The following is a 72,089-nucleotide window of genomic DNA, read 5'->3' on the forward strand; positions in this document are numbered from 1 at the left end:
GAGCTCTTTAAGATATGAAGGAGCCTGACCATGAAGAGCTTTATAGGTGAGGAGGAGGATTTTAAATTCTATTCTACATTTTAAAGGGAGCCAGTGCAGAGAAGCTAGTACAGGAGAGATGTGATCTCTTTTCTAGTTCCTGTCAGTACTGTGCTGCAGCATTCTGAATTAATTGGAGCGTTTTAATGGACTTATTGGGGCAACCTGATAATAAAGAGTTGCAGTAATCCAGCCTTGAAGTAACAAATGCATGGATTAGTTTTTCTGCATCTGTCTGTGATAGTATGTGTCTAATTTTTCTAATATTACGTAAATGAAAGAAGGCAGTCCTAGAGGTCTGCTTTATGTGGGAGTTAAATGACAAATCCTGATCAAAGATAACTCCAAGATTCCTGACAGTGGTGCTAGAGGCCAAGTTAATGCCATCTAGAGTGACTATAACTTTAGACAATGAGTCTCTAAGGTTTTGGGGGCCAAGAACAAGAATTTCGTTTTTCTGAGTTTAACATCAGAGAATTGCAGCTCATCCAGGATTTTATGTCCTTAAGACATGTTTGTAATTTAGATAATTGATTAATTTCATTGGGTTTGATTGATAGATATAACTGCGTATCATCTGCATAACAGTGAAAGTTAATGGAGTGATTCCTAATAATGTTGCCTAAAGGGAGCATATATAAAGTAAATAGTATTGGTCCAAGTACAGAACCTTGTGGAACTCCATGACTAACTGTAGTATTTATTGAAGATTCATCGTTAACATGTACAAACTGCGAACAATCTGATATGACTTAAACCAGCTTAGTGCGGTTCCTTTAATGCCAATTTGATGCTCAAGTCTCTGTAAAAGAATATTATGGTCAATGGTGTCAAATGCAGCTCTAAGATCTAATAATACAAGTACAGAGACAAGTCCATTGTCAGAAGCAGTCAGAAGGTCATTATTAACTTTAACCAGAGCTGTCTCTGTGCTATGATGAACTCTAAATCCTGACTGAAAATCCTCAAATAAACTATTGTTATGTAGAAAGTCACACAACTCTTTGGCGACTACCTTCTCCAGAATCTTAGAGAGGAAGGGGAGGTTAGAAATCGGTCTATAGTTGGCCAAAACCCCTGGGTCAAGAGTGGACTTTTTAAGAAGGGGCTTAATTACAGCTACTTTAAAGGACTGTGGTACATATCCTGATAATAAAGAAAGATTAATCATATCCAGTAAAGAAGTGCCAATTAAGGGAACAACTTCTTTAAGCAGCCTAGTTGGGATCGGGTCTAACAGACAGGTTGATGGCTTCGATGAAGAAATGATTGAAGTTAACTGATGAAGATCGATAGCAGAAAAACAGTCTAAATATATATCTAAGTTTACATTGACAGAAGTCCCTGAACTTGGAGAGCCACTGATAACTGTTGATGGCAGTTGGTGATTAATTTTCTCTCTAATAGTAATAATTTTATTATAGAAGAAGCTCATGAAGTCATTGCTACTTAAGTTTATGGGGATATGTGGCTCAATAGAGCTGTGACTCTCTGTCAGCCTGGCTACAGTGCTGAAGAGGAACCTAGGGTTATTCTTATTTTCTTCTATTAGTGCTGAGTAATAGGCTCCTCTGGCATTACGGAGGGCCTTTCTATAGGTTTTAAGATTATCTTGCCAAATTGAGCGATATTCTGATAATTTGGAAGAGCGCCATTTCCTTTCAGATTTCCTAGCTATTTGCTTTAACTGGCGGGTTTGGTGGTTATACCAAGGTGCTAGTCTCCTATGTTTTAATAATTTCCTTTTTATAGGAGCGATAGAGTCTAATGTTGATCGTAGTGAGCCTGTAGCACTATCCACAAGATTATCAATTTCAGAGGGACTAAAGTCATTATAGGACTCTGTTAAATTCAGACATGGCATTGAATTAAACACTGAAGGAATCTCCTCCTTAAATTTAGCTACAGCACTGTCAGATAGACATCTGCTGTAGGAAGTTTTGCCTAATGGCTTATAATCTAATAGTATGAATTCAAAAGTTACTAAATAATGGTCACATAGGAAAGGATTATGTGGGAAGACTATTAAATGTTCAATATCAATGCCATATGATAGAACAAGGTCAAGAGTGTGATTAAAACAATGAGTTGGTTTATTTACACTCTGACAGAAGCCAATTGAGTCTATTAATGATATAAATGCATTACTAAGGCTGTCATTGTCAACATCCACATGAATATTAAAATCACCTACAATAATTACTTTATCTGATTTAAGGAGTAAACTTGATAAAGACTCTGAGAATTCAGATATAAAATCAGAGTACGGTCCAGGAGCGCGGTACACTATAACAAATAGAACTGGCTGCAGTGTTTTCCAGTTTGGGTGAGAAAGACTAAGAACAAGGCTTTCAAATGAATTATAATTTAGTTTAGGTTTAGGGTCCATTAAAACGCTCGAATCATATATGGCTGCTACTCCACCTCCTCGGCCAGTGCCTCGAGGAATGTGAGTATTAATATGACTGGGGGGTGGATTCATTTAGGCTAACATACTCCTCGTGGGACAACCAGGTCTCAGTAAGACAAAGTAAATCAATATCATAATCTGATATTAATTCATTCACTAGAACAGCTTTAGAGGACAGAGACCTGATATTTAACAGCCCACATTTCATTCTCTTATTTTGTGCTACTGAGGAGTTGGTTTTAATTTTTATTAGATTTTTATGTTGAACTCCTCTTGTTTTTATTTCTTTAAATAGTTTAGGTGGTCGGGGGACAGACACAGTCTCTATGGGGTTTTGGGTGGGTGACTGTTCTAAAGAAAGCGCAGAGGAGTGTGTAAGACAGCAGCTCTGCTTCCTGGTCCTAACTCTGGACTGTCAGGTTTTAGAGATAAACTTCGCCATATTTCTAGATAAGAGAGCCGCTCTATCCAAAGTGGGATGGATGCCGTCTCTCCTAATCAGACCAGGTTTTCCCCAAAAGGCTTCCAGTTATCAATGAAGCCCACATCGTTTTCTGGACACCACCTCGACAGCCAGCGGTGGAATGACGACATGCGGCTATACATGTCATCACTGGTCACATTGGGCAGGGGTCCAGAGAAAACTATGGTGTCCGACATTGTTTTAGCATAATTACACACCGACTCCACATTAATCTTAGTGACCTCCGATTGGCGTAAACGGGTGTCGTTACCGCCGACGTGGATAACAATCTTACTGTATTTACGTTTATCTTTAGCCAGCAGTTTTAAATAGGATTCAATGTCGCCCGCTCTGGCCCCAGGGATACATTTAACTATGGCCGCTGGCTTCGCTAACTTCACGTTTCTGACTATGGAGCTGCCAATAACCAGAGTTGGTTCCTCAGCGGGTGTATCGCTGAGAGGGGAAAATGTATTAGAAACGTGAAGCGGTTGGTGGTGACCTGTGGGCTTCGCCGTTCTAGTCTTCCTTCGCTCAGTCACCCAGCCTCCCTGTCTGCCCGGCTGCTCGGGAACTACCGGGGATCTACAGAGCTAACAGAAGCTACCTTCGGTCGGACCGCACCGGCTACTGGGGGCTGGCTAACTATAGCGGCTAAAGATATCTCAGTGGTGCGGTGCCGTTCCTCTAACTCACTAAGCCTCGCCTCCAGCGCAGTAAATAAACTACATTTAATACAGGTACCATTATCTTTAAAGGAGGCAGAGGAATAACTGAACATCTGACACACTGAGCAGGACAGAGGAAGAGGGAGAGGGAGAAGCCATAGCTAACTGCTAATGCTAATGAAACTAGCGTGTATGAAAAACTTTGAAAGTAGTGAAAAGTCCCTAAAAGAAGGAGTAACTCCGAGTGTTTAAGTAGAACTAGTCTACGTTTAAATGTTAAGCGGGAAAATAACCGCTGTAACGAGTAAAACTAATTTATATTTAGCGTTCACTGACAGAGCTACAGCACCAAACAGTGTACACAGAGCAGGAAGTAAACCGGGAATGAGTCTGTACGCTTACCGTAGCACGTCACGTCTTCTACATAAACACAAAGTCACAGAGAAGGGCTTCCAGTAATTCTAGTTTTATACATATATAGTGTTTATATAGTGTATATTTAGTGTGTATAATATATCTATATATATCTATATATCTATCAGTTCAGTCTGTAGGGACTGACCACAGTATGGAGTGTAGACTGCCAGCTGGAGAGGTGCCAGTTCCATCTCCTGTGCACTATTGAAGTGCGCTTGAGCAAGGCACTGAACCCCTAACTGCTCCCAGTGTGTGTGTGTGTGTGTGTGTGTGAACACTGAGTGATTGACTGAGGTGAGTTATTACAGATAATAAACAAATTCTAACGTTAATATTAAATATCAGATATTAGTGTTAATGAATGAAAAACAAATGTTTCAATATGTCAGATTACATTCATTCATTTTTTCTTTAACAGCTTTTAAAGTGTCGGTTTAACAAGGTATAAGCAATATACAATATATATATAATTATATATAACAATATATAAACAATGACAAAAAATATACATATATCTATATAATATATATCTTAAATCTTAAAATAATATTAATAAATCAAATATAGATTGAAAGAACTGTAATGTTAAGTGTATTTTTATCTCAGTCATAATTTATGTTATATAGTTTATAATATATAACAATAAAACATAATCAATAAACAGACAAACATTCATGTCTCAGTTTATTATTGTTTACATCAGACAGGAAGCCCCGCCCACCTCCAACATCCAGACCTCAGGATTGGACACTGCTGCTCACACACTGACTGACTCAATATCAATTATTCATTTTTTATAATTTGACATTAATATTGTTAATAATAATAATTGTTAATGAACAGCATGCTGAGCTGTGATTGGTTCATCAGGGAAGGGGTGGGGCTTGGTTACAGGCTGTTACAGTGTTTGTCTCTGTTGCCGTGGAGACGCAGGTGTGAGGACAGGAAGTTACTTGAGTGGCGAGAAGGGACACGGGACCATGAGTTTATTCTCCTGAGAGTCCAGATGGACGACGCTGTCTCTGACTGAGAGACAGAGAGACAGAGTTAGTGCTGATTGATTGTTGATTGATTTTATCTGCAGGGAAACAGACTCATTCATAAAGTAATAATCAATATTCATATGATGTCACATTATGTCGTCACATATGTCACATGATTAATGTCTGATGTCACTCAGTGTGTTGTGGGCGGAGTCTCACCTGCAGCGACAACTCTGGCGTCAGTGTGAGCTTTGTGTCGAATTTCAGCTCGCTGGTCGGCGCTCTCGAACCACCAGAGGGCGTGAACTGGCCAAGTGACATCATCATCAACACACACACACACACACACACACACACACACACACACACACACACACAGATTCAGCATAGTTTTACCGTGTAGTTTTACGGTGCTGTGTGCAGTGTAGTTTTACCGTGTAGTTTTACGGTGCTGTGTGCAGTGTAGTTTTACAGTGTAGTTTTACAGTGCTGTGTGCAGTGTAGTTTTACAGTGTAGTTTTACAGTGCTGTGTGCAGTGTAGTTTTACAGTGTAGTTTTACGGTGCTGTGTGCAGTGTAGTTTTACCGTGTAGTTTTACGGTGCTGTGTGCAGTGTAGTTTTACAGTGTAGTTTTACAGTATACCTCTGTTCTGGAGCCCAAACTCGTTGTGGAACGCTCCCACCAGCTTGCCGTACCCTGGTGCATCGTGGGCGCTGATGGCAGCCTGGAAGGCTTTGCCCCACCTTGCTGGACTGCCAGGTTTCATCAGGAAGGAGACGAGCTCGTACACACCTGGAACACATCTGTAGTTATCACAAACACGTGATGTCACTAAGGGCAGATCTTACAGTGTGGGGGGGCGGGGCTTACCACCCTCCTGTGGCGGACTCTGAAGCCGGCTCCACGGAACCACGTAGGTGACCTCGTTGTCCTGAGACGTCAGCATCGGTATCGCCTTCGAGAGGTAATCTGAGATCCAGGACGGGTCCTTAGCCAGGGCTGCCCGGACTGCTGCCCGCTGAGAATAACTGTCTGAGGAGGGGAAGAGGGGGGTGGGGAGGAAGAGGAGGAAGAGGTGGACTTACACTTTTCCAATCTTGTGATGAAGAAGAACGTTTAAAGAGGAGGAAGACTCACCATACTTCCATATATGGAAGACTTTGTTGAGGCCGCCGTACTCGATGCTCCAGTAGCCAATCAGTTCGGAGTGGGCGGTGCGAAGGTGGATCTTCTCATTGGTCAGTTTGAGGAAGGCCGCGTTCTGGTCTGGACGGATGCAGTAAGTGCGGAACTCATAGAAGGTTCTGTGTTCCTGTTGGGGACCAGTGGAGAGATGCACTCGAGGCTGCAGAGAGAACAGAGACCTGGTTTAGAGACTGACTACTGACACTACACCACTGCACTACTGACACTAGACCACTGCAATACTGACACTAGACCACTGCACTACTTACACTGACACTAGACCACTGCATTACTGATACCAGAACACTGCACTACTGACCCTGTACTACTGACACTAGACCACTGCACTACTGTAACTGACACTAGACCGCTGCACTACTGACACTGGACCACTGCACTACTGACACTAGACCACTGCAATACTGACACTAGACCACTGCACTACTTACACTGACACTAGACCACTGCATTACTGATACCAGAACACTGCACTACTGACCCTGTACTACTGACACTAGACCACTGCACTACTGTAACTGACACTAGACCGCTGCACTACTGACACTGGACCACTGCACTACTGACAATAGACCACTGCACTACTGACACTAGACCACTGCACTACTGACACTGACACAAGACCACTGTACTACTGATACTAGACCACTGCACTACTGACCCTGACACTAGACCACTGCACTACTGATACTAGACCACTGCACTACTGACACTGACACTAGACCACTGTACTACTGATACTAGACCACTGCACTACTGATACTAGACCACTGAACTACAGACACTAGACCACTGCACTACTGACACTGACAAGACCACTGCACTACTGACACTGGACCAGTGACTTTGACACTAGACCACTGCAATACTGACACTGCATTACTGACACTAGACCACTGCACTACTGTAACTGACACTAGACCACTGCATTACTGATACCAGAACACTGCACTACTGACCCTGTACTACTGACACTAGACCACTGCACTACTGTAACTGACACTAGACCGCTGCCCTTCTGACACTAGACCACTGCACTACTGACAATAGACCACTGCACTACTGACACTAGACCACTGCACTACTGACAATAGACCACTGCACTACTGACACTAGACCACTGCACTACTGATACTGGACAAGTGACACTGACACTAGACCACTGCACTACTGATACTAGACCACTGAACTACAGACACTAGACCACTGCACTACTGACACTGACAAGACCACTGCACTACTGACAATAGACCACTGCACTACTAAAACTGACACAAGACCACTGCACTACTGACACTAGACCACTGCACTACTGACACTGGATCAGTGACTCTGACACTAGACCACTGCAATACTCACACTGCATTACTGACACTAGACCACTGCACTACTGACATTGACACTAGATCACTGCATTACTGATACTAGACCACTGCACTTCTGACACTGGACCATGGCACAACTGACACTAGACCACTGCACTACTGACCCTGCACTACTGACACTAGAGCACTGCAATACTGTAACTGACACTAGACCGCTGCACTACTGACACTGGACCACTGCACTACTGACACTGACACTGACACTATTCAATTCAATTCAATTCAATTTTATTTGTATAGCGCCAATTCATAACAGAAGTTATCTCAGGACACTTTTCAAATAGAGCAGGTCTAGACCGAACTCTTTAACATTAATTACAGAGACCCAACAGTACCACCATGAGCAAGACCTTGGAGACAAGGGCAAGGAAACACTGCCTGTTAAAAGGCAGAAACCTAGGACAGATCCTCCGGCTCTAGGTGGGTGGTCGTCTGTCTCGACCAGTTGGGGTGAGAGAGAGAGAGAGAGAGAGAGAGAGAGAGAGAGAGAGAGAGAGAGAGAGCGAGAGACAGACACTAGACCACTGCACTACTGTAACTGACACTAGACCACTGCGCTACTGACACTGGCACAGTAATAGCTAGAATATTTGAAAGTTTCCATTTAAAGGACACTACAGTTTTTACAGTTTAATTAGATTCTTATAGTAATCATTTAATTGTGATTTATTTGGTTAAGTTCAATAACTGAATGCTGTGACGCCTCATATTAAATGTTTGGATTTAAAGGAACAGACTCATGCTGCCACCTGCTGGTCACAATAAATCACTACAGGTGGGATACGTGACGGTGGACCATGAACCACTGTGTGTGTGTGTGTGTGTGTGTGTGTGTGTGTGTGTGTGTGTGTGTGTGTGTGTGTGTGTGTGTGTGTGCGTTGCTGTGATTCAGATTGAATGTGCTGTTAATGTAAAGCTGCTGTCAGCCTGTGTGTAACTGAGGTGTAACAGTATTAATGTACAGAGAACAGGAGGTGGTTCTCTCTCTGCAGCTGCTGGTTAATCTAAAACTCTGAGTCCAAAGATCAACAACAGACCCTCAACTTTCACCTCAATTCACTCACTGATGGTCCAACATCTACTGCAACTGGTCCAACTGCAGTGTGTGTGTTACAGTGTGTGTGTGTGTGTGTTACAGTGTGTGTGTGTGTGTGTGTGTGTGTGTGTGTGTGTGTGTGTGTGAGAGACAGTGTGTGTGTGTGTGTGTGTGTGTGTGTGTGTGTGTGTGTGTGTGTGTGTGTGTGTGTGTGTTACAGTGTGTGTGTGTGTGTGTGTGTGTGTGAGAGACAGTGTGTGTGTTACAGTGTGTGTTACAGTGTGTGTGTGTGTGTGTGTGTGTGAGAGAGACAGTGTGTGTGTTACAGTGTGTGTTACAGTGTGTGTGTGTTACAGTGTGTGTGTGTGTGAGAGAGACAGTGTGTGTTACAGTGTGTGTGTGAGAGAGACAGTGTGTGTGTTACAGTGTGTGTTACAGTGTGTGTTACAGTGTGTGTGTTACAGTGTGTGTTAGGGTTGCTGGACTTGAACTCACCTGAGCAGCAGGAGCAGCAGGAGCAGCAGGAGAGAGCAGGCGGACTGCTGATCTCAGTGAGGAGCTTCTGAACTTCAACATGTTGGCCGAGAAGTAACAGAATGAGACGGAGAGAGGAAGTTATCTGCCTGCCGAAGATCCTCTGTCAACAAGAGGTCTAACTCTGTAGAGAAAACAGGCAAACACAAGGAACACAAATGCTGCATACTTATTATTATTATTATTATTATTATTATTATTATTATTTTGTACTATTTATGTTGCTGACTACATACTACTTATTGTAAATGTTTTCTTTATAATATTTTTCATATGTTGTTGTTCATTTTGTTGTTCTATGTTTATTGTTATGCACCAGTATACAGAGAATCCACTGTATGAAAACCTACAATATAATATATAATATGTATTATATATTTATATATATATTATATATTTATATATATTATATATATATAAATATATAATATATATTATATATATATAAATATATATAATATGTATATATATGTGAATATATTTGAAAGAATATAAAGTGAAAAGTAAAATAAATAAATAAATCAAATATGAAGAAGCTTTAATAACTCTATAATAACATACATAAACAAACTTTAAGTCAATAAATATACAGATGTTTATGTTTATTATTTATACATAAAAAACATTTATTTTATTTAGAAGTTGTATTTTAAATGAAACTGTAAGGTACGGAAGCCCTGGATGGATTCATGGATTCATTCATTTAATGCTGTCATCTCAAAGGTAACAGAGCTTGTTTTCTTCCTGTTCATTTATCTCGACATTGACGGTTTAGGGCTTCCGTAGTAAAGTTAGTTGTATGTTTGGTTCCTGAATGCGACACAGAGTGAGACCTCCTGTCTGCTCTCGGACGCCACGGTGTTTAAATGTTTTTATTTCCGCTTATTGATCCTGTATCAGTTTATTATATCGGTCCTGTATCGAGTATTATATCGGTCTTGTATCGATTATTCGAAGATTCGCGAATTAAATATTTGATTTAAAATTATTTCGGTTTTTTAACCGGAACATAAACAACAACGCGTTTTACGTCACATCCGTTTAGGAAGTGGCTGCTGGAGTTGTCTCGTGGGTTCAGGTCTCAGATGGGTCTCAGACCGGTTCGGGTGTAGTCCGACATGTTCCAGGTGATCCAAGTGAGCGTCCGCCGGGCACTGTGCCGGGGGGTTCGGTTTTCTGCCCGCTGCGTCCCCGCGGCGGCCCGGGCGGGGTCAGTGCCTGGCTCAGAGGTCGCTGCGGGTCGGACCCTGACCCTGAGGCTCTGCAGCGGAGACCGGAGGACGGACCGGAGCTCCACCGTGGACCCGGACCTGGAGGAGCAGTTCGTGTTTCTGGAATATACAGGTGAGACCCCGAGACCGGTACCAGTACTGACAGAGTCCTACAGTACTGACAGAGTCCTACAGAGTCTCATAGAGTCCTACAGTACTGACAGAGTCCTACAGAGTCTCATAGAGTCCTACAGTACTGACAGAGTCCTACAGTACGGACAGAGTCCTACAGTACTGACAGAGTCCTACAGAGTCTTACAGAGTCTCATAGAGTCCTACAGTACTGACAGAGTCCTACAGAGTCTCATAGAGTCCTACAGTACTGACAGAGTCCTACAGAGTCTTACAGAGTCCTACAGTACTGACAGAGTCCTACAGAGTCTCATAGAGTCCTACAGTACTGACAGAGTCCTACAGTACGGACAGAGTCCTACAGTACTGACAGAGTCCTACAGAGTCTTACAGAGTCTCATAGAGTCCTACAGTACTGACAGAGTCCTACAGAGTCTCACAGAGTCTCACAGAGTCTTACAGAGTCCTACAGTACTGACAGAGTCCTACAGAGTCTTACAGAGTCCTACAGTACTGACAGAGTCCTACAGAGTCTCATAGAGTCCTACAGTACTGACAGAGTCCTACAGTACGGACAGAGTCCTACAGTACTGACAGAGTCCTACAGAGTCTTACAGAGTCTCATAGAGTCCTACAGTACTGACAGAGTCCTACAGAGTCTCACAGAGTCTCACAGAGTCTTACAGAGTCCTACAGTACTGACAGAGTCCTACAGAGTCCTACAGAGTCTTACAGAGTCCTACAGTACGGACAGAGTCCTACAGTACGGACAGAGTCCTACAGAGTCTTACAGAGTCTCATAGAGTCCTACAGTACTGACAGAGTCCTACAGAGTCTCACAGAGTCTCACAGAGTCTTACAGAGTCCTACAGTACTGACAGAGTCCTACAGAGTCCTACAGAGTCCTACAGAGTCCTACAGAGTCTTACAGAGTCCTACAGTACGGACAGAGTCCTACAGAGTCTCATAGAGTCCTACAGTACTGACAGAGTCCTACAGAGTCTCATAGAGTCCTACAGTACTGACAGAGTCTCACAGAGTCTCACAGAGTCCTACAGAGTCTCATAGAGTCCTACAGTACTGACAGAGTCCTACAGAGTCTCACGGAGTCTCACAGAGTCTTACAGAGTCCTACAGTACTGACAGAGTCCTACAGTACTGACAGAGTCCTACAGTACTGACAGAGTCTTACAGAGTCTTACAGAGTCCTACAGAGTCTTACAGAGTCCTACAGTACTGACAGAGTCCTACAGTACTGACAGAGTCTTACAGAGTCTTACAGAGTCTTACAGAGTCTTACAGAGTCTTACAGAGTCTTACAGAGTCCTACAGTACTGACAGAGTCCTACAGTACTGACAGAGTCTTACAGAGTCCTACAGAGTCTTACAGAGTCCTACAGTACTGACAGAGTCCTACAGTACTGACAGAGTCTTACAGAGTCTTACAGAGTCTTACAGAGTCTTACAGAGTCCTACAGAGTCTTACAGAGTCCTACAGTACTGACAGAGTCCTACAGAGTCTCATAGAGTCCTACAGTACTGACAGAGTCCTACAGAGTCTCATAGAGTCCTACAGTACTGACAGAGTCTTACAGAGTCTTACAGAGTCTTACAGAGTCTTACAGAGTCTTACAGAGTCCTACAGAGTCTTACAGAGTCCTACAGAGTCCTACAGTACTGACAGAGTCCTACAGAGTCCTACAGTACTGACAGAATAGTGACAGAATCCAACAGTGTGTGTCCAGTGTGGATCAATCAGTGACGTTATATATTCAATTCAATTCAATTCAATTTTATTTGTATAGCGCCAATTCATAACAGAAGTTATCTCAGGACACTTTTCAAATAGAGCAGGTCTAGACCGAACTCTTTATAACATTATTTACAGAGACCCAACAGTACCACCATGAGCAAGACCTTGGAGACAAGGGCAAGGAAAAACTGCCTGTTAAAAGGCAGAAACCTAGGACAGATCCTCCGGCTCTAGGTGGGTGGTCGTCTGTCTCGACCAGTTGGGGTGAGAGAGAGAGAGAGAGAGAGAGAGACAGAGAGAGAGAGAGAGACAGACAGACAGACAGACAGACAGGTGCACAGCAACAACAGTATTGGCAATGGCAATCTAGCAGGACCATGGCAGGAGGCTCCACCAGGATCGACAAGAATCTGCAAGACGAGAAAGCTGGTTCCACAAGAGAGGAGCTTGGTAACTGAAGGCTCTGGCTCCTGTTCTACTTTTAGAGACTATAGGAACCACAAGTAGCCCAGCATTCAGAGAACGTAGTGTTCTAGAGGGGTAATAGAGTACTATGAGCTCTTTAAGATATGAAGGGGCCTGACCATGAAGAGCTTTATAGGTGAGGAGGAGGATTTTAAATTCTATTCTACATTTTATAGGGAGCCAATGCAGAGAAGCTAGTACAGGAGAGATGTGATCTCTTTTTCTAGTTCCTGTCAGTACTCGTGCTGCAGCGTTCTGAATTAATTGGAGCGTTTTAATGGACTTATTGGGGCAACCTGATAATAAAGAGTTGCAGTAATCCAGCCTTGAAGTAACAAATGCATGGATTAGTTTTTCTGCATCTGTCTGTGATGTGATAGATATATTACAACTAATGAGTGATAAACTACAGTACAGTCTCTTCCCAGAGTCAGAGTTTGGTATGTCCATTCTGGGCTACTGTAGAAACATGGCGGTTCAACATGGCGGACCCGCTCCCTCTGTAGATAAAAATGTCTCCTTCTATACTTTCAGCTGATTAAACACTGATGAAAACATCCCTATAAAAATGATATTACAATGACACAGTGGAGCTTTAATGCACCACATTGTAACAATAACAACAATAACAACAACGACAATAATGGTAATAATGATAAATAGATAGACTTTATTAATCCCCAGAGGGAAACTGGGTCGTCATAGCAGCCAGGTACATTAAAATACAATAAAATATAACAATAGAATAAAATACTTAGAAAAGATAAAAAAAAGATAAATAAGTAGGTAAGGTGCAAAAAGTTATAGTTACAAGATGGTGGTAATAGTACTGATGACATGATGGTAGTGTTATTGTTAATAACAGTATATAATAATAATATTAAACATATTTATAATAATAATAATAATATGTGTATATATATAATATGATGACTGAACAGATATACATGTATACACATAGATATTATACATTAATATTGATATAATCTAAACATGTGTCATATATTCAGCCTGTGCAAGGTGTGCATACATACATACTGTAATATATAAACACAATATATATATCATATGTACACACATGTGTATATATATATATATATATATATATATATATACAAGATATGATATGATATAAAGCATGCATAATAGATACTAGACTATACAAGAAGATATACATACAATAGATAACATCTTATTGTTATATAATAATAATAATAATAATAATAATAATAATATAATAATAATAATATATTGTATAAATATGATATAACCCTGTTTATAATTAATAATCACAGCAAACAGTTTGTCAACAAACAAATAAAACAGGAAGTAAATGGTGATAAAACTACAAATCCCACAGTGACTCTTTTCTCTCCTGTGGGATCAGATCCAGAGGAGGACCTCTCATCTTCCTCTGCTCCTCCTCCTCCTCCTCCTCCTCCTACTGGCTCTCCGGCGGATTCACGTGTTCCTCCTCAGAGACCGCTGCGAGCTCTGGAGCGCCAGCTGCTGGCTCTGAGGGGCGTGGCCCAGCGGGAGGTGGAGCCAGACTCTCTCATCCAGTTCCACGATGTGGACTTCCCGCTGGATGAGGAGCTAGTGGCGGCAAGGAATAAGAAGAAGAAGAAGAAGAAGGCGGCGGGGCGAGGGGAGCATAAAGTCTTCGGTACCCCAGACGTGGACGAACCGATCAGCGACACCTGCTGTTCGGGCTGTGGCGCCCTCCTGCACTGCGCTGCCACCGACGTCCCCGGGTACCTGCCCAGCGAGAAGTACAAGGCGCTGCTGCAGGAGGAGCGTCTGAGCGGCGCCACCTGCCAGCGCTGCCACCTCCTCACCCACCACCACAAAGCCCTGAACCTGCACATGTCCACGGACCAGTACCGGGATGTGGTCCGGCAGATCCGCCCCCTCAAGGCGCTGGTGCTGCTCATCGTCGACCTGCTGGACGTCCCCGACTCCATCGTCCCCGACCTGCCCGACCTGGTGGGGACAAACAAGCACGTTGTTGTCCTCGGCAACAAGATCGACCTGCTGCCGGGGGACTCGCCCAACTACCTGCAGCGAATCAAACGCCAGCTCGTTCGGTACTGCGAGGACGCCGGGTTTGGCGGACAGGTGACCGACATCCACCTGATCAGCGCCAAGACCGGGTATGGCATCGAGGGTCTGATCTCCAGCCTGCAGCAGTCCTGGAAGTACAAAGGGGACGTGTACCTGGTGGGCAGCGCCAACGCCGGGAAGTCAACGCTTTTCAACACGCTGCTCGAGTCCGACTACTGCAAGTCCAAAGTCCCCGATGCCATCCACAAAGCCACCATATCGCCCTGGCCCGGTGAGCACACCACACTCCATTCACATTTCTGTCCATTGAAGGTTTGTTTGTTTATTGTAACACACAGAGCTCCCACAGCATGATGGGAAATTGTGTTTGAATCTACAGTCGTCACTGAGGACTTTCATTGTTTTGGAATCTGGGAATCATTTTATAGGCAGAATAACTTTAGAAATGTTTGATATATTAAATATTAAACTAGTTCTTTTATGTGTAAATGAGCATTGATGCAAATGAAGTTTGGTAGAATTAAAAGATTAGAAATATAAAGTGAGATTCATCAGCACAATGTAATGAAAAATAATAATCCAATACTGGATCAATAAACTTTGATCAGTATTTGCTGTAGTCCAACTGTTTTATGATTGGTCGTCATGTGACCGTGCTTGTTTTTCCCACTGTGGTGCGTTCAGGGACGACTCTGAACCTGCTGAAGTTTCCCATCATCAACCCGACTCCGTACCGGATGTTCAGACGACAGGAGCGACTGAACGAAGCGTCGAGACAGACGGAGAGTGAGCTGTCGCAGGACGAGGTTAAGAGACTCCAACACTTCAGCCGGCAGGGATACCTCATGGGTAAGACGGGGGAGAGTGGGGGGGAGAGAACACCTGTTCACCTGTCCACCTGATACCTGTCCACCTGTTCACCTGTTTACCTGTTTACCTGTCCACCTGTTTACCTATTTACCTATTTACCTGTTTACCTGTTCACCTGTTCACCTGTTTACCTGTCCACCTGTTTACCTGTTTACCTGTCCACCTGTTTACCTATTTACCTGTCCACCTGTCCACCTGTTTACCTATTCACCTATTCACCTATTCACCTGTCCACATGTTTACCTGTTTACCTGTTTACCTTTCCACCTGTTTACCTGTTCACCTGTTTACCTGTCCACCTGTCCACCTGTTTACCTGTCCACCTGTTTACCTGTTTACCTGTTTACCTGTTCACCTGTTTACCTGTCCACCTGTTCACCTGTCCACCTGTTTACCTGTTTACCTTTCCACCTGTTTACCTGTCCACCTGTTCACCTGTTCACCTGTCCACCTGTCCACCTGTTTACCTATTTACCTGTCCACCTGTCCACCTGTTTACCTATTCACCTGTTCACCTGTTCACCTGTTTACCTGTCCACCTGTCCACCTACCTTTCTAGGTCGTGTTGGCAGGACGTTCCGGTCTGATGTCAGGTCCAGACGGGATGAGATCGAGTTTGATCCCGACAGGTTGGCTTTTGGAGAAAATGAAGAGGGACAGATGACGATAAAAGGTGAGGACAAATCTCATTGGACAAATGATCTCTGATGTCATCAGTTACAGGTGGAAGAGAAGCTACATCGTTAGCAGCTAATAAACTAATAAACAAAGAACTGATTCTTTATGTCGCAATGTGACTGAACACACAGTCACTGCACTCTGACCCCTGTGTGACCTCTGACCCCTGTGTGACCTCTGACCTCCGTGTGACCCCTGTGTGACCTCTGACCTCTGTGTGATCTCTCAGCTCCCAGCAGGTTGGCTGATGAGTTCACGGTGAACGAGCTGAAAGACGCTCACTGGCTGTTCGACACCCCGGGAATCATGAAGGAACACGATGTGAGACACTGTTGCTCGCTATAGTACTGCTAATAATACTATAAGTACTCCTAATAGTACTCCTAATAGTACTGCTAATAATACTGCTAATAATACTGCTAATAATACTGCTAATAATACTATAAGTACTCCTAATAGTACTGCTAATAATACTGCTAATAATACTATAAGTACTCCTAATAGTACTGCTAATAATACTGCTAATACTATAAGTACTCCTAATAGTACTCCTAATAATACTGCTAATAATACTGCTAATAATACTGCTAATAATACTATAAGTACTCCTAATAGTACTGCTAATAATACTGCCAATAATACTATAAGTACTCCTAATAATACTGCTAATAATACTATAGGTACTGCTAATATTACTGCTAATAATACTACTAATAATACTATAAGTACTCCTAATAATACTGCTAATAATACTACTAATAATACTATAGGTACTGCTAATAATACTGCTAATAATACTACTAATAATACTATAAGTACTCCTAATAATACTGCTAATAATACTATAAGTACTCCTAATAATACTGCTAATAATACTATAAGTACTCCTAATAATATTGCTAATAATACTATAAGTACTCCTAATAGTACTGCTAATAATACTGCTAATAATACTATAAGTACTGCTAATAATACTGCTAATAATACTATAAGTACTCCTAATAGTACTGCTAATAATACTGCCAATAATACTATAAGTACTCCTAATAATACTGCTAATAATACTATAGGTACTGCTAATAATACTGCTAATAATACTACTAATAATACTATAAGTACTCCTAATAATACTGCTAATAATACTATAAGTACTCCTTATAATACTGCTAATAATACTGCTAATAATACTATAAGTACTCCTAATAATACTATAAGTACTCCTAATAATACTGCTAATAATACTGCTAATAATACTATAAGTACTCCTAATAGTACTGCTAATAATACTGCTAATAATACTATAAGTACTCCTAATAATACTGCTAATAATACTATAAGTACTGCTAATAATACTGCTAATAATACTAAAGGTACTGCTAATAATACTGCTAATAATACTATTAGTACTGCTAATAATACTGCTAATAATACTAAAGGTACTGCTAATAATACTATTAGTACTGCTAATAATACTGCTAATAATACTATTAGTACTGCTAATAATACTGCTAATAATACTAAAGGTACTGCTAATAATACTGCTAATAATACTATTAGTACTGCTAATAATACTGCTAATAATACTATTAGTACTGCTAATAATACTGCTAATAATACTAAAGGTACTGCTAATAATACTGCTAATAATACTATTAGTACTGCTAATAATACTGCTAATAATACTAAAGGTACTGCTAATAATACTATTAGTACTGCTAATAATACTGCTAATAATACTATTAGTACTGCTAACAATAATAATCATATACAACATGTACAACAACTAATCAGCTCTCATGCTGTCTGTCTGTCTGTCCGTATGTCAGATCCTCAGCCTGTTGACAGAACAGGAAGTGATGTCAGTGGTCCCGTCTCAGGCCGTGGTCCCGAGGACGTTTGTGTTGAAGCCCAGTATGAGTCTGTTTGTGGGAGCGCTGGCCAGGATCGACTTCCTGCAGGTCATCAAACAGCAATCAGTACAGCAATCAGTACAGCAATCAACACAGCAATCAATACAGCAATCAATACAGCAATCAGTATAGCAATCAGTACAGCAATCAATACAGCAATCAATATAGCAATCAGTACAGCAATCAGTACAGCAATCAGTACAGCAATCAGTACAGCAATCAGTATAGCAATCAATACAGCAATCAGTATAGCAATCAGTACAGCAATCAATACAGCAATCAGTACAGCAATCAGTATAGCAGTCAGTATAGCAATCAGTACAGCAATCAACACAGCAACAGCAATCAGTACAGCAATCAACACAGCAATCAGTACAGCAATCAATACAGCAATCAATACAGCAATCAGTATAGCAATCAGTACAGCAATCAATACAGCAATCAATATAGCAATCAGTACAGCAATCAGTACAGCAATCAATACAGCAATCAGTACAGCAATCAGTACAGCAATCAATACAGCAATCAGTATAGCAATCAGTACAGCAATCAATACAGCAATCAATATAGCAATCAGTACAGCAATCAATACAGCAATCAATACAGCAATCAGTATAGCAATCAGTACAGCAATCAATACAGCAATCAATATAGCAATCAGTACAGCAATCAGTACAGCAATCAGTACAGCAATCAGTACAGCCACCAGTATAGCAATCAGTATAGCAATCAATACAGCAATCAGTATAGCAATCAGTGCAGCAATCAACACAGCAACAGCAATCAGTACAGCAATCAACACAGCAATCAGTACAGCAATCAGTACAGCAATCAGTACAGCAATCAGTACAGCAATCAGTACAGAAATCAATACAGCAATCAACACAGCAATCAACATAGCAATCAACACAGCAATCAGTACAGCAATCAGTACAGCAATCAGTACAGAAATCAATACAGCAATCAGTACAGCAATCAATACAGCAATCAGTACAGCAATCAGTACAGCAATCAGTACAGCAATCAATACAGCCATCAGTATAGCAATCAATACAGCAATCAGTACAGCAATCAATACAGCAATCAGTATAGCAATCAGTACAGCAATCAGTATAGCAATCACTATAGCAATCAATACAGCAATCAGTATAGCAATCAGTACAGCAATCAATACAGCAATCAGTACAGCAATCAATACAGCAATCAATATAGCAATCAGTACAGCAATCAGTACAGCAATCAGTACAGCAATCAGTACAGCCACCAGTATAGCAATCAGTATAGCAATCAATACAGCAATCAGTACAGCAATCAGTATAGCAATCAGTATAGCAATCAATACAGCAATCAGTACAGCAATCAGTACAGCAATCAGTATAGCAATCAGTACAGCAATCAACACAGCAACAGCAATCAGTACAGCAATCAACACAGCAATCAGTACAGCAATCAGTACAGCAATCAACACAGCAATCAGTACAGCAATCAGTACAGCAATCAGTACAGCAATCAGTACAGAAATCAACACAGCAATCAACACAGCAATCAACATAGCAATCAACACAGCAATCAACACAGCAATCAGTACAGCAATCAGTACAGCAATCAGTACAGCAATCAGTACAGCCATCAGTATAGCAATCAATACAGCAATCAGTACAGCAATCAATACAGCAATCAGTATAGCAATCAGTACAGCAATCAGTATAGCAATCACTATAGCAATCAATACAGCAATCAGTATAGCAATCAGTACAGCAATCAGTACAGCAATCAGTATAGCAATCAATACAGCCATCAGTATAGCAATCAGTACAGCAATCAACACAGCAATCAGTACAGCAATCAACACAGCAATCAGTATAGCAATCAGTACAGCAATCAATACAGCAATCAGTATAGCAATCAGTACAGCAATCAATACAGCAATCAGTATAGCAATCAGTACAGCAATCAGTATAGCAATTACTATAGCAATCAATACAGCAATCAGTATAGCAATCAATACAGCAATCAACACAGCAACAGCAATCAATACAGCAATCAACACAGCAACAGCAATCAATACAGCAATCAATACAGCAATCAATACAGCAATCAACACAGCAACAGAAATCAATACAGCAATCAACACAGCAATCAACACAGCAATCAACACAGCAATCAATACAGCAATCAATACAGCAATCAGTACAGCAATCAGTACAGCAATCAACACAGCAATCAGTACAGCAATCAATACAGCAATCAACACAGCAACAGCAATCAATACAGCAATCAACACAGCAACAGCAATCAATACAGCAATCAGTACAGCAATCAATACAGCAATCAGTACAGCAATCAATACAGCAATCAGTACAGCAATCAACACAGCAATCAGTACAGCAATCAGTACAGCAATCAGTATAGCAATCACTATAGCAATCAATACAGCAATCAACACAGCAACAGCAATCAGTACAGCAATCAACACAGCAATCAGTATAGCAATCAATACAGCAATCAACACAGCAATCAGTATAGCAATCAGTATAGCAATCAATACAGCAATCAGTACAGCAATCAGTACAGCAATCAATACAGCAATCAGTACAGCAATCAGTACAGCAATCAGTACAGCAATCAGTACAGCAATCAATACAGCAATCAGTACAGCAATCAGTACAGCAATCAACACAGCAATCAGTACAGCAATCAACACAATCAGTACAGCAATCAACACAGCAATCAACACAGCAATCAGTACAGCAATCAACACAGCAATTGATGGGTTTTTAATATTTGAGTTAATCCGTCTTTGTTCTTAGCCAGAAGAGTTACACTTCAATCAGTTCTGTCTGTTTGACTCTGAAATGTCCTTGAAGGGCCACCATACTTACTGCTCATTGAACCTGTGGATGTTCTCACTTTACAGATACAGCCTCAGGGCAGCGCTTGTATTTATCAGTGATCAGCCGTTATTGATCAGCCGTTATTGATCTGGTCTCGTCCACAGGGGGAGACATCCTGCTGGTTTTCGGTCGTGGCCTCCAGTCAGGTCCCAGTTCACATCACCAGTCTGGAGAAGGCCGACAGTGTCTATGAGAAACATGCGGGACACGTCCTGCTGGGGGTGAGACGCACTCACCTGTGGTCACATGATTAGTTTACACCAATGATGTCATACTGATACCTGTGTGGTGCGTTCAGGTTCCTCTGGGAGGGTCGGAGCGGATGAAGGAGTTTCCTGCGTTGATTCCTCAGGTGTTCAGGCTGGAGGGTCGAGGGTTCCTGGAGGCTGCCGCGGACATCAAACTATCGTCTGCAGGTAAACAGCTGAAAGTTCATCAATAATCCGATCATCAATAATGTGTGATTAAATTAAAATTTAAAATTTAATTAAAATTCAATATTAAATTAAAATTCAATATTAAATTAAAATTTAAAAAATTAAATATGTCAATATCTGTGCTGCAGTGTGTCTGTGTGTCAGTGCTGCAATGTGTCTGTGCTGCAGTGTGTCTGTGCTGCAGTGTGTTACTGTCTGTGCTGCAGTGTGTCTGTGCTGCAGTGTGTTACTGTCTGTTCTGCAGTGTGTCTGTGCTGCAGTGTGTTACTGTCTGTTCTGCAGTGTGTCTGTGCTGCAGTGTGTTACTGTCTGTTCTGCAGTGTGTCTGTGCTGCAGTGTGTTACTGTCTGTGCTGCAGTGTGTCTGTGCTGCAGTGTGTTACTGTCTGTTCTGCAGTGTGTCTGTGCTGCAGTGTGTTACTGTCTGTTCTGCAGTGTGTCTGTGCTGCAGTGTGTCTGTGCTGCAATGTGTCAGTGCTGCAATGTGTCTGTGCTGCAGTGTGTCTGTGCTGCAGTGTGTCAGTGTCTGTGCTGCAGTGTGTCTGTGCTGCAGTGTGTCAGTGCTGCAATGTGTCTGTGCTGCAGTGTGTCAGTGTCTGTGCTGCAGTGTGTCAGTGCTGCAGTGTGTCTGTGCTGCAGTGTGTTAGTGTGTCAGTGCTGCAGTGTGTCAGTGCTGCAGTGTGTTAGTGTGTCAGTGCTGCAGTGTGTCAGTGCTGCAGTGTGTCTGTGCTGCAGTGTGTTAGTGTGTCAGTGCTGCAGTGTGTCTGTGCTGCAGTGTGTCAGTGTCTGTGCTGCAGTGTGTCTGTGCTGCAGTGTGTCAGTGCTGCAGTGTGTCAGTGCTGCAGTGTGTTAGTGTGTCAGTGCTGCAGTGTGTCTGTGCTGCAGTGTGTTAGTGTGTCAGTGCTGCAGTGTGTCAGTGCTGCAGTGTGTCAGTGTGTCAGTGCTGCAGTGTGTCAGTGCTGCAGTGTGTTAGTGTGTCAGTGCTGCAGTGTGTCAGTGCTGCAGTGTGTCTGTGCTGCAGTGTGTTAGTGTGTCAGTGCTGCAGTGTGTCAGTGCTGCAGTGTGTCAGTGCTGCAGTGTGTCAGTGTGTCAGTGCTGCAGTGTGTTAGTGTGTCAGTGCTGCAGTGTGTCTGTGCTGCAGTGTGTCAGTGTCTGTGCTGCAGTGTGTCTGTGCTGCAGTGTGTCTGTGCTGCAGTGTGTCAGTGCTGCAATGTGTCTGTGTGTCAGTGCTGCAGTGTGTCAGTGCTGCAGTGTGTCTGTGCTGCAGTGTGTTAGTGTGTCAGTGCTGCAGTGTGTCAGTGCTGCAGTGTGTCTGTGCTGCAGTGTGTTAGTGTGTCAGTGCTGCAGTGTGTCAGTGCTGCAGTGTGTTAGTGTGTCAGTGCTGCAGTGTGTTAGTGTGTCAGTGCTGCAGTGTGTCAGTGCTGCAGTGTGTTAGTGTGTCAGTGCTGCAGTGTGTCTGTGCTGCAGTGTGTTAGTGTGTCAGTGCTGCAGTGTGTTAGTGTGTCAGTGCTGCAGTGTGTCAGTGCTGCAGTGTGTCTGTGCTGCAGTGTGTTAGTGTGTCAGTGCTGCAGTGTGTCAGTGCTGCAGTGTGTCAGTGCTGCAGTGTGTTAGTGTGTCAGTGCTGCAGTGTGTCAGTGCTGCAGTGTGTCAGTGCTGCAGTGTGTTAGTGTGTCAGTGCTGCAGTGTGTCAGTGCTGCAGTGTGTCAGTGTCTGTGCTGCAGTGTGTCAGTGCTGCAGTGTGTCAGTGCTGCAGTGTGTCAGTGCTGCAGTGTGTTAGTGTGTCAGTGCTGCAGTGTGTCAGTGTCTGTGCTGCAGTGTGTCAGTGCTGCAGTGTGTTAGTGTGTTAGCTCTGTCTCTACCTGTCCTCTGTCACACTGGGAGCAGAGTCTCTCCTCTTCTGGTAGCCAGTTCTGTCTGTGGCGACCCGTTTCTATGGCCAGGCTGTGTTCACTCAGTCTGTACATTGTCAACATTTTTCTTAGTTTAGGACATTTTATTGTGATGAGGTAATTTGTCAGCCAGTTTGAATTCTCTTTTTAAGGTCAGATAACATTGTAATTTACTTTGTGTTTTGGTCGTTTCTTTCTTTCTCTGTCTCTCTCTGTCTGTCTCTCTCTCAGGTTGGGTGGCAGTGACAGCAGCAGAAGGTGATGAGGTTCTGTTGAGGGTTCACGGTCCAGAGGCGGTGGCGTTCAGTGTGCGGACGCCACCGCTGCTTCCTCACATTGTCTCTCTGAAAGGAGAACGCATCCAAAAATCTGCCGCCTACAAACCCATGAAACCTCCGGGGCTGCTGGACGGCGGGCTGTCGATCCACGGCGCCGAGAGGCTGCATGTGAAGAAGAAGGTGAAGAAGATGAAGAAGATGAAGAAGTGAGGCCTGCAGATGGGTGGGAGGAGGACGCTTTGATGGAGGACACGGAGCGCCGTGGTCTCAGTGACACTATCACCTGTTTCCATGGATACGTGGTGTTAACTGAACATAAAAAACATTGTGGTTCCTGTAGAGAACCTGATGATGGACGTTAATAAAGAGACAGTTTAATATGTTGGTTCTTTATTGTTCTACACACACATACACACACACACACACACACAGTAACACAGACACACCGTAACACACACACACACAGACACACACACTATATAATGTATATTTTTAGTTAAGATAAAATTTATATTATTTGTTATTAATATATAAATATTATTAGTTGTAATTGATTAATAATATCATCAATAATATACATATCTAATCCATGCATTTGTTACTTCAAGGCTGGATTACTGCAACTCTTTATTATCAGGTTGCCCCAATAAGTCCATTAAAACGCTCCAATTAATTCAGAACGCTGCAGCACGAGTACTGACAGGAACTAGAAAAAGAGATCACATCTCTCCTGTACTAGCTTCTCTGCATTGGCTCCCTGTAAAATGTAGAATAGAATTTAAAATCCTCCTCCTCACCTATAAAGCTCTTCATGGTCAGGCCCCTTCATATCTTAAAGAGCTCATAGTACCCTATTACCCCTCTAGAACACTACGTTCTCTGAATGCTGGGCTACTTGTGGTTCCTATAGTCTCTAAAAGTAGAACAGGAGCCAGAGCCTTCAGTTACCAAGCTCCTCTCCTGTGGAACCAGCTTCCAGTTGTGGTTCGGGAGGCAGACACCCTCACCACATTCAAGAGTAGGCTTAAGACATTCCTCTTTGATAAAGCTTATAGTTAGGGCTGGATCAGGTGAGTCCTGAACCATCCCTTAGTTATGCTGCTATAGGCCTAGACTATCGGGGGATTTCCCATGGTGCACTGAGCTCCTCTCTTCCTCTCTCTTTCTGCACTCATTCATGTCCCATTAATGCATGTTACTAACTCCACTTCTTCCCCGGAGTTCTTGTGCTTTCTCGTCTCGCAGGTTCTCATGGATCCTGGTGGAGCCTCCTGCCATGGTCCTGCTTGAGTGCCATTGCTAATATTACTGATATTATTAATATTAATATTACTACAGTTACTATTATTACTATTGTCACTGCTCATTGTCCCCATCGTTGCTGTTGTCATCATCTTCTTCATGTTCATCATCATCAGTCACAACTATTAGTGTAGTTGTTGCTACTGTTGTTGCTGTGCACCTTTGTCTCTCTCTCTCTCTTTTCTGCCTTTTAACAGGCAGTTTTTCCTTGCCCTTGTCTCCAAGGTCTTGCTCATGGTGGTACTGTTGGGTCTCTGTAAATAATGTTATAAAGAGTTCGGTCTAGACCTGCTCTATTTGAAAAGTGTCCTGAGATAACTTCTGTTATGAATTGGTGCTATACAAATAAAATTGGATTGAATTAGTGTCGGTGAGTGAGGAGAACCCGTCCGTGCAGTTCAGTATTTGGACCTCGCTGTAACTTGATATCTGTCGGTCCAACGTCAGAGTAACAATCCCACAATGCACCACAGCATCTGTCCACTTTATGAGGAACGGAGTCGCACAAACAAACATTGATTGTGACAACCTTTATTTAAAAAAGAGCAGAAGACAGAATGATACCGACTGTTAGTTAATGACAAACACTTATATTTCTGTTTCATTAATAACAGCAAACAGAATAATAACTCTCCTTTAAAGGGTGAAGACGGCGTTATTGATCCTTATTGACATCACACTGCTGTTTAATATTCAGACATATCTGTGAAATATAAATTCATTGTTTTCTTTGGACCATAATGATTCATTAATGAATCAGTGAACACAGGAAGTTGTGATGGAAATAAAAAGATAAAACTAGATTTATCCTTTAATGTATGAGAGCAGAGTAATTACAGATACACACAGTAATAGATTACACTGCTGGGAGGAGTTACTGCTGTTAAAGATCCTCTAACGATAATTCATCTAAAGTCTGACGATGTCTCATAAACTGAAAATGTTCTTTACACACAAACAACAACAGTTCACTTTGGCTTCTCAACTAAAGGAATATTGCACACAATTATTTACAGAATTCCCCTCGGGCCTCGCCGTTAACCAATCAGAGCTCAGCGTTCACACCGACTCCCTCGTCTCCAACGTCAACCTAAAACCTAACAAAGTGTTTCTGTACAGACTGATTGTCAAAGGCACTGAAGGATTTTACAATATTGTTTGTGTGAGTTTCTGTTCATTATCCAAACACAGACAGGAAGCGTTAACATGATAACGTGATAATGAACATCCACCTACGAGCGTCCACTCCCAACACACAGACATCAGGGTTCTAACGCTCAAGTCAGCGTCGGACAGGAAGACGCTCAGAGGACGCTCCGAGGATGCTGTACTTCTGAAACGCTCTCGATTTAGAAGACGTGGATCACAGAGCCGAACTTTGAGGGTACGACAGGTCTCCTCCACCAGCAGGGAACGTTCTCAGTTCCAGTTCAAGCACCAAGTGTTCAGAACCTGTGAAGTTGGTTCCCAGCTGGAACCAAAGTGGGTGTGTCTTATTCTGCAGGTCGCTGTGCAGCGCCCTCTGCTGGTGAAACATCTGATTACAGTGGTTCCACTGAACTGGTAGAAACTCGGGCTGGTTCATCAGAACCAAGGTTGAGAGCATATAGAGAGGAACCAGTTCAAGAACCAGAGCTGATTTGGGGGTAAAGGTCTACAGTGAACCAGAATCTGGGGTCCAAGAACCCAACACAACCCCAAACCAGAGTCTGTTCTCTGGAGGGACACTAGGTGGCAGCACGAGACCACAGAAAGCAAAGTTTTAGTTTTTAAATGAAAAAACAGTTTAAGTCTGCCTACCAGCAGGACAACGTGTTACAGCGCCACCTACAGCTGGATCTGCACACACGGAAATATGTCCGTAGTGTCGGTTTCTGAAGAACACTCTTAATTCTGCCAAACTTTAATCCTTATTATCATTTAAAGGGGTAAGTTGTACAGCTGTAGAGAGACCAAAATGCTGGTTTCTAACAAATAGGTTCCAGAGACTATTTAGACCCCAGTTTGGTCTCTGACCCGACACAACAGAGACCAATTGTTAAAACTGGGTTTGGGAACGATGCTGGTGCTTGGACCCTTTTAATGAGGCCTACAGTGAGTTTATAGAACCGTGTTTTAAACAGACAGACACCAAGAACGGAAAGCTAACTGGGACAAACTGATATTTTGACAACAAACTGTCCATGCAGAATGCGTTGCCATGGTTACTGACCCTCAGTTCTGTCCTTTGGCGGTTTCCATGTAGTAGACGTTGACGAGATGGCGGTTAAGGTGGCGGCGGTACTCTACTTCCAGAGGGAACGTACGGTCGCAGAAGATGCACATGTGACTCTTGAGCTCCGTTGGGGTCGGGATCTCGTCGGTTGGTGTTTCGGGGTCATTGGCCATCTTGCCCGACCTGGCGCCGTTGCCGTTGAGGCCGGAGTCGTCACTGCCCTCTGAGGCGCTGTCGCTGATGTCGCTGCCCCCTTCGTGGCTGCTGTGGATGCCCTCGTCGTCCTCTGGATCAGCGGGTTTGCTCCGCTGGCCCGGAAGCACCAGAGACGGTGGTGATGTGGGTTTAAGGAAGGTGGGAGCGGGGCGGTTCTCAGCTGGAGAAGGTGTGTCCTCACCTGAACTGCAGGTGGGTGCAACCTCCATCTTCTCTGGGGGTTTGTTTGATATTGTTGAAGCTGTTTCACCTGTGGAGGCGTTCTTCTGTGCAGGACTGTTGTATGTGGTTTGTGTTGGGTTGTCCGGCTGAGCAGAAGCTTCAGGAGCCTCTGTGGATGGACTGTTTGTCTCATCTTTACGTGGATCCACAGTTTGTTGGAGGACTGGGGATTTCTTGCTGGTGTTCCTGGACTTCTTCTGCTTCACAGGAGTCTTCTGCATTGCAGGAGGGGCATCATTTATCTTCTTCGCATCTTCTGGAACCGGTTTCTCTGCTGCTTTCAGCCGTCTGGACTTGGCTGGAGTCTCAGACGAGGACTTTTTGGAAAGATCGAGAGCCTCCACTGCCTTCCTCTTTGCAGCCTTCTCCTTCACTGCCTTCTCCTTTTGACTGTCTGGTTTCTGCTGATCTTCTTCTGGGATTTTTTCTGACTTCTTTGATCCAGACTTCCTTGGCTTGTGCAGGCTTTTGTTCTCTTTTGCACCGCTGTCATTCTTCTGACGATCTTTCTCCTTGTTGGGCCTCACTACCTCCTCCAATATCTGCTGGTCAGGTTTCTGTGTTTGGTCTTTTTCTGATGCTGTTTCTTCGGCTGGATTGTGGACAGTCGCTTTCTCTGTCTGCAGCTTCTTGACTCGTCTCTTTGTCTTGTTGTCTGTATTTCCAGCAGCTGTTGTTGTGACCATCTGGGTTTCTTTAACAGATTTGTCCTCCAGAAGAGCCTTGTTGACCCTGTCGATCTTCTTCTGTCTGGTTGTGACCATTTTCTCCGGTTCCACCTTGTCCTTCGCTTTTTGGAGTTTCTCAGAAGTGACGTTGGATTTCTTCTTGTCCGGTGCGTCACTCTGCACCAGTTGCCCGATGCCGGGTCGGCTGCTCTTTCTGATTGACAGATTGATCGGGCTCGACTCCACACTCCCGTCCTCGTCCCCGTCATCCTCGTCCATGTCGAAGTCCTCCTCAACGCTGGATGAATTGTCAAACTTGTTTGCTCTGGAGGTCTCCTCGGCACCGGGTTTTTTAACGCGCAGTTTGACCTTGGAGATGTCCACGGCGACGTTGCAGCCGGAGTGCCTGGACTTGATATGGTACTGCAGGTTGCACTTCTTGGAGGCTGCATACTTGCAAAGAGGGCAGAGGAACTGGCGAGGGTTAAGGTGGAGCTCCACGTGCTTCTTGAAGTTGCTGCGGTCAGCGGTCTTGTACTCGCAGTAGGGGCAGGAGAGAGGTTTGGGGCCGTTGTGGACCTGCCGGGCGTGGCGTGTCACCTCGTGCTGGTTGGCTGCCAGGTAGTTACAGCTCTCGCACTTGAACGGACGCTCACCTGCACACAAGAAGGTAAGCAAATGTCACAGTGCTGCAGAGGATGCTGTACAGGTAAGACAGCAAAGGGTTGCATGCAGCAGGACAGACGATCAATGATCAATGAGTTGCTGCGATTTTAGATTACATCAAAGGATGAACTCTTTTTCAATATTTCCAACATCTAATTTCACTGTTGAATTCACATTTAATCCATTTTATTTTGTTTGCATTTAATTATCATTGAGTGTTTTTTACCTTTACTGTGCAGCTGTACAATAACCTGCCTCATAAAGTATTACTCGTATATAGATTACTCTGAATGTTTCTACTTCTGAAGGACTGAGCGCGCTCAGTCTGTCTAACGGCGACTTTTCAGAATAACCAGATTATTCTGTGATTGAAGCAACCAACTTTTTAAATGCTTGTTTCCTGAATGGAGTTTGGTTGAACGCTGCTATGCTAACCCGTCCAATCGGCACAAAGTGCTTTTACACATTTTCTGGATTCTCTGCTTGACTCTCGGGGAGCTACAGAGTTCACTGATGGACATTAGCTTGTAGATATTAGCTAACCGCTAACTGCTGCTAACGGACTGGGAGCTCCTGAACACTGCCAACTGAGTTAGCTGCACCGCTAACCAGCTAACAGCAGAAGCTAGTCAGCAGCTACAGCAGCTAATTGCTAACAACAGCTAGCTACGGCTATAGTTCCATCAGTAAACTGTAAATCACCGACAGTTCGGTTTATACTGTATGTAAAGTCAATGTGTCACTGACAGTCTGTCCCTCCTGAAACAAAACTGTTCATGCAGGAAGTTCCACGTCCACACAGAACAGATCAACCTGAGTTTGAAACCACGTCTGTAGAAACCTCTGCTGGTTCCTACAGACGTGGTTTCAGAAACCTCTGCTGGTTCCTGCAGACGTGGTTTCAGAAACCTCTGCTGGTTCCTGCAGACGTGGTTTCAGAAACCTCTGCTGGTTCCGGCAGACGTGGTTTCAGAAACCTCTGCTGGTTCCTGCAGACGTGGTTTCAGAAACCTCTGCTGGTTCCGGCAGACGTGGTTTCAGAAACCTCTGCTGGTTCCTACAGACGTGGTTTCAGAAACCTCTGCTGGTCCGCAGACGTGGTTTCAGAAACCCTGCTGGTTCCTGCAGACGTGGTTTCAGAAACCTCTGCTGGTTCCTGCAGACGGGTTTCAGAAACCTCTGCTGGTTCCGACAGACGTGGTTTCAGAAACCTCTGCGGTTCCTACAGACGTGGTTTCAGAAACCTCGCTGGTTCCTACAGACGTGGTTTCAGAAACCTCTGCTGGTTCCTACAGACGTGGTTTCAGAAACCTCTGCTGGTTCCGACAGACGTGGTTTCAGAAACCTCTGCTGGTTCCTACAGACGTGGTTTCAGAAACCTCTGCTGGTTCCTACAGACGTGGTTTCAGAAACCTCTGCTGGTTCCTACAGACGTGGTTTCAGAAACCTCTGCTGGTTCCTACAGACGTGGTTTCAGACTGATCTGCTTCAGGACCACAACACAGGAAGTCACAGCACGTAGCTCAAAGCTAATCACATTACCATATTGATCCAACATCAGCGACAGCTTCAGTGAGAGTAACACAAACAGTCAGTGACAGGAAGAATTCAATCATTAATCACACACTGCTGCTAATACTGATAGCAATGCTAATGCTACTGCAACTACAACTAATGCTATTAGTGCTACTGCTAATGGTGCTACTGCTAATGCTACACTGCTACTACTACTACTACTAATGCTATTAGTGCTACTGCTACTGCTAATGGTGCTACTGCTAATGCTACACTGCTACTACAACTACTAGCTACTGCTAATGGTGCTACTGCTAATGGTGCTACTGCTAATGCTACACTGCTACTACTACTACAACTAATGCTATTAGTGCTAAAGATGCTACCACTGTGCTATCGTTTACAGCCTTTACTCCGAGGTTGCTGACAGTCTCCAGTCCTGTGACTCGAGACCAGTAAACATGTATTTGACTCGGTTTGGACCAGCTCGGCAGGGATTTACTTCTCCATGACAACAGGCCTAACCTGCTGGAAGGGGTGTCAGGAAGAGACAGCTCAACACTATTCTGTGCAACCATTGATCGATTATTGGTTGGTTATCAACTGTTAAATGAACTTTAATGGACCAAACAACTAATCGATTAATGGAGATTAATCCATAATGAAAATAATCTTTAGTCCTCTGTGCCACCATCCAACAGAGTAAATATTACAATTATTATTAATATAGGTCACAATCACTGATCAGTAAGTTATTGATCACTGTAACAGACACTGGACGACTGACCAGAGTGAGTCCTCATGTGTCGGGTCAGGTGGGTCTTCTGAGAGCTGGAGTAGTCGCAGTACGGACACTGGAACGGACGAACACCTGAGCACAGAAACATAATCAGGATTCTCCAGAAACCACATCACAACCAGGACCCTGTAGTCCATCTGCACACAGTCACACAGAGCAACAACCTCTGACCCCTGCAGAGGGGGTGTCCTACCTGTGTGCGTCCTGATGTGTTGGATGTAGTTGCTCTTGCGGTCAGAGAAGTAGGAACACTGGCTGCAGGTGTGCAGTTTGCTGGGGAAGTGATTCCTCAGGTGTTTCCTCCAGTGGTACTGACTGACTGTAGTGTACGGACACAGAGTGCACTTAAACACCCTGCACACACACACACACACACACACACACACACACACACACACACACAATATAATAAAGCCTAATAAAGCCGTAGTTATTACACATAAATGTAATAACTACGTGGACTCTACGTGCGGACTCTACGTGGACTGTGTGGTCCGTGTACCTGTGGTCCTCGCCCTCCTTGCTGTGGTGCTTCAGGTGAGCGATGTAATGGTCGTATCTGTTGGTGTTGTAGCCGCAACGTTCACATCTAATCAGCCCTTTGATGTCACCTGCCGCCGCCTCACCACCGCTCTCCGTCTCCCCTCCCAGCGGCACCTGAGCCTCAGCCGTCTCCGCCTCCTTGGACCTGGTCTTGCTCCTGCCCTCCACGCGGTTCACCACCATCATCTTGCTGATGCCGTGAGTGCCAAGGTGCTCCACGAACTCCTGCTCGTTCTGAGCCTGGAAGTGACACGGCTTACAGTGGAACGGCTTCTTCTTCTTGTTTATCTCAGCGGGAGCGGGGGCAGTTGCGGGGGCGGGGGCGGGGGCGTCCTTACGTTTGGCGCCCTGCTCCGGTGTTTTGGTGCTGACGGAGGGGCGGGGCTCAGTACGCCGGGACAGGTCTTCAGCTTTGACCCCGTCCTCCTCCCCGTTGTTTCCCACGACCACGGCGACGATGCTCGGACCCGGGGACTCTGGGTACTCAATGATACAGACCTCTCTGTGGTTCTGGTTGTCGTAGCTGTACCTGTCAGACACACAGGTGAGTTCACACACAGGTGAGTTCACACACAGGTGAGTTCACACACAGGTAACATTATGATGACTCAGCCGGCGCTCACAGACCTGATGATGTTCTCGTCCTCGCTGTCCGAGTAGCTGCATCCAACTGTCTTCAGTTCCATCATCTCCTTCTCGTCCGCTGCACTGCCATCGGCGCCGGCGCCCTCCGCTGCCGTCACCGCCGCCACGTTGGCCAGCATCACCAGCTGAGGGGCGGGCAGCGTGTTCCTGGGCATATCGCTGAGACTCTGACCGTCCTCCATCATCGACACGCCGACAGGAAACATCTCCACCGAGAACATCGTCTGAGCCGCCATGTTGATTCAGCTCTTCACTGCGGGACGCTGTCGACTACATGAAGGATAATTATTAAAATAAGCTTGTTAATAATTAATTAGAAATTACATCGACAATAAACAGTCACATCTTTGATAAAGAAGATCAGTTATTATCTTAAAACTTGGATTAGACTGTTCCTGTCTGTAGTCTAAAGCTGAGGACGCCTGCACACGTCCAGCTGGACCTGCACCGAGGCTAGCTGGTTAGCACGCTAACCTCAGTGGATATCTCTTCAACACCACACACAGTACGTCAATATGTCCTTTCTTCACCTTTAACACCACTCACCCTTTTAAAGTCATTCACAGAGCACAAAGTGAACATTCAGCAGAAGACTTCAGACATTAAATGTGTTTGTTCATAATGAGAGTGAAAACAACCCACAGCACATCTATCCATCTATCTCTCTATCCATCTCTCTATCTCTCTATCCATCTCTCTATCTCTCATCCATCTATCTCTCTATCCATCTCTCTATCTCTCTATCATCTATCTCTCTATCCATCTCTCTATCTCTCTATCTATCCATCTATCTCTCTATCTATCCATCTATCTCTCATCTATCTCTATCCATCTCTCTATCTCTCTATCTATCCATCTATCTCTCTCTCTTTTATCCATCTCTCTATCTATCTATCTCTCTCTCTATCCATCTCTCTATCTATCTCTCTATCCATCTATCTCTCTATCCATCTATCTCTCTATTTATCTATCTCTCTATCCATCTATCTCTCTCTATCTCTCTATCCATCTCTCTATCTATCCATCTATCTCTCTATCCATCTCTCTATCTATCTATCTCTCTATCCATCTCTCTATCTATCTCTTTATCCATCTATCTCTCCATTTATCTCTCTATCCATCTATCTCTCTATCTATCTCTATCCATTTATCTCTCATCCATCCATCTCTCTCTATCCATCTATCTCTCTATCTATCCATTTATCTCTCTATCTATCTATCTCTCTATCTATCTATCTCTCTATCCATCTATCTCTCTATCTATCTATCTCTCTATCCATCTATCTCTCTCTCTATCTCTCTATCCATCTCTCTATCTATCCATCTATCTCTCATCCATCTCTCATCTATCTATCTCTCATCCATCTCTATCTATCTCTCTATCCATCTATCTCTCCATTTATCTCTCTATCCATCTATCTCTCTATCTATCTCTCTATCCATCCATCTCTCTCTCTATCCATCTATCTCTCTATCTATCCATTTATCTCTCTATCTATCTATCTCTCTATCTATCTATCTCTCTATCCATCTATCTCTCTATCTATCTATCTCTCTATTTATCTATCTCTCTATCTATCTATCTCTCTATCCATCTATCTATCTCTCATCTATCCATCTATCTCTCTATCTCTCATCCATCTCTCATCTCTCTATCTATCCATCTATCTCTCATCTATATCTCTCTATCCATCTCTCTATCTATCCATCTCTCTCTCTATCCATCTCTCTCTCTATCCATCTCTCTATCTATCTCTCTATCTCTATCCATCTATCTATTTATCTCTCTATCTATCATCTCTCTCTCTCTCTCTCTCTCTCTCTCTCATATATATATATATATATATATATATATTTATATATATATATAGATATATATCTATATATATATATATCTATATATATATATCTATATATATATCTGGACCCAGAGTCTGGAAGTGCTCAGTTTAAATCAACAGTTTGATTTAGACTCTTGTGAAAGAGTGAAATATGCTGCAGTGAACTCACTGAAACAACTCATTAATTATATATTCATTATATATAGTTATGTGACATCACACACTGCTGCTGCACTCAAAGTCTGTCGGCCATTTTGAAACAGCACCACAGCTCAGTCGACAGCGCCATAAGGACAGAGAGAAAACACATTCAGAACTCCCTCTGGAAAACACCAACTTTAACTTCTTCCACTGAGAATGAATCCCTGCTCGCTTTACAGTGAGAAACAACACATCTGACAATAGTTTGATCACCACAACCTACAAGATACAAACTGAGTTTTTACTGAGAACATAAAGTGACAAATACACTCAGATCAGCCTGATCCAACCGCCTGTCGACGGTTTCCGATCAAACCTTAAACACGGTGAAACTTAATAGCAGTTTGGTGAGAGGACGCGAAAAGTAAAAGGTGCTTTACGGGGAGCTAACAGTTAACAGTAAAGTTGTTTCTGAGCTAAAACTTGGTGATTATTTAAATCCAAAGTGAGTTAAAGATTAAAAAGTTAAAGTTTGATCATTTCTGAGCATTAAAACATCAACTTTTTTCTACTTAACTGTGATTTAAAAGTGTGATGGTGCTTTCTAATGAAATGCGTTTAAATTGAATCGACACACTATGAGTTTGTGTTTATAGGTTCAATAAAGTAATAAATAAAGTAATAAACGTCAGTATTTGTTCTATAAAGCGCTGGATGAGATTTCTGGGGGTGTTACACAAAAGTTGGTTTGCGGAAGCGCAGAAATCAAACAGCGACATTTTGACTGAGAAGTGTGGACTTAATATAAAGTATTAAAAGAGGTCTTTCTGAAGCTGTTTCGGGGTGAAGTTAAAGTTTAAGGCCGGACGGAGGTGTAGAGGGTCGGTTGGCTGTGTGGGAGTGTTAGCCATGGTCCTGATCAGCCCCGGACAGCGCCTTCTTCTTCACCAACTCACCGCCTCCATTTTCCTCCAAACTGCCACAACTTTCCAGCTGCAGCTGCGACCGACAACCGGCCGCCATTTTACACTCAAACCCCGCCGAACTCACCGACTCTTCGGGTCCAAACTTCGCTCCACTTTCTGTCACTTTTTTCCTCCGTTGGGACTTTTTCTTCGACGAACAGCGCATAAAGAAAAGTCCACAAGTTTCCGCACATTCCTCCACAGCCACTGACGCACGGCCGCTGACGTCAGCACGTCGCTCCGGCAGCCTGCCTCAGGAGGAAGTCAATAAAACTATTAAATTAAATTAAATAAAAACTGTTACTGAGATGTGACAACTAATAATAACTTTCATGTAATTATTAAAACTTTTTTACTTTTTACCTCATAATTAAAACGTTTTATTTCTATTTATTAAATTTTATTTTTACTGGCAGAAATGTGAAACCCGTAAATGATGAGTTATTCCTACACTGTCACTGGTTCCCAACTGTTTACTGTATGATTCATATTGATCAGTATCAATAACCGCAGAGAACAGCTGATAAACTGATCAATTACCCAAAACAGTGAACTCAATAACTGCATGAAGTTGGATTATTTCCTGTCAATATTGATCACATCAATCAATAAAAGTGATTCTGGCACTCAGAATATGTTTATAGTTTGCTGTACCTGCACCTGTAAAAAACATAAACAACCATAAACAACCACAAACAATCATAAACAATCATAAACAACCACAAACAATCATAAACAACCACAAACAACTACAAACAATTGTAAACAACCGTAAACAACCATAAACAACCATAAACAATCATAAACAATCATAAACAACCACAAACAATCGTAAACAACCGTAAACAATCATAAACAACCGTAAACAATCATAAACAACCACAAACAATCATAAGAAATCATAAACAACCACAATCATAAACAATCATAGACAACCACAAACAATAATAAACAACCACAATCATAAACAACCACAAACAATCATAAACAATCATAGACAACCACAAATAATCATAAACAACCATAAACAACCACAAACAATCGTAAACAATCATGAACAACCACAAACAACCACAAACAATCATAAACAACCATAAACAACCACAAACAATCGTAAACAATCATAAACAACCACAAACAACCACAAACAATCATAAACAATCATAAACAACCATAAACAATCATAAACAACCATAAACAAACAATCATAAACAACCACAAACAATCGTAAACAACCATAAACAATCATAAACAATCATAAACAACCACAAACAATCGTAAACAACCACAAACAATCGTAAACAACGTAAACAATCATAAACTACCACAAACAATCATAAACAACCACAAACAATCATAAACAAACATAGACAACCACAAACAATCATAAACAATCATGAACAACCACAAACAATTGTAAACAACCATAAACAATCATAGACAACCACAAACAATCATAAACAACCACAAACAATCGTAAACAATCATAGACAACGACAAACAATCATAACCAATCATAAACAACCACAAACAATCGTAAACAATCATAGACAACCACATCAATCATAAAAAATTATAAACAACCACAAACAATCGTAAACAATCATAAACAACCACAAGCAACCGTAAACAACCATAAACAACCATAAACAATCATAGACAACCTCAAACAATCATAAACAATCATAGACAACCACAAACAATCATAAACAACCATAAACAACCACAAACAATCATAAACAACCATAAACAACCACAAACAACCATAAACAACCACAAAAAATCATAAACAATCATAACAAAAAACAATCATAAACAATAAAACAATCATAAAAAAAACAAACAACAAAACAACCACAAACAATCTAAACCACAAACAATCATAAACAACCATAAACAACCACAAACAATCATAAACAACCATAAACAACCACAAACAACCATAAACAACCACAAAAAATCATAAACAATCATAGACAACCACAAACAATCATAAACAATCATAAACAATCATAAACAATCATAGACAACCACAAACAACCACAAACAATCATAAACAACCACAAACAATCGCAAACAACCATAAACAACCACAAACAACCATAAACAACCACAAAAAATCATAAACAATCATAGACAACCACAAACAATCATAAACAATTATAAACAATCATAGACAACCACAAACAATCATAAACAACCATAAACAACCACAAACAATCATAAACAACTACAATCATGAACAATCATAAACAACCATAAACAATCTTAAACAACCATAAACAACCACAAACAATCGTAAACAACCGTAAACAACCATAAACAACCATAAACAACCACAAACAATCGTAAACAACCATAAACAACCACAAACAATCATAAACAATCATAGACAAGCACAAACAATCATAAACAACCACAAACAACCATAAACAACCACAAACAATCATAAACAATCATAGACAAGCACAAACAATCATAAACAACCACAAACAATCATAAACAATCATAGACAAGCACAAACAATCATAAACAACCAAAAACAATCGTAAACAATCATAGACAAGCACAAACAATCATAAACAACCACAAACAATCGTAAACAACCATAAACAACCACAAACAACCATAAACAACCACAAAAAATCATAAACAATCATAGACAACCACAAACAATCATAAACAATCATAAACAATCATAAACAATCATAAACAACCAATTCAATTCAATTCAATTCAATTCAATTTTATTTGTATAGCACCAATTCATAACAGAAGTTATCTCAGGACACTTTTCAAATAGAGCAGGTCTAGACCGAACTCTTTAAAACATTAATTACAGAGACCCAACAGTACCACCATGAGCAAGCACTTGGCGACAAGGGCAAGGAAAAACTGCCTGTTAAAAGGCAGAAACCTAGGACAGATCCTCCGGCTCTAGGTGGGTGGTCGTCTGTCTCGACCAGTTGGGGTGAGAGAGAGAGAGAGAGAGAGAGAGAGAGAGAGAGAGAGAGAGAGAGAGGGAGAGAGAGAGAGACAGACAGAGAGAGACAGGTGCACAGCAACAACAGTATTGGCAACGGCAATCTAGCAGGACCATGGCAGGAGGCTCCACCAGGATCATGAGAACCTGCGAGACGAGAAAGCACAAGAACTCCGGGGAAGAAGTGAAGTTAGTAACATGCATTAATGGAACATGAATGAGTGCAGAAAGAGAGAGGAAGAGAGGAGCTCAGTGCACCATGGGAAATCCCCCGATAGTCTAGGCCTATAGCAGCATAACTAAGGGATGGTTCAGGACTCACCTGATCCAGCCCTAACTATAAGCTTTATCAAAGAGGAATGTCTTAAGCCTACTCTTGAATGTGGTGAGGGTGTCTGCCTCCCGAACCACAACTGGAAGCTGGTTCCACAGGAGAGGAGCTTGGTAACTGAAGGCTCTGGCTCCTGTTCTACTTTTAGAGACTATAGGAACCACAAGTAGCCCAGCATTCAGAGAACGTAGTGTTCTAGAGGGGTAATAGGGTACTATGAGCTCTTTAAGATATGAAGGGGCCTGACCATGAAGAGCTTTATAGGTGAGGAGGAGGATTTTAAATTCTATTCTACATTTTATAGGGAGCCAATGCAGAGAAGCTAGTACAGGAGAGATGTGATCTCTTGTTCTAGTTCCTGTCAGTACTCGTGCTGCAGCGTTCTGAATTAATTGGAGCGTTTTAATGGACTTATTGGGGCAATCTGATAATAAAGAGTTGCAGTAATCCAGCCTTGAAGTAACAAATGCATGGATTAGTTTTTCTGCATCTGTCTGTGATAGGATGTGTCTAATTTTTCTAATATTACGTAAATGAAAGAAGGCAGTCCTAGAGGTCTGCTTTATGTGGGAGTTAAATGATAAATCCTGATCAAAGATAACTCCAAGATTCCACCACAATCATGAACAATCATAAACAACCATAAACAATCTTAAACAATCATAAACAACCACAGACAATCACAAACAATCATAAACAATCATAAACAACAATAAACAATCATTAAACATGTTCATGTCACAGACCCACTATAGATTATTTGAAGATCATAAAGTCTTCATAGTTTTAGTTCTTCACATTTTACTGATCTTAAGTTGAACTTCCTAAAAGTATCAATGAATGTGATTAGCATATATAGATTAGTACAGCTATTGCACATCATATAAAAAGGTTATAAATTATAATTATGATTCATCGTTAAACAACAAGAACGTCTGTAGTTCCTTTATTCCACCCAATCAATCAATCAATCAATCAATCAATCAATATATTCAGTTATTTATATACAGGCACAGACACACAGGAAATCAATACAATTCAAATCAATACATATACTTTTATGATCAATTATTCATTATCAGTTGAATTAATTTTAATTAATCAATGAGTCCATTGAGATAAGATAAGAGGTTTTATTTGTCACATGCACAGTCATACATAATACATTGCACAGTGAAATGCATTCTTTGTACTTGCAGCCAGTAGTAAAAAAAAAAAAATACTACTACAATAAAACAGTAGTGATTGCACATAACACACAAGGTAAACAATATAAGTGTAAATATAAAACTAAGAAAAAATCAAATTAAATATAGACTGTAATATAACATATAAAATAGAGACTGTAGACTCCTGTTCTGATGGTCCCCTCTGCAGTTAGTAGCTGTAATTAAGCCCCTTCTTAAAAAGTCCACTCTTGACCCAGGGGTTTTAGCCAACTATAGACCGATTTCTAACCTCCCCTTCCTCTCTAAGATTCTGGAGAAAGTAGTCGCCAAAGAGTTGTGTGACTTTCTACATAACAATAGTTTATTTGAGGATTTTCAGTCAGGATTTAGAGTTCATCATAGCACAGAGACAGCTCTGGTTAAAGTTAATAATGACCTTCTGACTGCTTCTGACAATGGACTTGTCTCTGTACTTGTATTATTAGATCTTAGTGCTGCATTTGACACCATTGACCATGATATTCTTTTACAGAGACTTGAGCATCAAATTGGCATTAAAGGAACCGCACTAAGCTGGTTTAAGTCATACTTATCAGATCGTTCTCAGTTTGTACATGTTAACGATGAATCCTCCATAAATACTAAAGTTAGTCATGGAGTTCCACAAGGTTCTGTACTTGGACCAATACTATTTACTTTATATATGCTCCCTTTAGGCAACATTATTAGGAATCACTCCATTAACTTTCACTGTTATGCAGATGATACGCAGTTATATCTATCAATCAAGCCCGATGAAATTAATCAATTATCTAAATTACAAGCATGTCTTAATGACATAAAATCCTGGATGAGCTGCAATTTTCTGATGTTAAACTCAGCAAAAAATGAAATTCTCGTACTTGGCCCCAAAAACCTTAGAGACTCATTGTCTAAAGATATAGTCACTCTAGATGGCATTACCTTGGCCTCTAGCACCACTGTCAGGAATCTTGGAGTTATCTTTGATCAGGATTTGTCATTTAACTCCCACATAAAGCAGACCTCTAGGACTGCCTTCTTTCATTTACGTAATATTACAAAAATTAGACACATCCTATCACAGACAGATGCAGAAAAACTAATCCATGCATTTGTTACTTCAAGGCTGGATTACTGCAACTCTTTATTATCAGGTTGCCCCAATAAGTCCATTAAAACGCTCCAATTAATTCAGAACGCTGCAGCACGAGTACTGACAGGAACTAGAAAAAGAGATCACATCTCTCCTGTACTAGCTTCTCTGCATTGGCTCCCTATAAAATGTAGAATAGAATTTAAAATCCTCCTCCTCACCTATAAAGCTCTTCATGGTCAGATCATCATCATCATCAGTCACTAATATTAGTGTAGTTGTGGCTGTTTGTGTCCTTCCTTCTCTCTTTACCCCTGTAATAAATATAAATAATAAATATAAATAATAATAATAGATTTAATTAAACTGTAAAAACTTAACTCCAGTTTGGTCTCTTTTATTTATGACAACACAAAGGGCAACAGTGATCAGTATTGATCAATATTCAGTGCTGATCAATATTCAGTTTATTGTTAGATGTGATCAAGTTTATGTTTTATAATAAGACTGTTTATCATTTATTGATTGATTGTGTGTAAATTAACTCAATAATTGATTATCATCAGTCCAGTAATAAAGTTTGCATTTACATCTTTTGACCACACGGGGGCGTTTGTGCTTCACTTCCACACCAATCAATATATTTATTAATGGATTACACAGAGACTGATGATGGTGACAGGTTGTTCAGAGGGTTGGTAATCAATCAGTCTGATCGATCAGATGAACTGAAATCAGTGTTTGAACTCTGAGCACTGACTCAATCATGGCTGATCAAACACTGTGCGTGTGTGTGTGTGTGTGTGTGGGCGGTCACCCCGGAAGTGAGGCGTCTGCCTTCAAAATAAAAGCTCAATACGTGGTGGTGCGGCTGAGATAAGTAACGAGTTAAATATGAAGTTAATTATGTTTTATGTTCATGTTTTTATCCACTCCAATCAATCAATACATACAGTTATTGATATGCATACATATACACACACAGGAAATAAAATAATATCAATGAAAATATTTTTGTGATCAAAATACAATCATTCATTCATCGATACTAACATAATTGATGAATGAGTGCACAGACAGAATAATTAATCTAAAGCTAGAAAAGGACACACGTGCATGACTGAACCCAAGTTATAAAATAATGATTATAAAAAATACAGCCTAAATAAACAAAAAAGTTAACAAGGACAACAACTTACAATGGTAAGTCAAAAAAAATTATCCGTTTTCATGACCTTTTTTTTATAATAATAATAATAATAATAATAATAATAATAATACATGTAAAATTGTTTTTAATAAGTTCTAATTAAACTTCCTCGTCCGGTTAATTCAACTTCACATTAAAGGTTTTATTTTGAAATGAAACGGAAATGCAACGGATCTGTTCGTCAGCTTGTCATTTGGTGCCCTCTGGAGCAGCGGGGAAACTTTGTCGAGTTTCTCCGTCACTTTTATATCGTTTGAGGTCGGAAACAGTAAATTTAATGAACATTTATTGAACCTGAATTCTTTCATATTTTATAAAGTATATTTCTGAGCTGCGGGGCGACTTTCCATCTTTAAACCAGACGTTTTTGTAAAGGACCACAGTTCCTGCGCTGCTAACAGTTAGCGGTAACTGTAACTGTAACGTCACTTTTAACGTGAACGGACGGAAAGCTAATGTAGCTAACTGCTAACCGACTGGGACAGAGCGGAAACTTTTCCCCGGACTCTGAGCTCTGATTCGGCCCTTTTCTGTCAGCTTTCAGGGTGATTCTGAGTCCAGAAGTTGTAACGTTTGAAGAGAAGTTTACGGAACATGGAGCCCGACAGCAGCAGCAGCTAACTGGGAGCAGTCATACTTCCGCTCTCCGGTAGTGCCCTCCGGTAGTGCTCTCCGGTAGTGCTCTCCGGTAGTGCCCTCCGGTAGTGCTCTCCAGCGGCTGTCTCACTCACATTGCTGGAGGATGGCGGCAGACTCCACCGTTAACTTCAACCTCCTCCACCGGACCTGTAAGCTGGTGGTGCTGCTCTGCTTCCTGCACATCTCCGTCACCGTCGTCTTCTACGTCCGCTCCCTGGACATCCGGTTCGCCTTCGTCCAGAACCAGCAGTCCCACAGCAATGTGACCCAGCCGAACCAGGTCCGACAGTTCTCCTCCTCAACCGGAGCCAAGGAGGTCCAGCGGGAGGAGCAGAGAGATGAGCAGAAGCCTCCGGAGGAGAGGAGGGTCGAAGAGCCGCAGAAGAAGCTGCAGAAATGTCCTGAAACATCTCCTCTGCTGGGTAGGACCTGATTTCAGCTGTCTGCACATCTGTATACACAGTACAACAGCCAGCTGTCAGTAATTATATATCTATAGTCAATTAATACATCAATATCTGATCTATAATCAATTAATGCATCAATATCTGATCTACAGTCAAGTAATGCATCAATATCTGATCTATAATCAATTAATACATCAATATCTGATCTGAAGATATTAATTGTTGCATGTAGCAGTGTTTTCTGTTTAAATGCACTTAATCAGTTATGTTCTGTAATCAGTTGGTTTATTCTTTCTGTCTCTCCTGTCAGTATTACTCTATTAATCATAATGAACAACGATAATGAACACAGATAATGAACACAGATAATGAACATGATAATGAACGATAATGAACACAGATAATGAACATGATAATGAACGATTATGAACACAGATAATGAACGATAATGAACACAGATAATGAACATGATAATGAACGATTATGAACGATAATGAACACAGATAATGAACATGATAATGAACGATTATGAACGATAATGAACACAGATAATGAACGATAATGAACACAGATAATGAACATGATAATGAACGATTATGAACGATAATGAACACAGATAATGAACACAGATAATGAACGATAATGAACACGATAATGAACACAGATAATGAACGATATGTACGATAATGAACAATAATGAACACAGATAATGAACATGATAATGAACGATAATGAACATGATACTAAACGATAATGAACACAGATAATGAACACAGATAATGAACACAGATAATGAACATGACAATGAACGATAATGAACACAGATAATGAACAATAATGAACATGACAATGAACGATAATGAACACAGATAATGAACAAAGATAATGAACAATAATGAACATGATAATGAATGATAATGAACACAGATAATGAACATGATAATGAACGATAATGAACACAGATAATGAACATGATAATGAACACAGATAATGAACGATAATGAACACAGATAATGAACACAGATAATGAACGATAATGAACACAGATAATGAACACAGATAATGAACGATAATGAACACAGATAATGAACAATAATGAACGATAATGAACACAGATAATGAACATAATGAACGATAATGAACACAGATAATGAACGATATGTACGATAATGAACAATAATGAACACAGATAATGAACATGAAAATGAACGATAATGAACATGATACTAAACGATAATGAACACAGATAATGAACATGATAATGAACATGATAATGAACGATAATAAACACAGATAATGAACAACGATAATGAACAATAATGAACATGATAATGAACAATAATGAACGATAATGAACACAGATAATGAACATGATAATGAACACAGATAATGAACATGATAATGAACACAGATAATGAACATGATAATGAACACAGATAACGAACGATAATGAACACAGATAATGAACACAGATAATGAACGATAATGAACACAGATAATGAACAACGATAATGAATGATAATGAACACAGATAATGAACATGATAATGAACATGATAATGAACGATAATGAACACAGATAATGAACAACAATAATGAACAATGATAATGAACACAGATAATGAACGATAATGAACAATGATAATGAACAATAATGAACAATGATAATGAACACAGATAATGAACGATAATGAACAATGATAATGAACAATAATGAACAATGATAATGAACACAGATAATGAACGATAATGAACAATGATAATGAACAATAATGAACAATGATAATGAACACAGATAATGAACGATAATGAACAATGATAATGAAGGATAAAGAGCAACGATAATGAACAACGATAATGAACACAGATAATGAACAACGATAATGAACGATAATGTACAATTATAATGAACACAGATAATAACAATAATGAACGATAATGAACACAGATAATAACAACAATAATGAACAATGATAATGAACACAGATAACATCAATAATGAACAATGATAATGAACACAGATAATAACAACAATAATGAACAATGATAATGAACACAGATAATGAACGATAATGAACAAAGATAATGAACAACAATAATGAATAAAGATAATGAACAACAATAATGAACAAAGATAATGAACACAGATAATGAACGATAAGGAACAACGATAATGAACAAAAATGAACGTGATAATGAACACAGATAATTAACGCTAATGAACAACAATAATGAGGAATAATGAACATGATAATGAATGTTAATGAACACAGATAATGAACAACGATAATGAACACAGATAATGAACAACGGTAATGAACACAGATAATGAACAACGATAATGAACACAGATAATGAACGATAATGAACAACAATAATGAACATGATAATGAATGATAATGTACACAGATAATGAACAATGATAATGAGCAATAATGAACAACGATAATGAACACAGATAATGAACAACAATAATGAACAACGATAATGAACAATAAGCAGGAAATGTTCAGTTTCCATTGGCAGTAACTTACTGACACAGAGACCAAAGATCTGGACTCAGACACCAGAGGTCTGGACTCAGACACCAGAGGTCTGGACTCTAAGAACAGACCTGGACTCATGATGTGGTTTGTGGAGTTCAGTGAGCTGAGCTGACCTGTGAGGAGGAGGATGAGGATGAAGATGTGTGTAACTTTGATGATCACAGATGTTTGTTTTTGGGTGTAATGGAGTCCATGTTTCCTCAGCTGTGACCCCCCGAACCCTCCAGCTCAGTCTGGTCTCAGAACCACATCAGGTCTGGCTCTCATTGACAGTTTGATCCAGACAGATTGTATTGGATCTCTGATCCACAGCACTCTTGTATCAGACTGTAAGTAGCTCTCTAGCAGCTCTACATTGTTTGTATTTAAGAGTCTGTGTCTGTAGAGGACAAAGGAAGATAAAGAGCCTCAATAAACCACCGACAGATACCTCAGGAGGAGAGTCAGTCATGTTCCACACAATATGCAGTTTATTGATAAGGTATCAGCTTCCTAATGAAGAGGTGTAGCTCTGAAGAGGTGACCTTTACTGATCATTCAAACACTGATTGTGAATCACAATATCCGTTAAAATAGTCCCAATATGATGTCTGTACTGTTTCATATAGTTTCTACAGGTAAATATGTTTAAATCTTTATGAAACATTCTAATTAAATGAATTATTTTTATGTGTGTAGTACGATCCCTTATACACTGGGATACACAATATGGATTTTATTTCAGCCAATACAATAACTGATAATTACCTGCTCTAATGGCCCCGATAATATAACCGATAATTACCTGCTCTAACGGCCCATATCGATAATATAACTGATAATTTCACATTTTTGTGTTTCAGAAAGTTTAAACCTGTAGTTTTTACACACCAGAGGGTATGGAAGTCTATCAAAGATGGCTGATTTTAATATTCAATAACTCTGATCCAAACAAATCACAGTGACAGCACTATTGTAAACAACAATAACAACAACAACAACAACAACAGTTCTAACTCTTCAGATGTTTGTCCATTGTTTCTAGTAAAGTTAAAGTCTATCAATCGTTGAGCATAAGAATTCAAAATAAATGATTATTAATATCAACCGATGATTGATCTGTCCTGATAATTATTTTGGATCTCTACTTATACAACCTTATATAATGATAAATATATTCCCAGACAAATGAACTTATTATCGACATGAATAGGCAAAGGTGGCAAAGTCCACCTTTATTGGTCACATACCTCAGTGTAATACCTTAATAGTAAACCAATAAATCCTGCCAGAACTCCTCACTGTTTGTTTTTTTACATTTGTGTCTGGAGGTGTAAAAAGAATGAAATAATGAATAAACGGCTGTAGATCCTCCGTCTGTCTCACTGACAAACTGACACGTCATCAGACTGAAGTCCAGTGGACTTTAGAGTGGACCCTGAATGCACCACACGTGCTCAGAGGATGGTCACAGGACTGGATGCGTTGTGGTTTTCAGTGCAGCTGTAGTTGAGGTTCCTTTCGGTGTGAGCAGACGTGTTGTTGTGGATGTGGACAGTTTGTCCCAGCCTCTGTAAACTCTGGAGCGTCTGTGTGTTAATGAGCTGCCTCTCTCTGAACCAACATATTTGTCTGATTACACAGTGCTGACGTTTGGGAAAAAGTTTCCTCAATCCTCTTCCTGCAATAGAAAACTCTTTAGAGCGGGAAACTGAATACAAGTAATATCTTTTGGTGTATCTGAGCCTGCACTTATCGATCGCTATCAGGAGACTGATCGGTTGTTTACTGTGCAGATTGATCTTCCTCAGGCTGTAATTCAGCCCCTGTTAGGACTGTGGGGGGGGGATTTGTACTTTTACTGGATGGATCTGAATACTTCCTCCACAGCCTCACTGCGTCCTTCCCCTTTAAGACAGGTAGAGTGGGTACTGTTAGCTAGTTAGCTGCTAGCAGTTTGACCTGCAGCTTCCAGCTCTGAAACGTATCTGTGAGACCTCCACTTTTATTAGAATTTATTTGAACACAGGACAGATTGACTGTGGGCGGTTCATGTTAGAGGAAGAGTTATGACACATCTAATTTGAGCTGATTTTGTCCTTTCTGTCTGCAGTTATAATCAGTGTATAGATACAGTGTATAGTGTATAGATACAGTGTATAGATACCATGTATAGATACAGTGTATAGTGTATAGATACAGTGTACAGATAAAGTGTATAGATACAGTGTATAGTGTATAGATACAGTGTATAGATACCATGTATAGATACAGTGTATAGTGTATAGATACAGTGTACAGATAAAGTGTATAGATACAGTGTACAGTGTATAGATAGTGTATAGATACAGTGTATAGTGTATAAATATAGTGTATAGATACAGTGTACAGTCTATAGATACATTGTACAGATACAGTGTACAGTGTATAGATACAGTGTTTATACTCTACAGTTATAAACATTGTATGTGTCTACTGTATCCTCAGTGGGTCCTCTGCGAGTGGAGTTTAACACTCCGGTGAGTCTGGAGCAGATCAAGAAGGACAACCCAAACCTGCAGTCGGGTGGACGCTACAGACCAAAAGACTGCGAGGCGCTGCAGAAGGTCGCCATCATTATCCCCTTCCGCAACCGGGACGAACACCTCAAGTACTGGCTGTACTACCTGCACCCCATCCTGCAGAGGCAGCAGCTGGACTACGGAGTCTATGTCATCAACCAGGTACGCTGTGAGCTCATCAGACTGCAGCTGTCTGAGGGAAGTACAAGATTTTAAATTGTGTCTCTTTAAATTAGACCTACAATGTGTGAACGTATAACCAGTTTTAGCATTCGTGCTAACAGTTGAAGCGTTGGTGTCAACATCCAACGTGTAAAACGTATAAAACTACACAAACATGGATGCCTCAGGTACCTGTGTAACCACGCACCTGTGGCGGTCACACCTGACGCAGGTTCTTTAGGAAGTGACAGAAGATTATGAGGGGTGTGTCATTGAAAAGGTCCTGGAAAGACTTGGAAAGTCCTGGAACATCCTTTGTTGGAGTGAAATACTAAATCTCTTCAAACACTCTCAGAGAGTGAGTGTTTACTGAGAGTGTGTGACGTCCACGTCTTATCAAAACCACTGCTGCAGTTGGTTTGTTTGCTCAGTGTGTCACTCGCATTCTTGAGTTTCATCATTGTGGGATCCTGGTGGACAGGAACAGCCTATTACTCAATACTGACAGTACAGACAGGAGAGTACAGACAGTACTACAGGAGAGTACAGACAGTACTGAGTACAGACAGACAGTACTACAAGAGAGTACAGACAGTACTGAGTACAGACAGACAGTACTGCAGGAGAGTACAGACAGTACTACAGTGAAAGCTGCTATAAATAAGTCTAAGCTGAAAAAAGCAGTAGGTGTGGAAGATATCCCAAATGAAGTGTTAACGTCACCTCCTCTTTAAACATGCTTTTCTGTTTGTTTAGGTTTTGTTTTAAACACGGTATTGTTCCTTCCGTGTGGTATGTCTATTATCAAACCTATCCCAAAGTCATCTATGAATGACCCTAGGATACCACTCAATCACAGGGGAATCAGCCTTCTTAGCACAGTGTATAAATTGTATAGTAGTATTTTGAATGCTAGGCTGATCGAGTATCTGGAAACAGAGGAATATTTAGTTGATGAACAGAATGGGTTCAGAAGGAGTCGAGCCTGCATTGATCATATTCATACAATTTCAACAATTGTCAGGACAAGAATTGCAGAAAATAAATCTACTCTTGTATGTTTTGTGGATTTCCAAAAGGCTTTTGATTGGGTAAATAGAGATCTGCTTGCCTTAAAACTTTTAAAAGGAGGTGTGGATGGTAAATTCTATCAAGCTCTAAAGTCACTGTATAGTTCCTCAGTTGCATGTTTTCAGGTAAATGATCTTCAAACTGACTGGTTTAAAACCCCCTTTGGTGTTAAACAGGGTGATGTCCTGTCCCCTAGTTTGTTTTCTCTTTATATAAATGACCTGGCTTTTGAAATCAAGAATGCTAATTTAGGTATACATTTGAATGATTTAACTGTGGGTATTTTGTTGTACGCGGATGATATTGTTCTACTGGCTGAATCGGAGGATGATTTACAGAATATGTTAAACTTAGTACAGACCTGGTGTTGCAGATGGAGGCTGTCCATAAATCAGAGTTAAACACAGATAATTCATTTTAGAAAAAAAGGTGTCCCAAGAAGTGAGAAAATCTTTACTTTTTCTGATATGCCAATAAAATACATCTGTTTATAAATATTTAGGATTTCCACTTGATGAATTTATGAATTTTGAAAATGGAATTAAACTCCTGGCTGATTCAGCTGGCAGAGCTTTGGGTTCCGTTGTTAACAAGTTAAAAATATGTAAAGACCTTGGTTATTCTACTTACTCTCAATTGTATGATGCATGTGTTTCTCCCATTGTGAATTATGCTGCTGGGGTATGGGGATTTAAAGAAAGAAGGATTTCAGATGCTGTACAAAACAGAGCTATACGTTGTTTTCTGGGTATTTATAAATATGTTCCCTCTTTGGCTGCTCAGGGTGACATGGGCTGGATTCCTGGTACAATACGGAGAAAGTGTGATATGATAAGACTGTTGAATTGTTTTATTAATATGTCAGATGACAGAATCAATAAGAAAGTTTTCCTTTGGAGTAAAGTCCAGAACTCTCCATGGGCCGCAGAGATTCATGCTGTCTTTGAAGAAGCCGATTGTCAGTATATCTATAAAAATAATTTATCATGCAGCATAAACAAAATTAGAAAAAAGTGACTTGTCGGGTTCAATGAAAAATGGTTAAATGATATAATGTTAAAACCGAAATTACGGACATATGTCCAAATCAAGCATAATTATGAAACAGAATTATATGTTAAAACAAATTTACCAAGAAATCAGAGATCCTTGATTGCCCAATTAAGAATGGGAATCCTTCCCCTGGCACTTGAGGTCGGCAGATTTAAAAATATCCCAGAGGAACAGAGACTTTGTGAACTTTGTGAGAATGAATCTCATTTTCTTTTATACTGTCCCTTCTATGATGAACTAGACTTTACTGTTGTAAATGAACTGTTTGCTCAAAACCCTGAAATATTTTGGAGTAATGATGATGTCAGGATGGAATGTTAGTTTACCTTTAATGTTTATAAGTTAGCCTCTTTTGTTACTAAAGCCTGGATTAAACTTCAGAATGGTTTATATCGTTAATGTTATATTATTATTATTATATATTATTTATTATATTATTAGTATTGTTTAGCATCTACTTTTGGGTTTTGGTCTGTCTATATTTTATAATGGTGTCTTGTAAGCCCTTGTGGGCTGGGCATGCTAATGCATGACACAATAATAATAAAAAAATTCTAAATTCATTCACAACAGGAGAGTACAGACAGTACTACAGGAGAGTACAGACAGTACTGAGTACAGACAGACAGAGTACTTCAGGAGAGTACAGACAGACAGTACTGCAGGAGAGTACAGACAGTACTACAGGAGAGTACAGACAGACAGTACTACAGGAGAGTACAGAGAGTACAGACAGTGCTACAGGAGAGTACAGTACTCTAGCAGTGAGTCATATTGTCTAACTCCTTTCTTCTCTTTGGAGGTGTCAGCTGTCTCCATCTTTGTTGTGCTGTCACCATGGTTAGTAGGGTTGTAAAGATTTACTGACATGAGTCAGAAGTCAGTTTTGACGTTATAGATGCGACTACATCGGTTACAGGCTGTTTACTTGTTGACACGGAGTCTGTGTGAGGGAGGAGAATCCATTCAGAGTTTGTCCATCCACAGGAACAGCTGTTAATGAGGAACAGTTGTTAATGAGGAACAGCTGTTAATGAGGAACAGCTGTTAATGAGGAACAGTTGTGAATGAGGAACAGCTGTGAATGAGGAACAGCTGTTAATGAGGAACATCTGTTAATGAGGAACAGCTGTTAATGAGGAACATCTGTTAATGAGGAACAGTTGTTAATGATCTCTCCGGGAACCATCACCTTATCACGGTGGAGAGGTTTGGGTGCTTCTATGAACCTGAGAGCTGTGTTGTCGGGAGCAACATGCTCCTGGTAGGGTCTCCCAAGGCAAAGTGGTCTCAGGTGAGGGGCCAGACTAAGAATGGTTCACAGACCACTATGGAAAAGCATGGAAGATGTAAAGAGACCCGGCCCGGAGGAAGCCCGGGGCCCCCATCTGGAGCCAGGCCTACGTTTGAGTTCACCCCGGTGGACGAGAGGGTCGCCTCCCTACGCCTATGATTTGTGGGGGGTGGAACTATGACTGTTGTTTGTGCTTATGCACCAAACAGCAGTGCAGAATATTTGGCCTTCTTGGGGACCCTGAATGAAGTCCTGTATAGGGCTCCAGTAGGGGACTCCATCATTCTCCTGGGAGACTTTAACGCACATGTGGGCAATGATGGAGATACTTGGAGGGGCGTGATTGGGAGGAACGGCCTCCCCGATTTGAACCAGAGTGGTGTTTTGTTGCTGGACTTCTGTGCTAGTCATGGGTTGTCCATAACGAACACCATGTTCAGACATAGGGATGCTCATAAGTGTACGTGGTACCAGAGCACCCTAGGCCAAAGGTCTATGATCGATTTTGTGATCGTATCATCAGACCTGAGGCCGCATGTATTGGACACTCGGGTAAAGAGAGGGGCGGAGCTGTCAACTGATCACCATCTGGTGGTGAGTTGGGTTAGGTGGCGGGGGAAGCCACTGGACAGACCTGGTAAACCCAAACATGTAGTATGGGTGAACTGGGAACATCTGGAGAAGGCCCCTGTCCGAGAGACCTTCAACTCCCACCTCCGGCAGAGCTTCTCTTACATTCCTGTGGAGGCGGGGGACATTGAACCGGAGTGGTTGATGTTCAAAGCTTCTATTGCTGAAGCTGCGGCTGTGAGATGTGGTCTTAAGGTCTTGGGTGCCTCAAGGGGCGGTAACCCTCAAACACGGTGGTGGACACTGGTGGTCAGGGAAGCCGTCCAACTGAAGAAGGAGGCCTTCCGGGATATGTTATCCCGGGGGACTCCTGAGGCAGTTGCAGGGTACCGGCAGGCCCGAAGGACTGCAGCCGCAGCTGTCAGGGAAGTAAAACAGTGGGTGTGGGAGGAGTTCGGAGAAGTCATGGAGAAGGACTTTCAGACGGCACCCAGGCGCTTCTGGAAAACCGTCCGACACCTCAGGAGGGGAAAGCGGGGAAACATTCAAGCTGTGTACAGTGGGGATGGGACACTGCTGACCTCAACTGAGGAGGTAATTGGGCAGTGGAAGGAACACTTTGGGGAACTCCTGAACCCGACTAGACCAACAAACCCACCCTCTGTGATAGAGGCAGGGCTGGAGTGTGATGGGGGATCTACATCAATTTCCCTGCAGGAAGTCACTGAGGTAATCAAACAACTCCACAGTGGCAAAGCCCCGGGGATTGATGAGATTCATCCATCAATGCTGAAGGCTCTGGGTGTTGAGGGGCTGTCTTGGCTGACACACCTTTTCAACATTGCGTGGAAGTCAGGGACAGCGCTGAAGGAGTGGCGGACTGGGGTGGTGGTTCCCCTATTTAAAAAGGGGGACCCGAGGGTGTTCAAATTACAGAGGTATCACACTACTCAGCCTCCCTGGGAAAGTTTACTCTAAGGTGCTGGGAAGGAGGGTCCGGACGATTGTCGAACCTCTGATTGAAGAAGAACAGTGCAGGTTTCGTCCTGGTTGTGGAACAACAGACCAACTCTTTACTCTCTCAGGTGTCCTGGAAGGGGCCTGGGAGTATGCCCATCCAGTCTACATGTGCTTTGTGGATTTGGAGAAGGCATATGACCGGGTTCCCCAGGATATCCTGTGGGAAGTGCTGCGGGAGTATGGGGTGAGGGGGCCACTTCTCAGGACCATCCAAGCCCTGTATTTCCAAAGTGAGAGTTGTGTCCGGATTCTTGGTCGTAAGTCGGACTTGTTTCCAGTGGGTGTTGGCCTCCGCCAGGGCTGCGCTTTGTCACCAATCCTGTTTGTGACTTTCATGGACAGAATATCGAGGCATAGTTGTGGGGGGTAGGGGTTGCAGTTTGGTGGGCTGAGGATTGTGTCGTTGCTTTTTGCGGATGATGTGGTCCTGATGGCATCATCGGCCTGTGACCTTCAGCACTCACTGGATCGGTTCGCGGGTCGTGACCGAAAGAACGAGATCCCGGGTACAAGCGGCCGAAATGGGTTTCCTCAGGAGGGTGGCCGGCGTCTCCCTTAGGGATTGGGTGAGAAGCTCGGACATCCGCAAGGGACTCGGGCATCTGATGAGGATGCCTCCAAGGCGCCTCCCGAGGGAGGTGTTCCTGGCACGTCAAGGTGGGAGCAGGCCACGGGGCAGACCGAGGACCAAGTGGAGAGATTATATCTCAACACTGGCCTGGGAACGCCCCGGGATCCCCCAGTCAGAGTTGGCCAATGTGGCCAGGGAAAGGGAAGTTTGGGGTCCTCTGCTGAACTTGCTACCCCCTCGACCCGACCCCTGATAAGCGGATGAAGATGAATGATGAATGAATCTGTTAATGAGGAACATCTGTTAATGAGGAACAGTTATTAATGAGGAACAGCTGTTAATGAGGAACATCTGTTAATGAGGAACAGTTATTAATGAGGAACAGTTATTAATGAGGAACATCTGTTAATGAGGAACATCTGTTAATGAGGAACAGCTGTTAATGAGGAACAGCTGTTAATGAGGAACATCTGTTAATGAGGAACAGCTGTTAATGAGGAACAGCTGTTAATGAGGAACATCTGTTAATGAGGAACAGCTGTTAATGAGGAACAGTTATTAATGAGGAACAGTTATTAATGAGGAACAGTTATTAATGAGCAACAGCTGTTAATGAGGAACATCTGTTCATGAGGAACAGCTGTTAATGAGGAACAGCTGTTAATGAGGAACATCTGTTAATGAGGAACATCTGTTAATGAGGAACAGCTATTAATGAGGAACAGTTGTTAATGAGGAACAGTTGTTAATGAGGAACATCTGTTAATGAGGAACATCTGTTAATGAGGAACAGTTGTTAATGAGGAACATCTGTTAATGAGGAACAGTTATTAATGAGGAACATCTGTTAATGAGGAACAGTTATTAATGAGGAACAGCTGTTAAAGAGGAACATCTGGCAGTAGCTTCACAGTGACTGAAAATGTGCTGAATGATTGTATGCAAATAGTTATGTTTCTAAAGCCTCACTGTCAAACTTGTTAGCTCTCAGTGTCGTAGCGTAACGTTAGATCTCAGCGTCGTAGCGTAACGTTAGCTCTCAGCTTCGTAGCGTAGCGTAGCGTTAGCTCTCAGTGTCGTAGCGTAACGTTAGCTCTCAGCGTCGTAGCGTAACGTTAGCTCTCAGCTTCGTAGCGTAACGTAACGTTAGCTCTCAGCGTCGTAGCGTAACGTTAGCTCTCAGTGTCGTAGCGTAACGTTAGCTCTCAGTGTCGTAGCGTAACGTTAGCTCTCAGCGTCGTAGCGTAACGTTAGCTCTCAGTGTCGTAGGACATAAGACAGAAGCTCAGCATTTAAACTGGTTGTTCGCTCGTCCAGTAACACCAGTGAGTCTTTAGTGAAGGTTGCAATGTGTTCACACTGTTTACTGTTTGTTGACAGATTGTTTGTTTACTGTTTGCTGACAGAGTGTTTGTTTACTGTTTGTTGACAGAATGTTTGTTTACTGTTTGCTGACAGATTGTTTGTTTACTGTTTGCTGACAGAGTGTTTGTTTACTGTTTGTTGACAGAGTGTTTGTTTACTGTTTGTTGACAGAGTGTTTGTTTACTGTTTGTTGACAGAGTGTTTGTTTACTGTTTGCTGACAGATTGTTTGTTTACTGTTTGTTGACAGAGTGTTTGTTTACTGTTTGCTGACAGAGTGTTTGTTTACTGTTTGCTGACAGAGTGTTTGTTTACTGTTTGCTGACAGAGTGTTTGTTTACTGTTTGTTGACAGATTGACGGTCTGTGATTTCTAACAATGTGTTCACTCTGACTCTAACATCAGGTCTTCTGTTTGTGACTCACAGTTGTTCTTTTCTCTCTTGTCTGTGTCCTTCCTCTTCCTCTTCCTCCTCCTCCTCTTTCTCTTCCTCCTCCTCCTCCTCGTCTTTTTCCTCCTCCTCCTCTTCCTCCTCCTCCTTCATTGTTTTCTCCTCACCTGCCTCCCTCGCTCACACCGCCTCCCCTTTCCTCCGCCCTCCCTCTGCATGTCAGGCATTTCTGACCAATGGCTGCGGTTGCTGGAGACGTTGAGCCCCGCCCCCTGCTGGGTCTCGGCCAATAGCAGCTCAGAGGGGGCTTCACTGGTAATACAGGCTACTTCCTTCTTTTCTGTCTGTTTCTACTTTTGTGTCTTTGTACCAAACTGAACTTCATGTCTTTACTAACCTTTTATTTCCTGTCTGAATACTGTTCTTATCTTTTTATCTTTAATATTCAAACTCAACCAAATGTTCTTCTTATTCTTCTTCCTCTAAACATGGGCGTGGCACATGGCTCAACAGCGCCCCCTAACTGGTTTCACTGACAGGCGTCAAAATCCGTCCAGATGCACAAAAAGGCTGCGTTTCATTAGTCGTTCACTTGCCCTCGTTCACTTTCCCTCTGTGCAACGTATGCTGTTACGTCATACCAAGGGCTGAGGGTAAGTGAACGAGGGAAAGTGAACGAGGGGAAGTGAACGAGAGTAAGTGAACGAGAGTAAGAGAACGAGGGGAAGTGAACGAGAGTAAGTGAACGAGGGGAAGTGAACGAGAGTAAGTGAACGAGAGTAAGTGAACGAGGGGAAGTGAACGAGAGTAAGTGAACGAGGGGAAGTGAACGAGAGCAAGTGAACGAGAGCAAGTGAACGAGAGCAAGTGAACGAGGGGAAGTGAACGAGAGCAAGTGAACGAGGGGAAGTGAACGAGAGCAAGTGAACGAGAGTAAGTGAACGAGAGCAAGTGAACGAGGGGAAGTGAACGAGAGTAAGTGAACGAGGGGAAGTGAACGAGAGTAAGTGAACGAGGGGAAGTGAACGAGAGTAAGTGAACGAGAGTAAGTGAACGAGGGGAAGTGAACGAGAGTAAGTGAACGAGGGGAAGTGAACGAGAGTAAGTGAACGAGGGGAAGTGGACGAGAGTAAGTGGACGAGGGGAAGTGGACGAGGGGAAGTGAACGAGAGTAAGTGAACGAGGGGAAGTGAACGAGGGGAAGTGAACGAGGGGAAGTGAACGAGAGTAAGTGAACGAGAGTAAGTGAACGAGGGGAAGTGAACGAGGGGAAGTGAACGAGGGGAAGTGAACGAGGGGAAGTGAACGAGAGTAAGTGAACGAGGGGAAGTGAACGAGAGTAAGTGGACGAGGGGAAGTGGACGAGGGGAAGTGAACGAGGGGAAGTGAACGAGAGGAAGTGAACGAGGGGAAGTGAACGAGAGGAAGTGAACGAGAGGAAGTGAACGAGAGTAATTGAACGAGAGTAAGTGAACGAGAGTAAGTGAACGAGAGTAAGTGAACGAGGGGAAGTGAGCGAGTAGTGAAGTAAGTGAACGAGGGGAAGTGAACGAGAGTAAGTGAACGAGGGGAAGTGAACGAGGGAAGTGAACGAGAGTAAGTGAACGAGAAGGAACGAGGGAAGTGAACGAGAGGAAGTGGACGAGAGGAAGTGGACGAGGGGAAGTGAACGAGGGGAAGTGAACGAGAGTAAGTGAACGAGGGGAAGTGAACGAGGGGAAGTGGAACTACTAATGAAACGCAGCCACAGTCTCTTGGAGCAACAGGAAGTCGGCCATTTTGAATCTAGTTGTCGTTTGTGGTGAATTGCGCATGTTGTATTTGAACTCCTCCTCCTAGAGAACGGATCGCTGCTTACAGCTTTAATTAGACCCCGGTCCAGACCCCCCGGTCCAGACCCCGGTCCAGACCCCCCGGTCCAGACCCCGGTCCAGACTCCGGTCCAGTCCCCGGTCCAGACTCTGGTCCAGACTCAACCACATGATGATTACCAGCTGTGAAATGGCGTCAGTATGAAGGCTCTGTGTTGAGCTGTGTGTTAAACGTGTCGAGGCAGCCGCTGTGTCAGCCCTACAGGTAGTAAACAACCCTTCACACCTGAGAGCTCAATACAGGTTGGTTGCCTAGCAACCTGATTATCTGCGCCAAATGCCAGTGACACACCTGAGGAGGAATCCTCACCAGCCAGTCTCACCTTCCAACAGAAAACATCCTTTTATCACTGACACCTGATCACCTGTGTGTGTGACAGGAGACACTCAAACAATCCTCTGAGCAGTGAGACCTTCAGGGACCCTTTACCTCGACACAGAAACAGTTTTGTCAGACAGACATATTTTATTATCTGTGGAAACGAGCTGCTAGCTGCTAGCTGTTAGCTGACTGTGAGCAGCTCAGTGACTTCCTGCCCGCATTAGTTCCACGCACTGATTTTAAGATGTCTAACGAGGGCGTGTTTAACGGTTCCTCAGGACGGGGAAGAGATCTTCAACCGAGCCAAGCTGCTGAACGTGGGCTACACCGAGGCCCTGAAGGAGTACGACTACGAGTGCTTTGTCTTCAGCGACGTGGACCTGATCCCCATGGACGACCGCAACACCTACAGGTGCTTCAGTCAGCCCCGACACCTGTCCGTGTCCATGGACAAGTTCGGCTTCAGGTGAGACAGCACAGTCCAGTTCTACCGGTTATCAATCAGTGAGGTATCAGACATCATCAGACTGTTGTTATGTTATTGTAAATGAGGATTTACAGTTTAAATAAAGGTTTATATAAATGTGAAAACACCAACAAGGTAGCTCTGGTACGATTATTTAGAGTAAATTAAAAAGTAAGGTAATAAAATAAGGTAAATAATTCCAGGCTGAAGAGGCTTTCCTGTGTAACTTTTAAAATGTTTGTTTTCTGAATGGAGTTTGGTTGATCAGGGCTATGCTAAGTTAGCTCATTGTAAAGTAAAACTGACAGAATCACAGCAAACAGCGAGTAGAGCTGAGCTTTGAGTCATTGTGTCGTATGTCAGAGCTGCTGCTATAAACACTGTTTATTCCTGAAACTGTTTTATCTTCACTTTCCCCCCCACCCAGAGAAAAGGAAGACAGGAAGTTAGCATAACCCTGATCAACCAAACTCCATTCAGAAAACAAACATTTTAAAAGTAGTTTGCTCGTCGTCTCACAGACACAGCGACACTGAGTGTGTGAGATTAAACTGCTCTCCAGCTGCTGTACACAGTGGTGACCATGATGATGGTGGTGGTGGCTTCAGGTTCACTTCCTGCCATGAGAACATGTGTCTTATCAGACTGCTGACAGTGACACCACAGAGGAAGAGAAACACTGCCATCTGCTCGGCTCCTCACTTCCTGTTTCCTGTGTACACACACACACACACACACACACACACACTCACTATAATAGTTTGTCACTTCCTGTTGTTTGAAAGAGCCAGCAGTTAGCTTAGCATAAAGACTGAAAATGGGGAAACAGCTAGCGTGGTTGTGCCAGCATCTTTAGAGAATATACAGTAATTACAGAGTGAATGCAGATAAAGTACACATACTGTTAGTTAGACAGAAGAACACACAACTTTATCTGAATTTAAACTGCCACAGATATTCTATATATTATACTCAGGTTTCTATCAGCAGTGACTTCCTGTACAAACATCCAGTATCAACCAGAGTGTGAAGCAGCTGTTTGTCTTCTTCAGGGAACTGTTACACAGTCAGCCTTCATACACAACTCATATCCTCTTATCTCCTGTCTGTCTACATCTGTCTGTCTGCATCTGTCTGTTTGCAGGTTACCTTACAATCAGTACTTTGGGGGCGTGTCCTCGATGAGTAAAGAACAGTACCTGAAGATCAACGGCTTCCCCAACAACTACTGGGGCTGGGGGGGGGAGGACGACGACATCTACAACAGGTACTGACCATCAGCAATATACATAATAATACACTGTGTATACTATATATAGTGAATTACACTATAATATATATACTGTAATATACATAATAATACACTGTGTATACTATATATAGTGAATTACACTATAATATATATACTGTAATATACATAATAATACACTGTGTATACTATATATAGTGAATTATACTATAATATATATAATATATATACTATATAGAATATACTGTAATATACATAATAATACACTGTATATACTATATATAGTGTATTATACTATAATATATATAATATATATACTATATAGAAAATACTGTAATATACATAATAATACACTGTATATACTATATATACTATAATATATATAATATATATACTATATAGAAAATACTGTAATATACATAATAATACACTGTATATACTATATATACTATATAGAATATACTGTAATATACATAATAATACACTGTATATACTATATATAGTGTATTATACTATAATATATATATTATATATACTATATAGAAAATACTGTAATATACATAATAATACACTGTATATACTATATATACTATAATATATATACTATATAGAATATACTGTAATATACATAATAATACACTGTGTATACTATATATAGTGAATTATACTATAATATATATACTATATAGAATATACTGTAATATACATAATACACTGTATATACTATATATTCTATATATACTATATAGAAAATACTGTAATATACATAATAATACACTGTATATACTATATATAGTCTATATATACTATATAGAATATACTAATATACATAATATATAGACTATATATACTATATATAGTGTATTATACTATAATATATATAATATATATACTATATAGAATATACTGTAATATACATAATAATACACTGTATATACTATATATAGTGTATTATACTATAATATATATACTATATATACTATATAGAAAATACTGTAATATACATAATACACTGTGTATACTATATATTCTATATATACTATATATTCTATATACAGTATAATATATACTGTTCTCTCTATAATGGACCTCTGACCTCTGACCTTCCTCACAGGAACACAGTTCACTCCTCTTCCTCTGGTTCTGACTCCTCTTCCTCTACTTCCTCTGGTTCTGACTCCAATAGATCAATATTGTTTGTGATTGACTGATTGATAGATGTTATTTCATATTAACCCAGAATCCCTCAGCTCTGACCTTTGACCTGCTATTATTTTCAGGCTGGCGTCTAAAGGAATGTCGATCTCCAGACCGAGTGGAGAGACGGGAAAATGTCGAATGATCCGACACGACAGAGACAAAAAGAACGATCCCAACCCTCAGAGGTAAACACACGTTATTATTATTAGCATTGTTAATATTATTAATATTGATAATATTATTATTAATATTATTCATAGTATTATTATTCATATGATTATTATTATCACTAATATTATTATAACTAGTATTATTGTTAATATTATTATTAATATTATTAATACCGTTTTTATTCATATTATTATCATTAATAAAGATTAACATTATATTATCACTAATATTATTATTATTAATATCATTATTATTCATATTATTAGTATCATTAATATTATTATGATTAATACCAGTTTATTCATATTGTTATTAATATCATTATTAATATTAATACAATTAACATTGTTATTATTTATATTATTCATGTTATTATTACTATTATCATGATTACTATTATATCATTATCATTAATATCAATATTAGTCATATTAATACAATTATCATTATTAGTAATATTAATGAAATTATTATTATTATTAATAATACCCTGTCCCTGTGTTGCGTTCAGGTTTGATCGGATCGCTCACACGAGGGAAACGATGTACAAAGACGGGATCAACTCTCTGTCCTACCGCGTGGTCCGAGTGGACAAGTTGGACCTGTTCACGAAGATCACGGTGGACGTTGGGAAACCGTGAGGACGGGATCCGGATTGTACAAACCAAATGTGCCTTTGACACTTGAATCATTAAGTTCTGGTGCAGGTGGACCAGGTCCAAGTGGACCAGAACATGCTGGACTCAGACGGCTCTTCCTGCTGTTTCTTTGATTCTTCTCGTTTTTGCACAAACGGACGGCCGCCTCCGTCTGTCGGACCCCGCCGCTGCTGCACAATATTAATCAGAGACAATCTGCTGGGCCTCGTGGTCCGGGTTTTACTGGTGGGGGATTATGGGTAAAAAAAAATACAGGGTGGGTTTAGATCTGCTCTGATCTTGATCCTGGTTCTGTGCACTGATCTGGTTCTAAAAAGTCCAACATCAGAACAAGCTAAGAAGAAAAACTAAATTCAAACAACAAAACCAATTGGGATCAACTTCCTGTGACTTTTCACAATAAAAGCCTCCTGCTGGTTGTTTATGTCAGCAGAAAGAATTAAACTTTATTTTTATTCTTTAAAACTAATTTATTTATATGAGACTCTAGAGCAGCTGCAGCGGTCTGATGATCATCATAAAGTTTAATTTATTCATCTTTCATTCGTATATTCAGAATGAAAACATAAGATTCATTCAAACTAATCAAACTGTTTAATTACATCAGATAATCAATAAGATGTAATATGTCTCAGGAGGAAAGTAAAGACTGATCATTTCCACAATAATCGCCAATCATATTGCAGTAACATTATGTCTTAATTGTTTCCTGTGGCCCGAAACACAAAGCCCGTCACGGTGCCAGTTTCACTTCAGAACCAGATCTAAACACCAACCTCTGTGTGTGTGTGTGTGTGTGTGTGTGTGTGTGCGTGCGTGTGTGTTAATCCAATCAGCTGATCCCGATTGATCCTGATCAGCCTCGAACCAAAACCCCTCCATTGATTGTGTCTCCAGGCTCTCATCAGAGCTGCTGGTACCAAAGAGTTAATTTAATTATTGATCACCAATATCATTTATTATCAATTAGTGTGTGATGTTTTCTATCTTTATTAGTTGACAGGTTTGTTTGTTTCTCTGCAGACCAAAAATATTCTTTATTGTTGATGAACAAATCACCGTCAATGTGCCTTATAATGGGTGAACTGGTGTGAGAGAGGGTGAACCAGTGTAAGGGTGAACTGGTGGAGGGAACCAGACTGTAAATGAAAATATAAGAGCTGATCTGAAGTCTGTGTTTGTTGTTTGTTAGTTCACCAACGAGCTGCCGTCATTGTTTGAGATTATGCACGAGGGCTGTGATTGGCTAGGAATACCGGGGTGGGCCAATCGGAGGCTCAGGGGGGCAGGCCAGTTTCTTCCAGCTGCAGATCAGAGGTCAGATTGATCTAAACAGAACTCATCCAGAGGTTCAAACTTTATTTAAAAACATTTAGAATTTTTATACAAATTATTACTTAATTTTACAAAATGTAAAAACATCAAGTTGCAATAAATTAAACAACAGGGAGACAAATAATGTAAATACCTAAAAACTGGGTTTCTACTAATCAGCAGCTGGCAGTTCCACTAGAGGCAGTGGGTCAGCCTCCATAAGGGCCCATATTAAACATGTTTACAGCCTATTGGTCAGATGACAACTGTACCACCTTTAAATGATATTAAGGATTATAGTTCCCGCTCTTTAACAAAACATTTTCCAGGAGTTCACTCACAAAGAGCACTGAGGCTTTATGTAGGCCACCGGGGACAACATAAAACATTTCCAACATGGCGACCGACAGGAACCTGTGGGGGACGTCACTGAGACCGTTTATTACAGCTGGACGTTGGTCTGAGAACCAACCGTCTGCTGGTTCAGGCCCGCTTGTGGTCCAATGTGGTCTACAGCGCCCCCTGTGCCACCCTCCTGAACAGCTGCTGTCTCTGCTGGGCCGTCATGGTGTCGCAGCTCTGCAGCAGGTTGGCGATGACGAGCGTCTGCTGGATGCTGGAGGACCGGACCCACAGACGGCCGTTCATCCCCAAAACCAGCTCACAGGGGAACAGCTGCTGCAGGTCTGCCAGCACCTCACTGTGGGGGGCCAGCAGTCTGTGGGGGGGTGGGGGGGCCACAGGCATCAATAACATCATCAATAACATCATCAATAACATGGTTTCTGTAGTGGAGACTAAACGTTAACAATGATCCATATTAGCAATAACAATTCCTAACGTGTTCGTAACAACACGTAACTCTAGAAACACGAGCTAAAGGCCGTCATATGTCCACAGTCTGACTGTCAATACAGGATCAATATCATCTATAAAGATACAGTGTATACTGATCAATATCATCCATACAGATACAGTGTATACTGACAATATCATCCATAAAGATACAGTGTATACTGATCAATATCATCCATAAGATACAGTATACTAAATAAGTGTATACTGATCAATAATCAATAAAGATACAGTGTATACTGATCAATATCATCCATACAATAAGATACAGTGTACACTGATCAATATCATCCATAAAGATACAGTGTATACTGATCAATAATCAATAACGATACAGTGTATACTGATCAATAATCAATAATAGAATCAATATAAAGTGATCTATCTGAGGCAGTTTTTACCTTCTGACGAGTCCCAGAGAGACGATGAAGAGCAGACCTCCTCCTCCGAATACTCCCATCCCATTGGCTCGTCCCGAACTGTCCATACACACCAGCTCCGGCTCCATGTCCTTATTGGCTATGATGAACTGAGAGAACACCAGGTCGCCCACCTGTACAGGTAACACACAGGGAGGGAGGGGTTCAACACCTGTACAGGTAACACACAGGGAGGGAGGGGTTCAACACCTGTACAGGTAACACACAGGGAGGGAGGGGTTCAACACCTGTACAGGTAACACACAGGGAGGGAGGGGGTTCAACACCTGTACAGGTAACACACAGGGAGGGAGGGAGGGGGTTCAACACCTGTACAGGTAACACACAGGGAGGGAGGGGTTCAACACCTGTACAGGTAACACACAGGGAGGGAGGGGGTTCAACACCCGTACAGGTAACACACAGGGAGGGAGGGGTTCAACACCTGTACAGGTAACACACAGGGAGGGAGGGAGGGAGGGGTTCAACACCTGTACAGGTAACACACAGGGAGGGAGGGAGGGGGTTCAACACCTGTACAGGTAACACACAGGGAGGGAGGGGGTTCAACACCTGTACAGGTAACACACAGGGAGGGAGGGGTTCAACACCTGTACAGGTAACACACAGGGAGGGGGGTTCAACACCTGTACAGGTAACACACAGGGAGGGAGGGGTTCAACACCTGTACAGGTAACAGCGGGTCTTCAGTGTCTCACCTGGACGTTGGGGCGGTTCCTCTTGGTCGCCCCTCGAACGCCAGGTAGGACAGAGACGCCTGCTCGCTTCCTCCAAAGTCCACCTTGAAGACGTCTCCTGATTTGACCGTCACGATGCCGATGACGGTCTCTCCTTTAGCCGGGACGTACTGAGGACACAGAGACAGACTCAGCTCCCAGCATGCACTGCTCCAACACCTGTCCTCTTCTGAAATGTCCTCATGGAACACCAACGTTCGCTTCACCTTCTATTAGGAACTCCGAACTCCATTTAAATATATAGCTATTTAAAGTTTGACCCAATATGGTTCACCGGATTTAACTTCCAGAACAAAAACTAACAACTCTCATACATTAGTTCGGTGATCTGAGTAATTCGGGCCGGTACTGGTTCACCAACCGGTACTGTATTACTAAATAATCTGAACTTTTCAGAGCGGAGTCCCGCTGCTCGCTGCCGTAAAGCACAGCGAGCTGTGGAAGACAGAACAGCGGAAATAATGAATTAAATTCAACTTTAATGACACAAAGCGCATCTTGATTACTTTATTTTAAGCCGTAATCTCGACTGATCCATAATGATTTAAGTTCAGTCCAAGAGTCCCGCCTTATGAGGCGTTCAGGTGCGCTGACAAAGAAATCCCTTAAATTGCGAGATTTCTAAACGGATTTCTGCACACAGTAGGAGCTCCAGTTAGCGCAGATCTGACAGTAACTGGATGGTGTGGGTATATAGAGTGAGTCCGGTGCAGTCTCACCCTCCTCTGCTGGGAATCCATCCAGAACATGTTGGGCTGTTTGTGTCGGAGGACGCCGCTTTTACACACCAGCAGCCGGTCTCCGCTCCGCCTCAGACCCGGTCCGCACACCACCTTCTCCGGTCTCCCGGGGTCCGTCAGAGAGATGGTGTCGTCGGTCTGAAAGCAGAACTCATCTCCCGGTAACAAAACCTCTCCGACTTTCTCCTTCAACCCGGGAAACATGTCGACTCTGCAGCAGCTTCACTCACATGTGTTGTTGTTGTTGTTCGACGGACGGAAATCAATGTGACACAGGAAGCAGGAATCAGCCTGCAGCGCCCTCTGCGGGCCGGAGGCGGGTTATTACATTCTTATTTTATATCAATATTTAAAATGAGGCCTTATGTCTTTATTTCTAAATTCAAATTGATCAGTTAATCGATTATTTCCTCCCGCCACTGCCTCGTTAAGTTTGTCTGGATTGTTGTTGTTTGTTGTTGTTTGATGAACTTAATCAATAAAATACACATTCAAATTTATATTGTATACTTATCATTTTATACAAATAAAATAAACAATTGTTGAACTGTAAATTGGAAATGTCTCAATAATATATAATATATTATAGTTATAAATATATAATTTATCCCTAATGGACATTGTAACATCTGGAGTTATTCAGAATAAAGGAAAATATCATATTCAAAGTCTGCTGGAGGTTAAAGTTGAGATTTAGATGGAAATAATTATATTTTTGATCTTTATTTAAACTTATATTGTGAAAAACTGGAAGAAAAAAACAACTGTGTTGAAACTTTATTGAAATTTACATTTGTTACATAATCTTTGATTAAATATTTGGTTATTGTTATTATTATTGTTTGTGTACTAAGATTCTTTTACAGAGCAGATATATGATCACATAAACTACTGCCATAACTTGTAGTATTAGTTGTATTATTAGTTGCATTATTAGCAGTAATCAGTATTAGTTGTAGTACAGCCGTCGTCGGGCAGAGGGCGCTGTTGATCAGCTGATGAGTGAAAATATAAAGATGAATAATTGTCTCTTTCACATATTGATCTGTAATCAGTACTTCCTTATTGTCACTGTATATCTGATCAGCCTTTTCTTCTTTTCTGGAAATATTCTTTAATAAAGTTTAAACAACAAACATCAAACTGTAAATACAAACAGTAAACTGTAAATACAAACATTTTACTGTAAACAACAAACATTAAACAGTATATACAAACAGTAAACTACAAACATTAAACTGTAAACAACAAACATTAAACTGTAAATACAAACATTAAACTGTAATTAACAAACATTAAACTGTAAACAACAAACATTAAACTGTAAATACAAACAGTAAACTGTAATTAATAACAGTAAACTGTAAATACAAACATTAAACTGTAAATACAAACATTAAACTGTAAATACAAACATTAAACTGTAATTAACAAACATTAAACTGTAAATACACACATTAAACTGTAATTAACAAACATTAAACTGTAAATACAAACATTAAACTGTAATTAATAACAGTAAACTGTAAATACAAACATTAAACTGTAAATACAAACAGTAAACTGTAAACAACAAACATTAAACTGTAATTCAGTCAGGACCACTTTCGTCAAAATATCTTATATTCCAAGCAGAATTACATTTGGCGGTATGGCTCTGTTCTGGGACCTCCTTGTCCTTCCACGTGCCTACGTGGAAAACCTTAAGGCAGGGAGAGCACACCTCCCTGCCCTTCCATGTGCATACATGGAAAAGTTTAGGACAAGGAGAGCGGCAGCAGAGACCCCAGGGTACAGAACAGAGCAGCATCAATGGCAATCAGAAAATGACATTGATTAACTAGAAACAACATAAAAAGGAGGAGCTGGGGTGGAGGTGGGTGCAAAGGCTTGTAGAGGGAGCAGCAGAGATAGGCAGGCAGGCTAAAGCAGCTTAAATAAGGCGCCATGCGTGATGTTTGCCAATTGGATGCTTGAGGAAATCAGGTGAGCTGTCAGCTGACTGTGTATGGTATCCAATGGGAAGCTTTGAGGAATCAGCTGATGTATGTTTATGACTAGCTGTGCTCGTATGATATAGCTGTAACTGAAAGCTAAGCCTGACTTCGTGCCCTGCCTGAACTAACGCTATGCTCAATTTAACAAACAGTAAACTGTAAATACAGACATTAAACTGTAATTAACAAACATTAAACTGTAAATACAAACATTAAACTGTAATTGATAACAGTAAACTGTAAATACAAACATTAAACTGTAATTAACAAACAGTAAACTGTATATACAGACATTAAACTGTAATTAACAAACAGTAAACTGTAAATACAGACATTAAACTGTAAATACAAACATTAAACTGTAATTAACAAACAGTAAACTGTAAATACAAACATTAAACTGTAAATACAAACATTAAACTGTAATTAACAAACAGTAAACTGTAAATACAAACATTAAACTGTAATTAACAAACAGTAAACTGTATATACAGACATTAAACTGTAATTAACAAACAGTAAACTGTAAATACAGACATTAAACTGTAAATACAAACATTAAACTGTAATTAACAAACAGTAAAAAATACAAACATTAAACTGTAAATACAAACATTAAACTGTAATTAACAAACAGTAAACTGTAAATACAAACATTAAACTGTAAATACAAACATTAAACTGTAATTGATAACAGTAAACTGTAAATACAAACATTAAACTGTAATTAACAAACAGTAAACTGTATATACAGACATTAAACTGTAATTAACAAACAGTAAACTGTAAATACAGACATTAAACTGTAAATACAAACATTAAACTGTAATTAACAAACAGTAAACTGTAAATACAAACATTAAACTGTAAATACAAACATTAAACTGTAATTAACAAACATTAAACTGTAAATACAAACATTAAACTGTAAATACAAACATTAAACTGTAATTAACAAACAGTAAACTGTAAATACAAACATTAAACTGTAATTAACAAACATTAAACTGTAAACAACAAACATTAAACTGTATATACAAACAGTAAACTGTAATTAATAACAGTAAACTGTAAATACAAACATTAAACTGTAAATACAAACAGTAAACTGTAAACAACAAACATTAAACTGTAAATACAAACAGTAAACTGTAAACAACAAACATTAAACTGTAAACAACAAACATTAAACTGTAAATACAAACATTAAACTGTAAATATACACATTAAACTGTAAATACAAACATTAAACTGTAATTAATAACAGTAAACTGTAAATATACACATTAAACTGTAAATACAAACATTAAACTGTAAATACAAACAGTAAACTGTAAACAACAAACATTAAACTGTAAATACAAACATTAAACTGTAATTAACAAACGGTAAACTGTAATTAACAAACAGTAAACTGTAAACAACAAATATTAAACTGTAAATACAAATATTAAACTGTAAATACAAATATTAAACTGTAAATACAAACATTAAACTGTAAATACATGTTCAGAATATTGATGACAGAGACTCAGTGAACCAGCAGGAGGCAGCAGAGTCTGAGGAGGACTCCTGGAGGAGGTCTCTGGTCTGGATTTATGAGAGGAAGTTCCCCCTCAGGTCAGAGTGTGTGTGTGTGTGTGTGTGTGTGTGTGTGTGTGTGTGTGTGTGTTGTGTGTGTGAGAGAGGGGGGGGGGGGGCGTGGCCTCGGGGGTGCAGGTCACACATTGTTCCAGCTGATTGGACGAGGAGGTGTCAGGGAATGTCCAGCTACAGATGTCTGAAAGAGCCACCAGGTCACGACCCCAATGTCAGAGTCAGGACCAGGAACCCCCCCCCCAACTCCATCTGCATCATCATCATCATCATCATCATCATCATCCTGACACAGACTGTCTCTTTGTGTGAGCAGAACGAAGTAAAAGTAGTAATAGCACAGAGTAAAAGTACTGCATTCACATTATATAGTATAGTATATTATATATATACTATATATATATACATATATACTATATATAATATACTATAGTATATATACTACACTATATATAATATAGTATACTCCATGAACTAATAACTATAATAATATATATTATACATTTATTTCTAATAACTATAATGATATACATTATATATTAATAACTAATAATATACATTATATACAGTTGCAATCAAAAATATTCAACTCCCCCACCTCAAAAGACATAGTGATGTGGATGAAAGATAATGACAATAAATGAGAAAAAAACCTCATTAAACAAGTTGATTTAACTCTGAAGTTCAAATGAAGAATGTAACTCTTTTAACACATATGCAGCATTATTCAACCTCCAGCTTCAGTACTTCCGTACTGCAACTGCTTTATTTAATTCCCATTCTTCTGGTCATAAGCCCGGCCTTTCGCACGCCAGACATATCGCTGGTCCATATGTCCAAACAGCTCCAGTTTGGTTTCATCAGTCCATAGAACTGTCTCCCAAAACTCTGTAGTCTTATTCAAATTCCTCCTGGCATATTCTAGTCGACTTTTGATGTTCCATGTGGTCAAGAATGATGTGGGTCTTGGAGTCCAGCCATGAAGTCATTGTTTATTCAGTGCATGTCTTATAGTTGCCACTGAAGCACTTGTACCAGCCTTCATCAGGTCATCCTGTAGGTGTCTTGCAGTCACACAGGGGTTTCTCTTAGTTGTTCTGACTAAGTTGCTAAGGGCCCTTGATGAAATGTTGGGCTTTCTTCCACGGCCAGGCAGGTTTACAGCTGTTCCATAAGTTTTAAACTTCCTTATAATGCTCCCAATGGTGTTGCTTGGAATATTACATTATTTGGAAATCTTCTTATACCCAAGGTCCTTCAGGTGTGATGAAATAATCTCCTCTCTGCTTTTGTGGAAGCTCTTTTGTCTTTCCCATGATTGCAACTCACCTTCAATACCGTCATGGGTGGGGTTTATAAATCTATCACAGCTGAAGCAAATTCAATTCAATTCAATTCAATTTTATTTGTATAGCACCAATTCATAACAGAAGTTATCTCAGGACACTTTTCAAATAGAGCAGGTCAAGACCGAACTCTTTATAACATTATTTACAGAGACCCAACAGTACCACCATGAGCAAGACCTTGGTGACGGAAGCAAGGAAAAACTGCCTGTTAAGAGGCAGAAACCTAGGACAGTGAGAGAGAGAGAGAGAGAGAGAGAGAGAGAGAGAGAGAGAGAGAGAGAGACAACAGTATGGATTATGATTAATTTATTGTAAATATTGTTTTCCTTTATTGTTATTATCATTATTTTTAATTCCCAATGCTTGCTTTGGCAATATGTACAGTGTTACGTCATGCCAATAAAGCCATTTGAATTGAATTGAATTGTGTGTGAGAGAGAGAGAGAGAGACAGAGACAGACAGACAGACAGACAGACAGACAGACAGACAGACAGGTGCACAGCAACAACAGTAGCAACAACTACACTTATATAGTAATACTATAGTTAGGGCTGGATCAGGTGAGTCCTGAACCATCCCTTAGTTATGCTGCTATAGGCCTAGACTATCGGGGGATTTCCCATGATGCACTGAGCTCCTCTCTTCCTCTCTCTTTCTGCACTCATTCATGTCCCATTAATGCATGTTACTAACTTAACTTTTTCCCTGGAGTTCTTGTGCTTTCTCGCACCTGTCTGTCTGTCTGTCTGTCTGTCTGTCTGTCTGTCTGTCTCTCTCTCTCTCTCTCCTCTCTCTCTCTCTCTCTCTCTCTCATCCAAACTGGTCGAGACAGATGACCGTATTATGCCTTCACCTTTTTCTGTTTGAGGATCTTTTTCGTACAGCAAAGTTCATGTCTGACACTCTACAGTCCCCCGATCTTTTGCTGGAGACTGCCACCGACCTCGCGCACTCGGTCATCAGCCCTAAAAGAAAAGTGCACAGAGGACTCTTGGAGAGCCATATGGAGCAAGGCAGAGGCCCTGTGCGGCAAAGTCGGTGTCGCAAAACCACCGCAGTTCCCACAAGAGAAGAGAAAATCCCAACAGCCTCACCATCTGCAGGACTATGTAGTTGAAGCTCCAATTCAAACAGAACATCCATCCATACATCCTCATTCTACCCTGTCATTGACTGACTGGTGAATGAAATGACACAACGGTTTTCAACAGCAGCAGGTGCAGTTCTCAT

General features: G+C 41.2%; 6 protein-coding genes and 1 long non-coding RNA gene across 12 annotated transcripts; 3 read left to right on the top strand and 4 right to left on the bottom strand.

Moving 5' to 3' along the window:
* Window positions 1-4,668: 4,668 nt before the first annotated feature.
* nipsnap3a (nipsnap homolog 3A (C. elegans)) lies at window positions 4,669-9,245 on the bottom strand. Its single transcript, XM_051420159.1, has 6 exons — window positions 9,102-9,245; window positions 6,120-6,327; window positions 5,853-6,014; window positions 5,625-5,774; window positions 5,200-5,286; window positions 4,669-5,023 (listed from the first exon to the last, which is right to left on the bottom strand). The coding sequence occupies exons 1-6, from the start codon at window positions 9,180-9,182 to the stop codon at window positions 4,947-4,949; spliced, it is 765 nt and encodes a 254-aa protein (XP_051276119.1). The 5' UTR covers window positions 9,183-9,245; the 3' UTR covers window positions 4,669-4,946.
* A 917-nt stretch (window positions 9,246-10,162) lies between these two features.
* LOC127374503 (nitric oxide-associated protein 1) lies at window positions 10,163-24,098 on the top strand. Its single transcript, XM_051419896.1, has 9 exons — window positions 10,163-10,484; window positions 14,089-15,036; window positions 15,450-15,614; window positions 16,195-16,308; window positions 16,543-16,634; window positions 18,140-18,271; window positions 21,222-21,338; window positions 21,416-21,533; window positions 23,674-24,098. The coding sequence occupies exons 1-9, from the start codon at window positions 10,259-10,261 to the stop codon at window positions 23,928-23,930; spliced, it is 2,169 nt and encodes a 722-aa protein (XP_051275856.1). The 5' UTR covers window positions 10,163-10,258; the 3' UTR covers window positions 23,931-24,098.
* A 1,439-nt stretch (window positions 24,099-25,537) lies between these two features.
* rest (RE1-silencing transcription factor) lies at window positions 25,538-35,693 on the bottom strand. The gene is made up of 6 exons (XM_051420287.1): window positions 35,544-35,693; window positions 32,494-32,781; window positions 31,826-32,395; window positions 31,517-31,677; window positions 31,312-31,395; window positions 25,538-28,999 (listed from the first exon to the last, which is right to left on the bottom strand). Exons 2-6 carry the CDS (start codon window positions 32,745-32,747, stop codon window positions 27,237-27,239), a joined length of 2,832 nt encoding a protein of 943 aa, XP_051276247.1. The 5' UTR covers window positions 32,748-32,781; window positions 35,544-35,693; the 3' UTR covers window positions 25,538-27,236.
* A 6,745-nt stretch (window positions 35,694-42,438) lies between these two features.
* On the top strand, window positions 42,439-63,000 carry b4galt1l (DP-Gal:betaGlcNAc beta 1,4- galactosyltransferase, polypeptide 1, like). The gene is made up of 6 exons (XM_051420093.1): window positions 42,439-43,326; window positions 48,323-48,558; window positions 58,364-58,551; window positions 59,696-59,818; window positions 61,081-61,185; window positions 61,683-63,000. The coding sequence occupies exons 1-6, from the start codon at window positions 43,008-43,010 to the stop codon at window positions 61,810-61,812; spliced, it is 1,101 nt and encodes a 366-aa protein (XP_051276053.1). The 5' UTR covers window positions 42,439-43,007; the 3' UTR covers window positions 61,813-63,000.
* Window positions 42,458-47,384, bottom strand: LOC127374687 (uncharacterized). The gene is made up of 2 exons (XR_007887168.1): window positions 47,086-47,384; window positions 42,458-43,355 (listed from the first exon to the last, which is right to left on the bottom strand). It is a non-coding gene; the product is annotated as an uncharacterized LOC127374687 (long non-coding RNA).
* On the top strand, window positions 48,565-58,392 carry LOC127374553 (uncharacterized). Of its 6 annotated transcripts, none has more exons than XM_051420020.1 (2): window positions 48,565-57,385; window positions 57,512-58,392. In XM_051420020.1, exon 1 carries the CDS (start codon window positions 52,154-52,156, stop codon window positions 53,522-53,524), a length of 1,371 nt encoding a protein of 456 aa, XP_051275980.1. In that variant the 5' UTR covers window positions 48,565-52,153; the 3' UTR covers window positions 53,525-57,385; window positions 57,512-58,392. The 6 variants fall into 6 exon arrangements, with proteins under 6 accessions (XP_051275980.1, XP_051275981.1, XP_051275982.1 ...); XM_051420021.1 differs by having other exon boundaries at window positions 48,565-57,133; XM_051420022.1 differs by having other exon boundaries at window positions 48,565-57,119.
* Window positions 63,001-63,169: 169 nt separating the features above from the next.
* On the bottom strand, window positions 63,170-66,178 carry LOC127374612 (exosome complex component RRP40-like). Its single transcript, XM_051420163.1, is given in 5 exon segments — window positions 63,170-63,862; window positions 64,401-64,552; window positions 65,138-65,166; window positions 65,169-65,286; window positions 65,896-66,178. Coding segments are annotated over 5 exon segments (732 nt in total). The 5' UTR covers window positions 66,121-66,178; the 3' UTR covers window positions 63,170-63,654.
* Window positions 66,179-72,089: the final 5,911 nt, after the last annotated feature.

This window comes from Dicentrarchus labrax, unplaced genomic scaffold, assembly GCF_905237075.1.
Source record: "Dicentrarchus labrax unplaced genomic scaffold, dlabrax2021, whole genome shotgun sequence".
In the NCBI taxonomy this organism is placed as follows: domain Eukaryota; kingdom Metazoa; phylum Chordata; class Actinopteri; family Moronidae; genus Dicentrarchus; species Dicentrarchus labrax.

Bases quoted from the DNA above. Each gene is read 5' to 3' on its own strand.
- nipsnap3a (XM_051420159.1), bottom strand. From the start codon at position 9,182: ATGTTGAAGTTCAGAAGCTCCTCACTGAGATCAGCAGTCCGCCTGCTC. The intron at 6,015-6,119 runs GTGAGTCTTCCT...TCCCCTCCTCAG, and splicing joins CTTCCATATATGGAAGTATG to ACAGTTATTCTCAGCGGGCA. The intron at 5,775-5,852 runs GTAAGCCCCGCC...GATGTGTTCCAG, and splicing joins GAGTCCGCCACAGGAGGGTG to GTGTGTACGAGCTCGTCTCC.
- rest (XM_051420287.1), bottom strand. From the start codon at position 32,747: ATGGCGGCTCAGACGATGTTCTCGGTGGAGATGTTTCCTGTCGGCGTG. The intron at 31,396-31,516 runs GTAGGACACCCC...TTCTGTGCTCAG, and splicing joins ACACATCAGGACGCACACAG to GTGTTCGTCCGTTCCAGTGT. The intron at 29,000-31,311 runs GTCAGTCGTCCA...TCTTGTGTGCAG, and splicing joins ACACATGAGGACTCACTCTG to GTGAGCGTCCGTTCAAGTGC.
- LOC127374553 (XM_051420020.1), top strand. From the start codon at position 52,154: ATGACTGTTGTTTGTGCTTATGCACCAAACAGCAGTGCAGAATATTTG.
- b4galt1l (XM_051420093.1), top strand. From the start codon at position 43,008: ATGGCGGCAGACTCCACCGTTAACTTCAACCTCCTCCACCGGACCTGT. The intron at 43,327-48,322 runs GTAGGACCTGAT...CTGTATCCTCAG, and splicing joins TGAAACATCTCCTCTGCTGG to TGGGTCCTCTGCGAGTGGAG. The intron at 48,559-58,363 runs GTACGCTGTGAG...ACGGTTCCTCAG, and splicing joins GAGTCTATGTCATCAACCAG to GACGGGGAAGAGATCTTCAA.
- LOC127374503 (XM_051419896.1), top strand. From the start codon at position 10,259: ATGTTCCAGGTGATCCAAGTGAGCGTCCGCCGGGCACTGTGCCGGGGG. The intron at 16,309-16,542 runs GTGAGGACAAAT...GTGATCTCTCAG, and splicing joins GGGACAGATGACGATAAAAG to CTCCCAGCAGGTTGGCTGAT. The intron at 16,635-18,139 runs GTGAGACACTGT...TCCGTATGTCAG, and splicing joins GAATCATGAAGGAACACGAT to ATCCTCAGCCTGTTGACAGA.